The sequence below is a fragment of the Patella vulgata genome, chromosome 2 (genome assembly GCF_932274485.2).
Source record: "Patella vulgata chromosome 2, xgPatVulg1.2, whole genome shotgun sequence".
NCBI classification, from domain to species: domain Eukaryota; kingdom Metazoa; phylum Mollusca; class Gastropoda; family Patellidae; genus Patella; species Patella vulgata.
In genome coordinates this window covers 54,765,664-54,837,752 of record NC_065880.2, presented here as the reverse complement: position 1 = coordinate 54,837,752, position 72,089 = coordinate 54,765,664, and the positions used below count along the sequence as shown (strand labels likewise).

Genomic DNA, 72,089 nt, shown 5'->3' with positions numbered 1-72,089 from the left:
AGTTTAATTTAAGGTACACCGTGTAATTTCTCCGAGAGGCGTTTAGAAATGGCCGAAGCGTTGACTTATCTAATGCGTTTATTTATTAGATGAGCCGTCCAATTTCCCGAGATGCGTTTAAAAATCAACACCTGCTAATTTATCTACTATGTTTAACTATTAGATGAATCGTTTATTTTTCCGGGAGCCGTTTATCCGATCAGTTCATTTTGATTACAATTATTTGCATATGAAGTGCGAATAAAAATGGTGAATATAAAAAAGCACACCCATAGATGCTCACCTTACCGTGGTCGTAGTATTATTATCCATTATCCATTCAAAATAGTAATTCCACCATTGACAAATACATCAAAAATCGGTATATCACGTCCGAGTTATACATTTGGAAATCCGTAAATCACATCCCATTTGTTCGTTCGTTCGTTCGTTCCTGGAGTTTTACGTCCAGTTCCACCTGAGGTGATATCGTAGACAAGTCACACACATCTCAGGTAATGTATCTTCTTTAAGTCACAACTTCCACCTGTAGACGTCACAAGCAGAAAAGTCAACCCCGCAAAGTAATGTTGTACGACGACAATCTCGTGAGACTTCTCACTGGCGCCAAAAAGTACCTGTCTGTAAATCTCTATAGACAAGCTGACGCCCATTTTCAAACAGGTCACACAGGGCTAACCATGTAACACCATCACACACCAGATGCCTCCGATCGCAATAATATTTTCTTTCTCCTACTACCACAACCATTGTTTTGCATACCCTTTCAGTGCTATGAACATCAGATAATCATTTCGCTAACCCCACTACGTTTCTACTACATTCCATAATTTAACTGATTTATACTATATCCAATATAACGATTTGATTAATTAAATGAGAGTAAACACTTTTACCTTGTAATTTTATACCAGTTTGTTATTTATGATTACAATCTTATACAAAGTATTTTTATTTTATTGTAAATAATGTCCTCGGGAGATGAATTTATTTAAGCCCACAATCAGAGCCCACAATCAAACAAAACAAATATTTAGCTATGATAAATTAATAACAAAAAGCACATTGTATGTATTTATATTGTAGTAACAATGCATAGTATATTTACACTACTTTCTGTCGTCTGCTGCCACTTATTATATATAGCATGCTGCATCTTTAGTCCGGATGAATACAGTATACTCGCCAGGTTTAGTTATAGCTATATCGAAATATTTTCTTTGTTTTGAATTTCGAGCCATTTTCTGCTCAGGTAAAATAGTCCCATTACTTAGAGCTTGAAATACGTAAATCAGACAAGTCTATTTCTTAAATTTAATTTATTATATCATAAATATACATTTTATTTGGATAAAACTGAGATTTACATCGAGATTTAAACATTAGTGAAAATCAGATTTCTGTTAGCGTCATCACGTGACACCCCTGGTTACAGCATCCATCTTGCTTCTGAGTTTATCTTGGAGGTTCTTGTTGGGTCAACTGTAAATTAAACTTGTATTATAATTACATATATATAAATCATTAATTTAATTTGTTTATCTATCCTGGCATTAATATTTTTCATGTTATAATCTTAAAGTAAGTTCCAAACAAACACCTTGATCACAGTGCACGTTAATTTAAAGGGGGTGTTCCATCGCTCACAAATTTATTTTTGTTGGTTCAAGTGGAATATCCAAGTGCATTGTATATCGAATAAAAAAAAAAAGATTTTATTATTTGTTGTTAAAGTGATAATTATCTTACCAGTATGGCAATCAACATACAAACTGCCACCATTGATCAGTTGATGTTAATTCCCCGCATTGGACAAACACGAGCTGAACAAGCGGTTGCCATGCAAGATACGCCCACATTTTGCAAGAGATGGACAGAGAACAAGCTCAAAAAAAGAAGTGATTTTTTTCGTACAATAAAGGGCCATAATTCTGGAAGTTATGATCCAATATGTGCGAATATCGAAAGGAACCAAGATCTTTGGGTTATAAATATGTATTTCAAGTTTCATCAAAATCGGATCAAAATTGTGACCTCTATAGGGTCCACAACCTTGATATACCATATTTATACGCTATATGAGAACGAATGGTGGCCATTTTGTCTGTCAATTTTGGGCCAATTTTCACGAAATTCGAACTCCGTCATCCTTGGGGTGTAACGGTGACATAATAATATGTTTTTTTAAATCTGATAAAAATTATGACCTATATAGGGTCCACAATTTTGGGACAATTTTCATGGAATTCGACCTCAGCTGTTTTTAGGGTGTAACGGTGATATAATAATACGTTTTTTTAAATCGGATAAAAATTATGACCTCTATAGGGTCCACAAGCTAAAAATGCGATTTTTCGTACAATCATGGGCCATAATTCAGGAACTTAAGGTACGATATGCGCGAATATCGAAAGGAACCAAGATCTTTGGGTTATAAACTTACATTTCAAGTTTCATCAAAATCGGACAAAAATGTGGCCTCTATAGGGTCCACAACCTTGATATACCATATTCTTACACTATTTGAGAACGAATGGCAGCCATTTTGTCTGTAAATTTTGGGCCGATTTTCACAAAATTCGAACTCAGTCGACCCTAGGGTGTAACGGTGATATAATAATACGTTTTTTAAATCGGATAAAAATTATGACTTCTATAGGGTCCACAAGCTAAAAACGCGATTTTTGGAACAAACAGGGGCCATAATTCAGGAAGTTACAGTCCGATATGCGCGAATATCGAAAGGAACTGAGATCTTTGGGTTATAAACTTACATTTCAAGTTTCAACAAAATCGGATAAAAATTGTGACCTCTGTAGGGTCCACAAGCTAAAAATGTGATTTTTCGTACAAACAGGGGCCATAATCCATGAAGTTTTGATCCGATACATGCCAATATCAAAAGCAGCCGAGATTTTTTTTGGATAAAGCTATATTTCAAGTTTCGTCAAAATCGGACAAGAATTGTGACCTGTAGAGAGTCCACAAACAAATTGTGGACAGACGGACGTCCGGACGTCCAGACGGACAGGGGCGACGACAATATACGTCCACATGAAAATGTGGGCATATAAAAAATAATCGCATTAAGAACATTGGAGAGACCACTAACCATCAATCATCTTGTGCAAACGATTGGCATGCAAACTGACTGGCAGGATTGGGTGAATGAGGGTATCATTTCTTTTGACCTACCACAGGACTCATCTGTTGGTACTGCTGACGGAGAAGTCATTGGCGCTCTAGGCGGGAATGTTGTCGCACCACCACTGGACCCTGACACCGCTTCAATTGCTGATGTGATAAGACTAATTCAGAACCTCAGCACTTCCATAGATTCTAAAATAGAGGACTTATCAGATAAATTTGACAAAAAATTAGATAACCTGGGCCAGCAGTTACGATCTGAATTTGCCTTATATGCAAGGCCTGCATATAGGAGGAAACGGTCCCTTTCAAATGGACAACACAAACGTGCTGCATTTAATATGGCCGCGGAAGATCCCAACTTAAAGTCCAAATCAACTCCAAGACGTCGATGTTCGTCTTCTTCATCCTCTGATCGTTCTCGTGAGCGTTCATCTGTTCAGGAGGATTCTTCTGCAGCCGAATCGGAGGGTGAACGATCGCGGCAGTGCAGTCCTAATCGTCCAAAAATGTTGTGTTTTTCCGGGGATGACAAGACTTCATGGGAGTCGTTCTTTAATCAATTTGACCGCGTAGGACGGAGGTGTCATTGGTCTCAGAAGAAACTATTTGAGAGAATGTCTGACTGCCTTCGTGGGTCAGCCCTCCAATATGTAAACAGACTGAACATTCGTAGGTATCATGGGCTGGTAAAAGAGCTAAAGCGTCGTTTCAGCAGGAAAGATGCCCCTGTTATTTCTCGTAGAGAACTCCAAAATGCAAAGCAATTGGAGTGTGAGTCTTTGGATGATTTCGCTCAGAGAGTTCATTTCTTAGCACTTGATGGTTATGGGTCACCCTATGCTAATAACTCCACGGTGGACTATATTGCTGTGGAAGCCTTTTTACGGGGATGTAAGGATAAAAATGCTGCTAAATCTGCGCTGGAAAAATCCCCGCGAAATATATATAAGGCGGTAAAATATATAAAATCTTCACAGGCTAACTCCAAAGCTATTTTTGGCTCGCAGAAATCAGTGTCCTATAATCAAAGGCAGGTGAGTTGTCCGGAGGATTTCGAAGTAAGATTCACCAAACAAGAAGAGGGTGTTTGCAGAGAGGATATTTCATCCATGAAAGAGGTCTTATTAAATATCGAAAAGATAATAAAGGAGCAGGCACGCAATAATTCTCTTACTCCTGTTGATAATTTCAACACCACAGCATCCAGACCTTATGTTCCAAATTATCAGATTTATCATCAACAGCAAAGGTTGAACAGTCCGATGTATATTTACCGACGCATGGATGATTTCATACCTAATAAACAGCCTTCGCCTAGTTCACCCTCTAATTACAGATGTATCGATTCTTCACAGTACAGTAATTCCCGTTCACCAAGTCCTTTGCCAAGTTTCCCATCAAATTATCAACGTTAAGATTCTTCGCCGTACAATAATCTGTGTGCATCCAGTCCACGCATGTACGAAAACAGATTCTCCCGTAGTCAAGTTCGGTCTAATGATAGGTATCCCAATAAATATTCCAACAGTCCACTGAGACCTCAAACTAGCAATATGTTTCGCAGTGATAGCCCTTCTTGATTTCCAATGGGAAGTCCTCGGAATACTAGTCCTTTTCGGAATACTCAACCTTTGGCGTTGGATCGGCATCGTCGGAACACTGGACCGGTTAAAGACGAGTCTTTAGGTTGGGGGCAAACCTTCAGTTGTAACCCATAGCCCCATTTCACCGGAAGTAATTGTTCGCGAAACATCTGGCGTGAGTTTAGTAGTTCCTGTTTCGATCTTCAATAAGGACATTGATGCTGTCGTAGATACCGGAGCCATGATGTCTTTAATTCAGAAATCATACATTGTTAAGTTCAAGGGAATCATTCTGGGAAAATCTGTTTGACTCAAAGGGATTTAAAACATCAATTAAGACCTCCAATATTCGATCAGTAGTAAAGGTTCACATCGAAGAGGAACTTGGAGGAGCATATGTTATCGAGCCAATTGCCACGCCTTCGGAGGTTCTAATTTCTGCTTCTGTAGTTACAAATCCAACTGGCTACGGTAACATTCTATATGATTCTAATTCCTCTGTCAATATCAAACTCGGAGATCATATTGCCAATGCAGAGGAAATTCTGACTGACCAACTTGACTTTCCCCTTAATATCAAATCTGTCAATGTCAAACAATCTACTTCAAATGAGGACTGTAGGAGGGTTCTTGCTCATTTACAGGACTTGTTTAAGAGATCAGGTGACGAAATATCATGTAATGATAGTTCTCTTTTATCGAATTTGCTTGTTCAGTATGAAGATGTTTTTGTCAAGCACGATCTCGATCTGGGATGTCTAACGGCAGATCGACATAAGATCGACATTGGCTAACATGCACCATCAAGCAAAGAATTAGAACACCTTTAGGTTTTTAGGGGGTATAGGAGGAACATCTTAAGAAATTATTAGCTGCTTGAGTTCCCCGCCTGTGTCAGTGCTCAAAAAGGACGGTTCCTGTCAATATTCTGTGGCTCAAACGATTACGTCATAACCTGGAAGACGAGCTAGACAGCACGATGCCATACATCGGAGACAACCTTTTGGAGGAACCAGGCTGTCTGAGACAATCCTGTGAGGATGATTTTGCCTAGGGACTATTGTATAAATTTATCTGTAGATCTGTTTTTACACACAGGGTTGGAGTTGTCAGGTTGAGGGATCCATGCTCTCTCTTGGCTTCTGCCTATGGAAACAAGAGCATCGCTAATGCTGCAATATACGTCCACATTCCACCTTTGATTGATATGGTACTTTTTAAAATGAAGAGAATGAAATATGAAATGGCTGTATTATGTTCAGAGGCAAAGAAGACTAGGCATCAAGTTTGTTTTGCCAAATTTACAGACAAAATACTAACAATAAAGTGGGTGTGACACTGCCCCAGGAGGTCGGGGCAAGCATCAAAATAAATAGTTGCTGTCTTTATGGTATAAGGAATAAATATGCAAAGTTCCCAGAATTGCAGCCTGTAGACGATAAATACAAAAACTGGGCGTGGCTCTGCCCATGGGGGTTGGATATGGAAACAATATATATAGGTACCATCCTGTTATTGAAATGACAACATCAATAGTTGCCGTCCTTAGGGTATAAGGAATAAGTATACCAAGTTCCAAGATAATCCATTCAGAACTGTGGCCTTTGAGCGTTAAAGGCAAAATCTATAGTTGATGCCCTTAGGCTATAAGGAATACATATGCCAAGTACCAAGTTGATCCATTCAGAATTCCGGCCTGTAAACGATAAACATAAAAATTGGGCGTGGCTCTGCGCCTGGGGGTCGTGACATGCAGTTGTCGTCCTTAGGCTATAAGGAATACATATCCCAAGTTCAAAGACAATCCATTAAGAATCGTGGCCTGTAGGCAACTCACAGAGACACAAAGAAAAAATGGGTGTGGCTCTGCCCCTGGGAAAAGGGAAAAGGAATAGGTATGCAAAGTTTCAAAAGGAAATATTAAGAATCGTGACCTGTAGGCGATACAAAAGGCACACAAATTCTGGGCGTGGCTCTGTCCCAGGGGGTCTGGCATGCACCAAAAATAATAGAGGTCAGCCTTACGGTATAAGGAATAAGTATAAGAAAGTTTTCAAGATGATCGATTAAGCATTGCAGGCTGTAAGTGACATACAGACACACAAAAACAAAATGGGCGTGGCTCTGTCGCTGGGGGCTGGGCATTCACCACAAACAATAGGGATGTTCCTTAGGATAAAAGGAGTAAGTATGCAAAGTTTCAAGGTGATACATTAAGAAATGTGGTCTGTAGATGACAAACAATGAATACAAAAAATGGGGGTGGCACTGCCACTGGGGGTAGGGCATGCACCAAAAACAATAGGGATCATCGTTAGGGTATAAGAAATTCATATGAAATTTTTTCAAGACAATCGATTAAGAATTGTGGCCTGTAGGCGACACACAGACACACAAAGAAAATGGGCGTGGCTCTGCCCCTGGGGCTTGGGCATGCACCCCAAACGATAGGGATGTTCCTTAGGGTACAAAGAATGTGTATGCAAAGTTTCGAGATTATTAGTTAAGAAATGTGGCCTGTAGACGACAAACAAACAAATACTAGAAATGGGCGTGGCTCTGCCCCGGGGGGTCGGGCATGCACCAAAAACAATAGGGATCTTCCTTGGGGTATAAGGAATAAGTATACCAAGTTTGAAGAAAATCCATGAAGAATTGCGCCCTGTAGGCGAACCACAGACACACACACACACACACACACACACATACATACATACACACACACACACACACAGACAGGGGCGACGGCATAATACGTTCACATTATGAATGTGGACGTATAAAAAACAAAGATAGGTTGCCAGGCAACGAAACATACGCCCACAGCAGCTAAATCATCTGGGCAGTCAACAAGTGTTGTCGCATATTTTTACTTCTTTCGGTAATGAAACATTTATAATACACTCATGAATTAATTATCAGAAAACCATTAGAATTTGTTTGGTTTTTAATATCATGGATTTAGCTGTTCAAGTCATAAAAATACATTGAAAATCAATATACTTGTTCGTTTCAAGCTCTTAAACGCTGTGTATCAATCTGAAGTGATCAAGGCCCATAACTGTGACAGTAATTATCGAAAATCACTGAACATGAATAGACTTCTTTGTCTAATGACCTTAAACACTGTGTATAAATTTAAAGTCAACCGGATATAGACTTTGGCCTCTAGAGCGTCCACAAGATTTTTCAAAGTGATCATAACTCTGGCAGTAAATATTGAAAATCACTGAAAATGAATAGACTTCATCTCATGACCCTGAACACTGTGTATAAATTTAAAGTCAATCGGATATGACCTTAAACACTGTGTATAAATTTAAAGTCAACCGGATATAGACTTTGGCCTCTAGAGCGTCCACAAGATTTTTCAAAGTGATCATAACTCTGGCAGTAAATATTGAAAATCACTGAAAATGAATAGACTTCATCTCATGACCCTGAACACTGTGTATAAATTTAAAGTCAATCGGATATTAACTTTAGCCTTTAGAGTGTCCAAAAGATTTTTCAAAGTGATCAAGGGCCATAACTCTGGCAGTACTTATCGTAAATCGCTGAAAATCAATAGGCTACTTCGTCTCATAAACTTAAGCACTGTGTATAAATTTAAAGTCAATTGGATATTAACTTTGGCCTGTAGAGCGTCCACAAGATTTTTTTGAAGTGATCAAGCGCCATAACTCTGGCAGTAATTATCGAAAATCACTGACAATGAATAGACTTCTTCGTCTCATGACCTTAAACACTGTGTATAAATTTGAAGTCAATCGGATATTGACTTTAGCCTCTAGAGCGTCCACAAGATTTTTCAAAGTGATCAAGGGCCATAACTCTGGCAGTAATTATCTGAAATCGCTGAAAATCAATAGGCTTCTTCGTCTCATGACCTTAAACACTGTGTATAAATTTAAAGTCAATCGGATATTAACTTTGGCCTTTAGAGCGTCCACAAGATTTTTTGAAGTGATCAAGGGCCATAACTCTGGCAGTAATTATCGAAAATCGCTGAAAATGAATAGACTTCTTTGTCTCATGACCTTAAACACTATATAAATTTAAAGTCAATCGGATATTAACTTTAGCCTCTAGAGCATCCACAAGATTTTTCAAAGTGATCAAGGGCCATAACTCTGGCAGTAATTATCTGAAATCGTTGAAAATCAATAGGCTTCATCGTCCCATGACTTTAAACACTGTGTATAAATTTAAAGTCAATCGGATATTAACTTTGACCTGTAGAGCGTCCACAAGATTTTTTTAAGTGATCAAGGGCCATAACTCTGGCAGTAATTATCGGAAATCGCTGAAAATCAATAGGCTTCTTCGTCTCATGACCTTAAACACTGTGTATAAATTTGAAGTCAATCGGATATTAACTTTGGCCTGTAGAGTGTCCACAAGATTTTTTGAAGTGATCAAGGGCCATAACTCTGCCAGTAATTATCTGAAATCGTTGAAAATCAATAGGCTTCATCGTCCCATGACTTTAAACACTGTGTATAAATTTAAAGTCAATCGGATATTAACTGTGACCTGTAGAGCGTCCACAAGATTTTTTTAAGTGATCAAGGGCCAGAACTCTGGCAGTAATTATCGGAAATCGCTGAAAATCAATAGGCTTCTTCGTCTCATGACCTTAAACACTGTGTATAAATTTGAAGTCAATCAGATATTAACTTTGGCCTGTAGAGTGTCCACAAGATTTTTTGAAGTGATCAAGGGCCATAACTCTGGCAGTAATTATCGGAAATCGCTGAAAATCGATAGGCTTCTTCGTCTCATGACCTTAAACACTGTGTATAAATTTAAAGTCAATCGGATATTAACTTTGGACGCCGGACCGACGGACGGGGGGCGATGACAATATACGACCACATTTCAATGTGGGCGTATAAAACAACTGTAAATATTTGAACAATGTATATATTTTACTTGTATATTATCCACTTACCGCATGTACCTCTTCTTCATGATGGGGGAGAGTGTAGAAAGAATGCATAGTATATTTGCACTACTTTCCGTCGTCTGCTGCCACTGCACGCCACTTATTATATATGGCACGCCGCATCTTTAGTCCAGATGAACGAGCCGGAACTATTTCACCATACACAACAGTTATACTATAGATTTAAGCACGGTAAGAAGTTCTCTTATTAACGATAACAAACAGTCTAGTTGATCGTCCCGGCTGGATCACGACAATATGTATGCACACTAAACACTAAAAACAATCACAAGTAAGGCAGGTGGGAAGTGATAGCATTTGAGCAATCAAAGCATTAATCCATACTGTAATAACGGAATGTGTATTCAAAAACATGGTTTCATATAGTACTCAGACAGGTGGCCACAGGTGGGAATTAATGAAACAATAGCATTCGACCAATCAAATAATTAATCTTTACTGTCATAGCAGACATTTATGACTTTGTACTGTACGTGTATTTTCAAAATAACCATCGAATGACCAAAAAGTGAATTGCTCACAATGGCATGTATACACAGACCCTTTCTGTAATTAATGTGTATGGAGATATAGATTCAGAGGTGATTTATGACTAATATGATAATCATAGTTAAAAGACGATTCTCAATACCTTTTTTACTGTACATATATATAAATATCTAATAATTATTTAATCACTGTTTTAACTAATCACAATGTAAAATATTGCACCATGTATACATGACATGTTATTGTCTGCGATATCGCCTTGGTGGAAGCAGACGTCGGTCGGTTCGCGAGAAGTGCAACGAAATTATCATGGCAGAACTTGTAATGTTTTTAGGTTCATGCAGGTGGGTCACAGAATTGCCCCGTGATATGAGATCAAAGAATACATTTGCATGTAGCCGATTTTTCGAGACGTGTTTTATTCAATTGTTAAGACTACGTTGCACCTTAAATAAACCAACTTCTAACAGATTCCATTGATTTATCATTTATTTTATGACAGTTTAGACCACAATGTGTTACAATTCGCATTTTGGTATTCTAAGCTGATTCTTATACCGAATTCTAGGTGCAATGATATAAATTCTGATTTGTGTGGACGAGTTAACACAATTATACATGTATGTGACTGTAAGCTTATTCTCAGTCTTTTTCATTTTAATTTTAATATTTTATCAAGAAAAACATAAATGTAACAACTTTTGGTCTGGTATCACAGCTTTATAACCATTTAATGATTTATGTAATTAATTTTAAACTATTTTGAGAAAACCATTGGTTGTTAAAGAATTGTCACACTTTTCTCGGGAACTGATTTTTTTTATCATTGACTATCTATAATGTTTTTATTACATCATATATACAAGAATTTCCATAATTGTTACCGGTATATAAAGTTTCATACATCTCACTCAGTTAATCATTTTTTTTTTATTAATCCATAGCAATTAATTAAGTGTTTAACATTTTATTTAAAATTGAATTACGTATGTAAATACAACCGAACTCTCACTTAACTAATTAAATGAAGCAATCCAAACAATACGATTATTACTTGAGATTTTTTTATGTTTTGGTTTAAGAATTTTCATGCAATTGAGAATTATATTTACGCATGGTGTATTGATTACATGTCATTACATGTCCGCGTCATTTCGGACTCAAATAAAAATGGCCCGACGATTCTGACTCGTACAGGTGACATACTCGCGAAGTATATCAAATACTGGTGAAGTATATAAAATTCTCGTTAATTATATATGGGTTGTAATACACATGAATTATTTCAAGTCCGTGAATATTATTAAATACAGTATTGTTGTTTTTTTTAAATAATACTTTTGATTGTGTATGGCCTTAAACTTATCTGGCATGCTGAGGCTTTTCGGTAGAGAAGGGCCTCGCTTTTTTTTTTCTTTTCCCTTTTAGTATATTGTTTTTTTAACACTGTTGCCCAATCCGTGTTATGACCTCCCCATTTTGTAATACCATACGGGTACATATATTGGGGTAGTGATAATGTACCTTTGATTTAATACAATATGACTTGATTCGGGTTTAACAAAAATCGTTGTACTGCAGTCAAGTGTTTACGTAACATCAAGGCAGTATTCATTGAAGCATATTTCCTGTTGATACTGTTTGACCTGCCTGAAAATGAGCGACAGCTTGTCTATAAAGATTTTGGCGCCATTGAGAAGTCTCACAAGATTATCGTCATGCAACATTACATTGTGGGGTTGACTTCTCTTCCTGTGACGTCTACAGGTGGAAGTTAATTCATTTGTGATTTAAAGACGATACATTACCTGGGATGTGTGTGACTTGTCTACGATATCACCTCAGGTGGAACTGGACGTAAAACTCCAAGAACGAATGAACGAAGAATGGGATGTGATTTACTGATTTCCAAATGTATAATTACCTTGGACGTGATTTACCGATTTTTGATGTATTTGTCAATGGCGGAATTATTATTTTGAATGGATAATGGATAATAATACTAAGACCACGGTAAGGTGAGCATCTATGGGTGTGCTTTTTTATATTCACCATTTTTATTTGCACTTTATATGCAAATAATCGTAATCAAAATGAACCGATCGGATAAACAGCTCCCGGGAAAATAAACGATTCATCTAATAGTTAAACATAGTAGATAAATTAGCAGGTGTTGATTTTTAAACGCATCTCGGGAAATTGGACGGCTCATCTAATGAATAAATGCATTAGATAAGTCAACGTTTCGGCCATTTCTAAAAGCCTCTCGGAGAAATTAAACGGTGTACCATTAAATTAAATCATAGTACTAATTAAACAATTTTTGTAATTTCCAAACGATTTTTATCACTATCAAACGATGTTTTGAAATTAAACTATATGCATAGTTTTTAGCGGTATAAACCCCATATTAGACGATACAAGGGTTTCATTACCACTGAAAGCATGTAGGTCAAGATATTGTTGACACTTTCAATACTAATCTTGATTGGAGCAAAAAATATATCAAGAATGGTATTGAAAGTGTAGAGAATATCCTAGAACTGACAACAAACTACAGGGACACCAAAATAGCTTACCTACTCCTCTACGCATTGCAAGTTAATCGAAGCGCTGAAACAAATTGTATTTTGCGTTCTTGCTCGGGCGAAATAGACATCCTAATTCTTCTTCTCACGATCCGAATATACACCTTTTGATTGATAATGAGACGGGCAAAGGAAGAAAATATTGCGGAAGACGACTTACAACAGTAATTGACGCAAGAAGAAAGATTTTCTGGGTGAAAAAAATAACAGACCTTTATTTATTACGAGCTTGTCGTAGTGTTGGTCTTTTGCTGCATGGCTGGAATAAAGATTTGCAATGTGAATTGGTATCTGAAGCATATCCAAAGGATATATGCGAGCTGTTGGTCAGCAACCAAGAAGATATTTATCCCGCTCATATTATGAACATTAATTTTGAATCTTCTGATGAAGTACCATCTTAATTTAATATATTGAATAACGAAATAGGTAATGAACGAAAAAGCTAATGAGAAACCACTTTTAAGGTCAATTTTGAACCACATGATTTCTGTCCACAAAAAACACATGTTACCACCACCCCCACCCCCGTGGGCACCCACCCTGGCGTCCATCCCCACAGAATGGGAATATTATAAACATATTTAGAGATGTTTCATCAAGCGCTAAAAAAATCATCATTTAAATCGACGTGAACTCATTTCCCGGCAATTTTACTCCCCCCCCCCCCACACAACCATCTATCCTACCTCGACACAAATCAAAACAGTTGTCCAGGGTCATCATAAACACTTATTTAGAGATGGGCAGTCCTAGAAATTTATGTTTTATTAATAATTATATAACATGTTCATCATTTATGTCAACATGGTCATATTTTTCCCCAATTGTAGACATTGGACCCCTCCCTCATATTTCGAAAACGACCCCCTCAAACAACCTGATCAACAACCCAGATTCGGAATCTACGCAAAAAACTGGTCTAGAAAAACTTGGTCTCATAATTTCATAGCTTGGGTGGCGATTCCCTCCCTTCCGCCACCGGACTACATGCACCTGAATATCAACCGACGGGAGTTTTTTCTCCCTCCCCTTAAAATTGACTAGAGCATCGCTAATGCTGCAATATATGTCCACATTCCTGCTTTCTGATATGGTACTTTTTAAAATGAACAGAATGAAATACAGGGCTTGCCACGAGACGCGAGCAACTGCTCGCGCTCGCGCTGTGCTCGCGTAAATCTACATTTACGCGAGCGGTTCATTGCTCGCGCAAAATTTTAAGAAAACCCTGTAAAAATAATCAAAATATTGACAAGTTTATTGCCGAAACTAACCCAACAACGTCAATAACGTCATAAATTTGTCTGTCAAACTGAGATTCACCCAGCTGCACGCGGCATTTCCTCCTGAAATTTGATTGGCTAATAAAGTTACTCGCAACTTGTGTTACTAAAAATACACTTTAGACCTGAACGTCATGACTGGTTTTCCTACGAACACCAGTAACAAACTTGTGATAATCGAGTCTAAAGTAAAGAATGTTTACATCCAGCATTTGGCATTCACGCTAAATGAACACGTTTCAAACTAATATTTATCGGTATTTCCTATTTTATCAGAACTTTGGTTTTTATTCCATTGTGCAGTCGTATAATTTTCAATCTAAGCGTAATAATGGCCAAAGGCAACCTGATTGCCCTATCCACATTTATTTCGTGGGGTGAAGAAATCCATACGGAAATTGGTTTTAATAAAGAAGAGTACGTATGACTGTCAAAAACAGAAAGCGATGGTCACACATGTTTACTGCAAACTTTGTGCCAGGAATAGCAATTTTCTTATGATTTTAAATTGAAACAATGTTACAAAATGTGTGCTCACGCAAACAACATTTTGCGTGAGCAATTTTTATTGCTCGCCTGCTTGCTCGCCCAAACCTAAATTTGCGTGAGCAGTCATCTGCTCGCCATCAATTTATTCGTGGCCAGCCCTGAAATATGAAACAGCTGCAATGACTGTAATATGTCATGAGGCAAAGAAGGCTAGTCATTGTTTTGCCAAATTTAGAGACTAAATATTAATTAAAAAAAATTGAGTGTGACACCCCCACAGGGGGTCGTGGCATGCACCAAAATAAATAGTTGTTGTCTTTACGGTATAATGAATAATTATGCAAAGTTCCAAGATGATCCATTCAGAATTGCAGCCTGTAGATGATAAATGCAAAAATTGGGCTTGACTCTGTCACTGTTATTGAAACGATTAATACGCTGATTTTGAACAAAACCTGTTAATTATAGCAAACTGTAGAATATTTACAGACAAAAAAGTGGACGTAGTACCACACGCCTGGGGGTACAAAATAAATAGTTGCTATCCTTACAGGAACAAGCCAACAGTGAAGCTGATGTCACCCGCCGAAATTCCAAAATAAATAGATGACACATATTGATTAATCGCACATTTATTTTTTGTCAAAAGTATCAAGCAATCAAACTGATTATCAACTATACACTAATTTTCATCAGTTTCTATCAGATAAAATCAAAGTTATCTTGTTCCAAAGCATCGACCAATGAAATTGCTTACCTCTGCTTAGCTTCAGCTCCAAATGTTAATCATTGAACTCAGTCAAGACATTCACCAAATGAACATCTACATCAAGTTCAAACATTCTACCTCAAATAAAAGCAGAGTTGTTATGTTCCAAAGTCTTGACCAATCAAAATTGCTTATCGATCCTTAGCCTAAGCAGAAAATTCTCATCATCAAACTTAGTCAAGGTAATGATATAATGAATCTATACTCGGAGCTTCATCACACTCACTTAATTAAAACCAAAGTTATTGGCTCCAAGCATCAACCAATCAGATTGCTTATCTCTGCTTACCATGAGCAGACAAAGTTTATCATCGAACTCCATCAAGGCATTCACCTAAGGAACACCTACACCAAGTTTGAACATTCTACCTCAACTAGAAGGAGAGTTATTGTGTTTCAAAGTCTCGACCAATCAAATTGCTTATAGCTCTGCTTACCCTGAGCAGAAAATGCTCATTATCGAACTTAGTCAAGGTATTGATGTAATAAAACTATACAGAAAATTTTATCACTCTCACTTAATTAGAATTAAAGTTATCGTGTCCCAAATCATCAACCAATCAAATTGCTTATCTCTTCTTACCCAAAGCAGAAAATGCCCATCTTTGAACTCCATCAAGGCAATCGCCTAATGAACACCTACACCAAGTTTGAACGTTCTAGCTCAATTAGAAGAAGAGTTATTGTGTTCTAAAGTCTCGGCCAATCTAATTGCTTATCTCTCTGCTTAGCATGAGCAGAAAATGCTCATTATCGAACTTAGTCAAGGTAATGATGTAATGAAACTATACACTCACTTAATTAGAACTAACGTTATCGTGTCCCAAAGCATCAAACAATCAAACTGCTTATCTCTGTTTACCCTAAGCAGAAAATGCTCATCTTCGAACTCCATCAATGCATTAACCTAATAGACACCTACACCATGTTTGAACATTCTAGCTCAATTAAAAAGAGAGTTATTGTGTCCCAAAAAGTGTGACAGACAGACAGAAAGACGGACTGACAGACAGACAGACGGACGAACCCATTTTAATAGTCCCCTCCTCCTATCTTCAAAAGGTGGGGGACAATAAATATGCCAAATTTCATGATGATTCATTTTGAATTCCAGCCTGTAGACAAATAACACAAAAATTGGGTATGGCTCTGCCTCTGGGGGTTGGACATGGACCAATATAAATAGGAACAACCCTATGATGGATCATTCCAAATTGGATCCAAATCTGTTAATAATTGCAGCCTATATATCATTTACAAACAAAATATTAACAAAAAGAAAGTGGGTGTGGCACCACACATGGGGGAGAATCATGCACCAAAATCAATAGTTGCCGTCGTTAGGCTATAAGGAATAAGTAGACCAAGTTCCAAATTAATCCATTCAGAATTGTGGCCTTCAGGCGCTGAACACATAAATCAGTCGTTGTTTTTTGTATTTTAGAGGAGAGCCGAAAAAAGCTCCCCTTAATGAACAAATTGATAAAATCGCTCCACTAAAAAAGTTCTCCCAGTTTCAATAAGAAGAGTGATGTAGAAATTATGGAGAGTGATCTGATACCAAGAAGAGTGGTTAGTTGCATGTATGGGAAATGGTTCTGAAGATCAATAACTGCGTGTAAGGGGCCATTCCTGGTTATATAAATGATAATAAAAATAAACATCGTCTGCTAATAGCACTCTTAGTCGTACAGTCAAGTCAAACTTCTGCTATCGTCTATAACTACATACGGTATTCCAATAGAAATATTTGTCGACATTTCTAAATATATATAGCTTGTATAAATTTTGTTTCACCAGCAGCTGCCAGGCAGGATACGCCCACATTTTGCAAGAGATGGATAGAGAACAAGATAAAAACAAAAGGGATTTTTTGTACAATCAGGGGCAATAATCCAGAAAGTTATGGCCTGAAATGTGCAAATATCAAAAGGAATAGAGATCTTTGGGATCTAAAGATATATTTTAAGTTTCATCAAAATCGGATAAAAATTGTGACCTCTAGAGGGTCCACAACCTTCATATTACACACTTCTACACAATTTGTGTACAAAGAGCGTCCATTTTTATTTCGATTTTCCCAAAATACGAATTCAAACTTCATTATGGCAGAATGGTGATGTATTTAAATGTTTTTTAAAATCGGAAAAAAATTCTGACCTCTAGAGAATCTGCAAGCTAAAAATGCGATTTTTCGACCAATCAGGAAGTTAAGTTCGGGTATCTGCGATTATCAAAAGGAACCAAGATCTTAGTGTGTAATGGTGATATATTCAGCGATTTTTTAAATCGGATAAAAATTGTGACCTCTATGGGGTCCACAAGCTAAAAACGTGATTTTCCGTACAATCAGGGGCCATAATTCAGGAAGTTATCGTCCGATATGCGCGAATATCTAAAGTAAATGAGATCTGTGGGTTATAAACATGCATTTCAAGTTTCATCAAAATCAGATGAGAATTGTGACCTCCAGAGGGTCCACAACCCTGATACACAACTTTTTGACACTGTTTGCGAACGAGGGGGGGGGGGGGGCGGCATTTTGTCTGTCAGTTTCGATCCGATTTTTACGAAATTCGAACTCAACCATCCTTAGGGTGTAACGGTGATATATTGTAACAGGTTTTTTTAAATCGGATAAAAATTGTGACCCCTACGGGATCCACAAGCTAAAAGATAGGTTGCCAGGCAATGAAACATACGCCCACAGCAGCTAAATCGTCTAGGCAGTCAACAAGTGTTGTCGCATATTTTTACTTTTATAATACACTACTTTTATAAACATTTATAACACACTAAAATCTGATCAAGAGTAACAACTCATGAAGTAATTATCAGAAAACCATTAGAATTTGTTTGGTTTTTATAAAGTTATGGATTTAGCTGTTTAAGTCATAAAAATTTACTTGTTCATATCAAGGTCTTAAACTCTGTGTATCAGTCTGAAGTCAATCAGATGATAACTTTAGCCTCTAGAGCGTCACAAGATTTTTCAAAGCGATCAAGGGCCATAACTCTGGCAGTAATTATTGGAAATCTCTGTAAATCAATAGGCTTCTTCGTCAAATGACCTTAAACACTGTGTATAAATTTAAAGTCAATCAGATATTAAAGGGGCCAAATCGCTAATATTTGGGGCCTAGAAATTGACACAAATGGGTCACAACGCATATAATAATGTAATATGAATGTATATAAACTGATTTACATTCAATCGTTTCTGTTTTTACTGTAATTTCTAATCAGTTATGTTCGGCGAAATACGCCAGAAGTCTGAATCGAATGCCAATCTCTAGCGTCTGGTAATTCCAGTCTTCACCGATGGTATTTATTGCGCATGCTCTTCAGATACGAATATGCCGTCACCGTTTGACATGACTAGTGGAAAATGCCTAGTCTCTTTTTTTGAGTCCATTATTACAAATGGCATTGAAATGCATTATGGTACACGATTCGTGTACCAATTGTGAAATGTTTATTTTGTCTTAATATTGGATATCAGAAGCCCACCTTCAATCGTTTCTGTTTTTACTGTAATTTCTAATCAGTTATGTTCGGCGAAATACGCCAGAAGTCTCAATCGAATGCCAATCTCTAGGGTCTGGTTATTCCAGTCTACTCCGATAGTATTTATTGCGCATGCTCTTCAGAATACGAATATGCCGTCACCGTTTGACATGTCTAGTGAAAATGCCTACCCTCTTTTTTCGAGTCCATTATTACAAATGGCACTGAAATGCATTATGGTACACGATTCGTGTACCAATTGTGAAATGTGAATTTTGTCTTAAATATTGGATATCAGAAGCCCACCTTTTCTCGGTAAGATCACAACATCAATGTTGATTTAAATTGACAAATAATTCGTGTTTTCAATGTCGAAGATTTTGGATGATATTGAGTTAGAGATTTAGCTACTTTAACTTTGGCCTCTAGAGCGGCCACAAGATTTTTTGAAGGGATCAAGGGCCATAACTCTGGCAGTAATCATCGGAAATCACTGAAAATCAATAGGCTTCTTCGTCTCCTGACCTTAAACAATGTGTATAAATTTAAAGTCAATCGGATATTAATTTTCGCCTCTAGAGCATCCACAAGATTTTTTGAAGTGATAAAGGGCCATAACCCTGGCAGTAATTATCGGAAATCGCTGAAAATCAATAGGCTTCTTCGTCTCATGGCCTTAAACACTGTATATAAGTTTAAAGTCAATCGGATATTGGACGCTGGACGTACGGGGGCGACGACAATATACGACCACATTTCATTGAGGGCGTATAAAAATGCCCGATAGTGAAAATTTTTAAGTGGAAATCCTGACGTTGTCCAAAGAAATTTTCAAATCAACAAGCCAACAGTGAGGCTAATGTCCCCCATCCAAAATCCCAATTTAAATAGATGACACATATTAATTAATTGCACATTTATTTTTTCAAAAGTATCAAGCAATCAAACTGATTATCAACTATACACTAAGTTTCGTCACTCGTTATCTTGTCCCAAAGCATCGACCAATGAAATTACTTAGCTCTGCTTAGCTTTAGTTCGAAATGTTAATCATTGAACTCAGTCAAGACATTCACCTAATTAACATCTACATCAAGTTTAAACATTCTACCTCAATTAAAAGCAGAGTTGTTATGTTCAAAAGTCTTGACCAATCAAATTCCTTATCGATCCTTAGCCTAACTTAGTCAAGGTAATGATATAATGAATCTACACACTAAGTTTCATGACTCTCACATAATTAAAACCAAAGTTATCTTGCCCGAAAGCATTAACCAATCAGATTGCTTATCTCTGCTTACATTAAGCAGACAATGTTTATCATTGAACTCCATCAAGGCATTCACCTACTGAACGCTTACACCAAGTTTGAACATTCTACCTTAATTAGAAGTAGAGTTATTGTTTTCCAAAGTCTCGACCAATTAAATTGCTTAAAGCTCTGGTTACCCAGAGCAGAAAATGCTCATTATTGAACTAAGTCAAGGTATTGATGTAATGAAACTATACCCAAGTTTCCTCACTCTCACTTAAACATACATTATGCAAGAGCTAAATCAGTTTATTGCAGGTCTTTCTTTAGGCCTGAAATGTTATCTAAATTATTAATTAGACATTAATAAACTTTTCCAGGCCATAATCAACTCTAGATGGCATCCCTAGCCTGCGATCTTAAGTGGATTGTGAGCCGATTTACTGCATAACTTTCCTTCTCGATTAAACGATTAAATGGATAATCGAGACTATGCTGTTTATCGTACTGACTTTAGTAATGATGACCGAGGCTAGGCAGAAATTTCATTCGCTTAGTTCTCGGTTCATAGTGGATCAATTTGAATGAAATTTTCAGCAAATTGCCTTTGCGTTATCTCGTTTTTAATTATTACAGTGAGAACTGCCAACTCGTTATCGAATCTCCCATAATGTATCTTTAATTAGAACTAAAGTTATCGTGTCCCAAAGCGTCAACCCATCAAATTGCTTATCTGTGCTTACCCTAAGCAGAAAATGCCTATCTTGGAACTCCATCAAGGCATTGACCTCATAAACACCTACACCAAGTTTGAACATTCTAGCTGAATTAGAAGGAGAGTTATTGTGTCCCAAAAAGTGAGACGGACACACAGACAGACGGACAGACAGATGGATGGACAGACAGACAGACAGACAGACTGACGAACCCATTTTAATAGTCCCCTGCTTTCTTCGAAAGGCTGGAGACAACAACAACAGGGTAGCGCTTACCAGAAATTGATATGTTTGCTTCTAGGCTGAATGCCCAGTTTTGTTTCATGGAAACCTGATCCTTCATCCGGGTTTATAAAGGCCTTTTCAATTTCATGGTCTGATTTATATCATGACCTTAAACAATGTGTATAAATTTAAAGTCAATCGGATATTAACTTTAGCCTCTAGGGCGTCCACAAGCAATGACATTTACGTCCACATTTCAATGTGGGCGTACAAAAAGGGCTTGCATGCTCAATACCCAAAACTCCACTCTCCACTGACATGGGTTGAAAGGCATGGCAACCAAGTTGTCCCATTACATGGATTGATTTAATCGCCTTTTAAGGCACACCGTCACCCCCTACACCCCAGGCGGGATAGTCACATAGAAAAAACGGTTAGTTGCCACTTTGATTATCAATTTATTACCTGCAGTATTTGTATACTTACTTTTTTAGTTGCTATGTTGAAATAATAACTCATTGATGCCTTTAAATGATAGCACAGAGTAGCACAGCATATTTCTGGTGCTATTAATCTAGTTCTTATTACAATGAAAACTTTTTCCAATGGTAATGCAGCAACAAAGATTCTTGGTAGTAAATAATCAGCTTCAAACAAAGGTGATATTTTTTCAAATATTTCCACTTCAGTCCTGAATTTTAGACACACAATCAAACATACATTACTGAGATCACGATCATCGCAGGGCTCTCAATAAAAATTTGTTTTTTTTTAAAATATAATTTGGTTTTGAGTAACATATATGACCATTTAAACAATCTTATAATTTCCAAAAAAATCAGGTTGATAATAAATGGCAGTAACTATTGGTCAGAAATGCTGAAAATCGATAGGTTTCTTCACGTTACCAATTCACAATCAGTGATAAAAGGGCAATAACTGCAATGATTGAAATAATCAAAAACCAAAAGGCTTCTTTGTCATACACAAGATTTTTGAAACTAATCAATGGTGATACACCACATGGAAATTGTTAAAGATAGGTTGCTAGTCAACGAAACATACGCCCACAGCAGCTAAGTCGTCCAGGGAGTCAACAAGGGTTGTTGCATATTTTGTATAAATGAAAACATTTACAAAACACTAAAATCTGATTATGGGTAACAACCCATTTGGCTTCTACTGTATTCTAACATTTAGCATACAAAACATTAATATCAATTGCCATAATTGTCAAAAATCGTTGAAAATTTATAGGCTTCTTTGTCTCATGACCTTAAGCCTGGCGCACACTATGCGACGAGTTTGGCGACAAATATCGCGGCAACAGAAGAGGAGTGAGCACACTACACGACGACTTTGGCGATCATGAAAGAAAAACCCTGTCACGTGCTTCGTCATGTGGCACCTCTAAATGCATTTTAGTCGTCATCGCGTTGAATACTTCAATTAATATTGTTTTGTAAATGGTGATCAGGCGGCGCCGTCGCCGTCTTAGTACAACGCCGGTCAAGTGCAGTACGTTTATAGTATTCCATGTAACGAGCTCAAATTGAGTCCAGAAATATGCCAGAGTATCCTAAATATAATTAATCCTCTCATTACCAAACAAACAACCAAGATGCGACAATCAATAAGCCCAGGACAGCGATTGACTGTCACCCTCCGTTTTTTCGCTACAGATACTGGGAAAAAACACCTATTCTAATTACCATCTATAAATCCTGGGACTATATTGAGTATATTGCTATACAAACGGAACAATCCACTGGGCCTACCATGTATACGACAGCTCACACATTTAATAAGTGTCATTTAATTTCAATTAGTTAGGCCTTAATTAGATTACCCGAGCCACTTATGCATGCAACAGAAAAAAAATCGGAAAACATCGTGTGTGGTTATGTCACATGAGAAGAATAACGAAAAATGATTGGTTTAATAGGTGGATTTATTTCCCTGGTTGTCGCTGAGGTGAGCACATTACACGATTTGTTGCCGACGAAGCGACGACTTAGACGATCATATCAAACATGTCTGATATTGGCGACCATCGCCGCGATGGTTGCTGGCGATGAAAAATCACTACCGATCGAGTGCGCACACTAGGCGAGTTTTTGATTTTTCATCGTCGGTGACCGAAATCGCCAATGTCGCCATGTAGTGTGCGCCAGGCTTTAAACATCGTATAGATATAAAGTCAATCGGATATTAACTTTAGTCTCTAATAGTAAGTGCAGGAGTACCATACTACACGCAAAACAAAATCTACAAGATTTTTCAAAGTGATCAAGAGCCATAACTCTAGCAGTAATTATCAGAAATCGTTGAAATCAAATAGGCTTTTTCATCTGATGACCTTAAACACTGTGTATAAATTTAAGGTCAATCGGATATTTTATCCTCTCAAGGCAAGCATCCACAAGATTTTTTTCAAAGTCATCAAAGGCCAAAACTATGGCAGTAGACTTCTTTCTCTCATGACCTTAAATACTGTGTAAATCATTGAAAATCAATAGGATTCTTCATCTCATGACCTTAAACACAGTGAATCAGATAATAACATTAGCCTCCAATATTAAGCATCAACAAGATATTTCAAAGTGATCAAGCAGTAATTATCAGAAATTGTTGAAAATCAAAAGGGTTCTTCGTTTCATAACCAGCAGTTGCCATGCAGAAAGTTATGGTCGGAAATGCGCGAATATCAAATGGTCATATATTATAACGTTTTTTTAAATCCAATAAAAATTGTGACCTTTAGAGGGACCACAAACTAAAAACTTGATTTTTCGGACAATCAGGGGCCATAATCCAGGAAGTTACTGTCTGATATGCGCGAATATTGAAAAGAACTGAAATCCTTGGGTTATAAAAATACATCTCAGGCTTCATCAAAATCAGATAAAAATTGTCACGACTAGAGTGTCCACAAGCAAAAAAACGTGATTTTTTGTACAATCAGGTCATAATCCATGAACTTAAGGTCAGATACATGCCAATATCAAAAGGAAACGAGATCTTTTGGAGATAAACCTATATTTCAAGTTTCATCCAGGCAAAAAAATAACAAACATGTACTACTAAAAGTGTTTGAATATAGAAAAAAACAACATCAAGGTCTTCTACAAGATCCACTTCAAGGGATCAACCACCAGTCTTGAAAAGGAAAAGAACTCATGATACAGTCAATAAGGTAGGCTATATATTATTACATGAACAATAACCACACAACCCAGCTCCTGTAAATTGGCATTAACATCTACGAATTCCATGGTAGTCCTGTTATAAAGCCATAAGGTGTTGAGGCCCATATAATTATTGTCATATTTCCTACCATACCCGGTGTACAACACACAGTTGACTATATGAGTATAATTTAGGCCTAGTGTATGGACAGGCGAAATACCAAAAATAGTCAAGATTGCCCTCACATAAAATTAAGGCCTTGTTCAGTTGTTTAAAATCAATTTACAATTAATTCACATTCATTATTTTCTGTTTTTAGATTAATAATAAATATTATTTAACTACCTTTTTAGGCCTAACATTTGGCTCATCAAGTGTTCATAATTTTAAAGAGGCACTAGCCTGTCACTCTTGCCAAAGAAAACCACTGTTAAATGATGTATTTTTAGTTTTGAATTATTGAAAATAACCTTAGTAAGACTCACCTATTTATTGAAAATTGAACCAATGACTCAAATGACCTATTTATTTAGTAAATTTGTTATTTTTAGAAAAACGAGGAAAACAGAAACTGTTAGAATAACAGTTATCTGTAAGTAAAATATGATATATTCCTTTTTAAAATTGTACTGATATTGAATTACTACAGTACATTTTTGAATTGATCTTCAATAGCCGATGCCCAGTAAAAGTTTTTCGCAATAAGTTTATTCTAAATTAAATAGATATGTCATGAAATTTAACGCTCACCTTTGAAAGCAAAACAGTAAATTATATGATATTATGATGTCCACTGCGGGATGGGTAACGTAAATTACATTTCATTATTACTGTGATTGGATTTAATTTTTATTTCTATGTAAGACTCTTATCCGGTGTATGTTTCAGTGTTACATGTCATGATCATTTATTGGTTTTATTAAGGGTGTATATACTTTCATTTTATCTAAAAGCCAATTAAGTTGAGCGTAACGTAAATTACATATACAGTAACGTAGATTACAGGTTTAAATCATCTGATTATACTCTTTATATCTTTTCAGAATATTAATTATCGATGGGTAAAACACGAGCAGAGATTCAAAGAAACTAAAGAGAGAGAAAGAAGGCCAAAGAAGGTGAAATATATTTAGCCAAAGAAGATAAAGGACAAAGGAGTATTATGTTCCTGTTTGCGAAATGCCAATAAAAGGTTTTAAAGAAGAGGTGCGAAAAAGTACGAAAATGGGTGAGAGATGAAGAAAAGATTAGATGAAAGTATTTTAAGTGAAATAAGTACAACTGATTTTGGTTCTGAATACGACTCTAGCACAGCTGCAAATCATAGTATATCATCTGAATATAGACTAATCGTAAAATTACCGGATCCAAAATTGCGAACAAGGAAACAAATAAGCCGCACTACTGCCAAAAACAGAAGAGAGATTTCAAACTTAAAAAAACAAAATCATGGATTTAGCTGTTCAAGTCATAAAAATTAATTGAAAATCAATATACTTGTTTGTCTCAAGATCTTAAACTCTGTGTAATCAATCTGAAGTCAATCGGATGATAACTTTAGCCTCTAGAGCGTCACAAGATTTTTCAAAGTGATCAAGGGCCATAACTTTGGCAGTAATTATCGGAAATCGTTGAAAATCCATAGGATTCTTCGTCTCATGACTTCAGGCTCTAGAGAATCCACAAGATTTTTTGAAGTGATCAAGGGCCATAACTCTGGCAGTAATTATCGAAAATCACTGAAAATGAATAGACTTCTTTGTCTCATGACCTTAAATACTGTGTATAAAGTTAACATCTACCGGATATTAACTTTAGCCTCTAGAGCGGCCACAAGATTTTTTGAAGTGATCAAGGGTCATAACTCTGGCAGACATACTTCATCTCATGACCTTAAACACTGTGTATAAATTTAAAGTCAAACGGATATTAACTTTAGCCTCTAGAGCGGCCACAAGATTTTTCAAAATGATCAAGGGCCATAACTCTGGCAGTAATTATCTGAAATCGCTGAAAATCCATAGGCGTCTTTATCTCATGACCTGAAACACTGTGTATAAATTTAAAGTCAATCGGATATTAACTTTGACCTCTAGAGCGTCCACAAGATTTTTTGAAGTGATCAAGGCCACAAACCTCGCAGTAATTATCGGAAATCGATCGCTGAAAATCAATAGGCTTCTTCGTCTCATGACCTTAAACACTGTGTATAAATTTAAAGTCAATCGGATATTAACTTTAGCCTCTAGAGCGGCCACAAGATTGTTTAAGTGATCAAGGGCCATAACTCTGGCAGTAATTATCTGAAAATCAATAGGTTTCTTCGTCTCCTGGCCTTAAACACTGTATACAAATTTAAAGTCAATCAGATATTAACTTTAGGCGGCCGGACGGACAGGGGTGACGACAATGTACGACCACATTTCAATGTGGGCGTATAAAAAGGATTCTACTACAACTTCCAATAGTCATATCCAGCAACCAATAACACCTAGAAAATGTCTTGAATCAGAATTGTGGAATGAAGGGGTAAGCCCAAGTAAATTGCCCAGGGTAGTAGGAGATAGGCTGCTATTATCAAATGTTTTATGCGAAGAACTAAGAGAAGCAAGAGTAGTATATGGAACTAAAGGGAAAAGGGTGATAAGAAAGATAATTTCAGGCAAACTTATTGATACATATAGACTGAGACGAAAACTAAATAAAACCACAGGATTTTCTAGAAAGGGGTTGAAATCACACGGAAAAGAAATTAAAAGAATTCCTAAAATAAGTAAATTAGTAGAAAAAAAAATGCAAGAGGATATTCAGGCCTTCTTAGAGAGGGATGATAACAGCAGGATGCTGCTAGGCAAAGCTGATAGCCAAGATACAAACCGGAACCTACCAACAGAAAAGAATATTGAATGATAGCATGTTATTTCTTCATCTTTAGTTTAATGCAGAAAGTACATACAAATTGTCATTAGTAAACATATCACTCTTACAAAATACCTAAGAAAACAACAATGCCTTTGTCAAAAACATCTGAACTATGCTTATGTTTGAAAAGTTTACATTCTGTTGGCATTAATGTTCCCTTAAATCCAGATGAGCTCATTTAACAAATCAATACGATTAACCCACAAGAACTGATTAATGGAATAACTGCAGAAAACATAAAATATGAACAATGGAAAAAGGTAGAAATAGCTGCCAAAATAGTTGAAAAAGAAGTAACAAAAGAAGAGTTCGGTAAAATATTTTTATAACAGACATCCAAATTCCTCGGTCACACAGATCGAATAAAACAACAATATGTTGCAATTATATTGATGGAAACTCACAAGCTAAAAACATGATTTTTCGTACAATCAGGGGCCATAATTCAGGAAGTTACGTTCGATATGCGCGAATATCGAAAGGAACCGAGATCTTTGGGTTATAAACTTACATTTCAATTTTCAACAAAATCGGATAAATATTGTGACCTCTATAGGGTCTACAACCTTGATATACCATATTTTTACGCTATTTGAGAACGAATGGCGGCCATTTTGTCAGTCAATTTTGGGCCGATTTTCACGAAATTTGAACTCAGCCATCCTTAGGGTGTAACGGTGATATAATAATACGTTTTTTTAAATCGGATAAAAATTATGACCTCTATAGGGTCCACAAGCTAAAAAGGCGATTTTTTGTACAATCAGGGGCCATAATTCAGGAAGTTACGGTCCGATATGCGCGAATATGGAAAGGATCCGAGATCTTTGGGTTATAAACTTACATTTCAAGTTTAAGAAAAATCGGATAAAAATTGTGACCTCTATAGGGTCCACAAGCTAAAAACGTGATTTTTTGTACAATCAGAGGCCATAATCCATGAAGTTTCGATCCGATACATGCCAATATCAAAAGCAGCCGAGATCTTTTGGGGATAAACCTATATTTCAAGTCTCGTCAAAATCGGATAAGAATTGTGACCTGTAGAGAGTCCACAAACAATTGTGGATGGATGTCCGACGGCATAATACGTCCAAATGAAAAGTGGGCGTATAAAAATTGTGATCTCTATAGGGTCCACAACCTTGATATACCATATTTTTATGCTATTTGAGAACGAGGGGCGGACATTTTGTCTGTTAGTTTTGGGCCGATTTTCATGAAATTCGAACTCAGCCATCCTTAGGGTGTAACGGTGATATAATAATACGTTTTTTTAAATCGGATAAAAATTATGACCTCTATAGGGTCCACAAGCTAAAAACGTGATTTTTCGTACAATCAGGGCCCATAATTCAGGAAGTTATGTTCCGATATACGTGAATATCGAAAGGAACCAAACTCTTTGGGTTATAAGCATACATTTCAAGTTTAAACCAAATCGGATAGAAATTCTGTTTGAATGGCATTTAGTAATTGAACACATAAAAATAAACACAATAGTTCTATGGATAACAATTACTATATTTAATTAAAGCTACGTTTCAACAATGATTCTCTTGTTGTTATCAAGCACAATACTGATACAGTCAGAAAGAGTGAAATATATATACTATGTACAATCAAAACATTCAATGAAACCATAAATTAGGAGAACAGTGACCTTTGATCTTATAATGAAACCATATGCAAAAATATAAACCTCTAATCGTAATGTACACATAGATGGAAACCACTTAATTAATATGGAATTATAACCCTAGATGTGTGATATGGACATTGATTGACTCTTGTGTGATTATAATACCTAGCCGTACAACTGTATACAAATGTCTGCGATATCACTTATGTGGAAGCAGATGTTAAACACCAAGAACTACTACCACTACTACTGTATACAAATATTTTTATATGTTAACAAGTTACAGAAACTGCTTAATAAATGTCCTATATAATGTTATGAGTGCACTACCTCAAAAGGTGTCATCATCAATAATAATTGTGTGCTACATATTAAATGTAAGACTGTGTGTTACGTTGAACTAATTTCCTTAAATAAGTAATACTCCGTGTGAGGTAAATAGTACTATGGATATGGGGGTAACGTCTATATTAATTTCCTGGTTTAGGTCTATTTGTGATTAATTGATCATAGGCTCTGGGGATATATATACCATTATCTCTATTTAGTTCTGGTTGATGTCTTTTTATTTGAACGGCCTCCATTAATCTATGGGTTTTCTTTTGGTTGATATTGGTATTAAGGGTATTTACAGCTGACCAGTTCACTCTGTGGCGTGGTTTTTTTTTGAGGTGGTGCCTTTGGACTGGTGCTCTTTGAGGCGGATGTCTAATGGCCGCTTAGTTTCACCTATGTATATTTTATAAAATGAGCAGGTAATCTGGTACACACATCCCTTTGGTTGGATAGGTATGGCTGGTCGGCATTTACCATTAGCGCTAAGGATATCTTTAATTGTTGTACCAGTGTAGAAGCTGGTGTCTATTCCTGCTGGCTTAAGGAGTCTCCGGATTTGGTAGGATAGCTTGTTGTTGAATGGAATAGAGATGCGAATTTGTGAATCTTGGTTGGTTTTATCTGGTTTAGGTTTATTGCTAGTAGCGGTATTGATAACTTTCTTAACTAATTGTTCCGTATATTGGTTCAGATTACAGAATGTGTGTTTTATATGTTCTAGTTCTTTATTGAGGAGTTCCGGGTTGCAGATTTTCTTAGCTCTGTGGGCGAGTGTTGAGATGATAGCTGTTTTAACTTTAATAGGATGGGCTTCCGATATACACTGGTTTGGATGGTACTTCCATTTCTCTGCACAAGGACATCTAGAAAGGGGATGGTTCCACAGTTTTCTCTCTCCATCGTGAATTTGATTCTTGGATGCTGGTTGTTAAGGTGTTGTAGAAGGCAGTCGGGGTCATCTTCTTCTTTCAGCATTACGAACGTATCATCGACTTTTCTATAATAGCAGATGGGAGATATTGGTGAGGACTGCAGTGCCTTCTCTTCCAAGGAGGTCATGTACACTTCGGTCAGTAGCGGGGATAGGGGGCTTCCCATTGGTAGGCCGTGTATCTGTTGGTATAAATCATCTCCCCGGGTGAAGTAAGTAGTGTTGACACAGTTTGTGATTAATCTAATTATACTGTCTGTAGTGAGCTGTGTCTTTAAGGGTGTTTCTAGTTGGTCTAGGCGTTGACAGAGTACTTCTATAGCTTCTGATCTGGGGACATTTGTGAATAGGTCCACTACATCATAGGACACAATTTTCCCTGGATTTTGTATATTTTTAATTTCCTCACAAAATTCTGAAGAGTCTCGAATGAAGGATTTAGCGGACTTGCCTAGGGTTGATAAGAGTTTTGAGAGGTACTGAGCTGGGTTGTAGTGAACGGAATCACGCGAGCAGACTAGTAAGCGAGCTTTGATCAGATCTTTATGTATTTTTATAGTGGCTCTCGCATAAGGCGGACGAGGGTGGTTAGATCGCAGTTGATAAAATAGGTTGTTGTCAATTTGGTTCTTTTCTTTAAGTTCGTTTAGGGTTTTAGCATGTTCTTTACTTAAGGTGCTTGTTGAGTTTTTCCTTATTCTGCGGTAGGTGGTAGTATCGTGCAATAAGTTGGAAACTGTTAAGTGGTAATCATCTTTATCCATAATGACCGTCGATTTACCTTTATCAGCCTGGACAACTGTAATGTTTTTATCTTCTTTTAATTCCTTTAAGGCTTCCCTTTCTAGTCTGCTGATATTGTTAGGTTGTGGAGTAGATTTAGCTATTAGTTCGGCTATTTGGTGTCTAATGTAGTCAACCTTCCCACCTGGAGCTAACTGCCGGAGACCCTTTTCTATGTTCACTATGTACTCATCATGATTCCTTGGTTTTGTGGTTGGTACGTACTTTAGACCTCTGGAGAGTAGGTTGATCTGTTCATCTGTGAGTGGGCGGTTGCTGAGGTTGATGACAGTTTTGGAGAGAAATTCGTCTCTTGCATTAGAGCTGTTGCTGGAAGTGGTCCCCTTGGTCTTCTGGGCTTTGAGTGACTTGTATTTCTTCGTTTGTCTGGTTTTAATTTCTTCATCGATTTTGAGATTAGATTTGGTCTGTATATTTCGGAGGGAACTGTAATCTTCATCTGATAGGGTATCTTGTAATTTCTGACGCTCTATCTCTGATTTTGCAAATAGTCAGTGTTTTTCATTTCTGAAATTGTGACTTTTTCAATGTTCACAAGCTAAAAACTAATTTTTCGTACAATCAGAGGCCATAATCCATGAAGTTACAGTCCGATACATGCCAATATCGAAAGGAACCGAGATCTTAGGGTGATAAACCTATATTTCACGTTTCATTGAAATCGGATAAAAATTGTGACCTGTAGGCTGTTCACAAACAATTTTGGACGGACGGACAAGGGCGACAACAATATACGTCCACATGAAAATGTGGGCGTCTAAAAATTCTAAAGAGTTCTTAAAATTGAAAGATTAATTTCAGCTAAAACGAATAATGTTTGTTGTTACGTTTTTTATTGAATTTAGTAATTTTTGTTATATTTTTAAAATCTCTAAAAATCAACATGTTGCAATTAAATTTGTATTAATTTAATTTGATAAGTCTGTCCATTCATTATATGAATTAGTAGTTTGTATATGTTCACATTTTTGGAACGTTTTATCTCTACGTATATAGACGTTAGGCTTTGGTGAAATTTACGTTACCATCTTTATTGGCAATAATCTTATTATATGTTACGCCAGATAAAAATTTCGAAAATTCATACAGAAATAATATAATGACTAGATGGTTTAATTTTTTAATATCGTATGGGTTGAAAATGGCTATTAAGTTTAGATATGACAGAAATAATAACTTATTTCTCCCACGTGACCATATATGATGTGCATGGTAGAAATCGGTTAACTGGGGACTTGATACATTCGTTGTCCAATAAACATTAACCGCGGACTTGATACACACAATCATATTTTTCCTTTTTCAGATCACACACATGAAAGATACACCTTAACTGGTGAATACCGCCTAACACGGAGCACCTCAGATCGACATTAAAATCAAATGGGATTTTAAATTCAGGCTTCTGAACATCGTTACAGTCCTGGTTTTTACGGAAGAAAAGCGGACACACAGGGGTTTGCAAATAATTGGGGAAATACGACCGAACGAGTCCCTATGCTAGTTACGTCTAATCGAGGACATGCATGGTGTAAGTTTGGAACACTGCCAAACGAGGTCATTTGCTCTATACTTCATACTGTTGACTTGACGCTTATTGTGGTCTTTAGCCTGTAAATAACTACGTTTTTGTCCATCCTTTGACCACACATGGGAATAAATACAATATAACTGTTTAAAATTGATGTATGGCACAATATAGCGATAGGACAGTCATTTATTAATGTGATCAACCGAGAACGTATATTATGTTTTATAAACGACAAATGGAAACTTTGTGTATGGTGAACACCAACAACCGAGTACACACACACTCACATCCGAGGACGTTACAAGCAGTGATGGGATTTCAAAATTTTTCTTGTTGTTTACCGAAAATAAAGGGGCATAACACTTATCATTATTTAAGCAGGCAGTTTTAGACCACAATTAAACATCATGTGTCAATAAAATATTTAAATTCGTACTTAATAAAAAAGATAGGTTGCCAGGCAACGAAAAATACGCCCTCAGCAGCTAAATCGTCCGGGCAGTCAACAAGAGTTGTCACATATTTTTACTTTTTTTCAGTAATGAAACATTTATAATACATTAAAATCTGATTAAGAGTAACAACTGATTAAGTAATTATCAGAAAATCATTAGAATTTGTTTGGTTTTTATAAAGTTTTGTCCCATGCTAACGTTTAGTAAACTTTTAACATCATGGATTTAGCTGTCCAAGTCATAAAAATTCATTGAAAATCAATATACTTTTGTTCGTCTCAAGACCTTAAACTCTGTGTATGAATCTGAAGTCAATCGGATGATAACTTTAGCTTCTAGAGGGTCACAAGATTTTTCAAAGTGATCAAGGGCCATAACTTTGGCAGTAATTATCGGAAATTGTTGAAAATCAATATGATTCTTCGTCTCATGACCTCAAACACTCTGTATCAATTTAAAGTCAATCGGATTTCAACTTTAACTTCTAGAGCATTTACAAGATTTTTCAAAGTGATCAAGGACCATAACTCTGGCAGTAATTATCGGAAATCGCTGAAAATGAATATACTTCTTTGTCTCATGACCTTAAACACTGTGTATAAATTTAAACTCAATCGGATATTAACTTTAGCCTCTAGAGCGGCCACAAGATTTTTCAAAGTGATCAAGGACCATAACTCTGGCAGTAATTATCGGAAAGCGCTAAAAATCAATGTTTCTTCGTCTCATGACCTTAAACACTGTGTATCAATTTAAAGTCAATCGGATATTAACTTTGACCGCTAGAGCGTCCAAAAGATTTTATGAAGCGATCAAGGGCCATAACTCTGGTAGTAATTATCAGAAATCGCTGAAAATCAATAGGCTTCTTTGTCTCATGACCTTAACTTTAGCCTCTAGAGCGGCCACAAGATTGTTTAAGTGATCAAAGGCCATAACTCTGGCAGTAATTATCTGAAATTGCTGAAAATCAATAGGTTTCTTCGTCTCCTGGCCTTAAACACTGTATACAAATTTAAAGTCAATCAGATATTAACTTTAGACGGCCGGACGGACAGCGGTGACGACAATGTACGACCACATTTCAATGTGGGCGTATAAAAAGGATTCTACTACGACTTCCAATAGTCATATCCAGCAACCAATAACACCTAGAAAATGTCTTGAATCAGAATTGAGGAATGAAGGGGTAAGCCCAAGTAAATTGCCCAGGGTAGTAGGAGATAGGCTGCTATTATCAAATGTTTTATACGAAGAATTATGAGAAGCAAGAGTAGTATATGGAACTAAAGGGAAAAGGGTGATAAGAAAGATAATTTCAGGCAAACTTATTGATACATATAGACTGAGACGAAAACTAAATAAAACCACAGGATTTTGTAGAAAGGGGTTGAAATCACACGGAAAAGAAATTAAAAGAATTCCTAAAATAAGTAAATTAGTAGAAAAACAAAAAAAAATGCAAGAGGATATTCAGGCCTTCTTAGAGAGGGATGATAACAGCAGGATGCTGCTAGGCAAAGCTGATAGCCAAGATACAAACCGGAACCTACCAACAGAAAAGAATATTGAACGGCAGTAATTATCGGAAAGCGCTGACAATCAATAGGTTTCTTCGTCTCATGACCTTAAACACTGTGTATCAATTTAAAGTCAATCGGATATTAACTTTGAACTCTAGAGCGTCCACAAGATTTTATGAAGCGATCAAGGGCCATAACTCTGGTAGTAATTATCAGAAATCGCTGAAAATCAATAGGCTTCTTTGTCTCATGACCTTAAACACTGTGTATAAATTAAAAGTCAATCGGATATTAACTTTAGCCTCTAGAGCGTCCACAAGCAATTGTGGACGCCGGACCGACGGGGGCGATGACAATATACGACCACATTTCAATGTGGGCGTATAAAAATAGGTGCGACTCGTTATTTTTCCATATTTAATTCCCATAAGGTATTCAAATTTATGTCAGTAATATTCCTACAAAATTACGTGTTGTTGGAATATTAAATCCAGGCTTCTGAACATTGTCACAGACTTGGAATTGGTCCAAAAAGTCCTCGGGTGAACCGAGGACGTCCTTGGTTGACACAGGTCCGTGATTAGAAGGTGTGTATTCAGATGTGTGTCCTCGATATACACCATATACAAACGCACACACACAGAGATATTATTCAGATATTTACCAAATCCAAGTCTTTCTTTTCAGTTCATCTTTTTTTCTCTCAAATGTTTTATCAAGCCACCATTCTGCAGTATTATGCTTAGATGTTAATGAAGGTTGAATGAATGGCTGTGAATTACCATTTAAAAAATGGAATAAAGGAACTGCCAACAACCAGGTAGAATCAGCATAATTATGTCTATCGACATCTACTGGACTTAATATCAACGTTGAAATGGAACTGGCAATAACCCTAAAAACAAAATTACCAATAAGAACCATAATATGATCACCATTGTAAAACCAGAAATTACTGCGAGTAGGAAATTACAGTATTATAAATACCATATTACATGTCCCCATTAGGATTAACTTCAAACATAGATGAGACTTGTCAGGTCTCTTAAGAGCCCAACCAGCAGCAAATATGTCAAAACTGAATCTAAAATCATTGATACTGTCGATAATCTGTTGAACTTCAGATTGGGCAGTCCGTGTTCAAATTTCTAAATGATCCAAATCCAAATTTCGGCAACATAATGCAGTAATCATCAAGTAGTTAATAAGCCATCCATGCAGAGATAAATCTATGCAATTCATACACTCTGCCATTCAATATGACTAAATATATGACCATGTTTTTGTCTTACAAATATTCACTGAAGTTTCTGATTGCCTCCCTTGCAGATTTTTAAAGTGCACATAAGATGGACCTGGAAACTTTGAGCTACGTGTAGCCAGTGGTTACTATATTTACTTTACGGCAAGTTCACACCAATCTGTTTGAAATTAATTAAGCTACCTTCACTCAAAGTCGCAAAAATAGACCTCCTGTAAAAACGACTTTGCCAATTATCAAAAACACTCTTAATCCCCTCAGACGCCAGTGACGTCACAGTGACCGAATGCATATTCGGAATGTTTATTCCTTAATTACCTATATACAGCTGGCGTGTGTATTCATTAACGCTTGACTGATTCCTTAATCCCCTAATTAAATAAAACAATTGACTGCGGAATAATTTATTTTGTAATTTATTTTAATTTAAGATCCTATTTAGAATTTGTTTTATAATGTCCAGCCCTCTCTTCTGACGACAACGATTTAAAAACTGTGTTTTAAAATGACTTTTTGATAAGAGCCACTCTACCATCGTGTGCAGCCCAAACGATTCCAAATATATATCCGTCAGAAGAGTATTGTGGTTCTAATTTCCCCGAGTAAAAGAGTACAGAAAAGATGTTGTTATGCAAAATGTATCATAAACGTCAAACATGACTGAAACGTGATTTGTTAATGACGATCCGTATCTCGTTTTCCTGTAGCCATCGTACGGCGCCCTTCTTCCTGCATGTGGATTTGAATTCATTACTCTGAAATAGAGCGCAAAAATGAAATACGAAAAATATCTCAATATCATACGTTAGAATTAAGAGATTTAGAACGGTCTTCTAACTATCTTTGTGTATTAATAATAATATGGCAATTGTACATTGTAGTGTCGTTAATATCCGTCATTAATCAATCCGATTAAAGTTGCAGACATGGGGCTATAAATTAATTTACCTTCGATGTAGATTAGCTTTGCACACACATGGAGTTATAAATTAATTGACACTTAGATGTTGGATTAAGAATGCCCATTACGTTATTATTAGTCGGCCAGATCAAAAACATCACTCTAGGTAGAACGTGTTAAAACTCCACGAACGAACGACACAAGTTACGCGGGAACTTTGCTGTAAACATTTCTCCACACCACAACTAATCGTTGAATCGTACATTAAAGATCAGTTGTTTATAATTATTTTTTACCCAATAATCAATTAGCTTTGTTCTCCGATGTTTTTTAAGAAAGTAGCCTCGTATTATTTGTTGATTGGCATTTAGACAACATTTAATGGACTTGATACGAAATCTGAATATAAATTATTCATTATATAAACGTATGTGATTAGGTTATTGTCTAACATCGTTTAACTTCTTTATAAAAAAAAGGATTTAACAATTACATTGATCAGGAACTTCAGCCATAATGATCACGCATATTTGATATTCATGTCCATGAATTACATGCAATTGTCGCTCCAAAATTTAACCTCAGTTACTACGGCCGTAGTATGCATGGCACCGTACACGGTAATAAGATTCCCAGCGTTGATTGGCTAAGAAATGAGGGCGATCTTTTGTTATGCATAGTCATTGAAAAATTAAATATTCGCTGTGAATTTCAAATGGAGTTACGATATAAGTTGTTCTTTGTGTATTGAAATGGTTATTATAATTATATATAGCCAATAATGAATATAACGACAAATGACTGGCACCATTTGTATTTCTGTGCTTATAGAGATAGTTTGGGAAATCAAGTATTATCCAAATTATCAGTAAATGCGCTAATTGCTTGGGTCGTCTTCATCTGTCACGCGGCCTTTTTAAACAAAGGACGCTAAAATGGATCTACGGCATAATAAAGCATTTTAAATTCACTCTAAAATATTCCAATCACAAAATGTCTAACCTATAACAGTGCAAGACGATAATTCGGTGATTATGATTAGGTCAGTCACGTGTTAATTGGACCATGATGTGTATAGACAGATATACTGTACAGGTAGTGATATATTGTGTATAGATAATGTATATACTATGTGTAGTGCCTGTGACGTCACCAGCCAATCAACCGGATTAAGGTCGTAATTGAAAAATTGAAAAGCGTTTTGGCGTGTCGGATACTCAAACGTTAACAGCCGAATTAATTTTAATCAGATTGGCGTGAGCTTGCCGTAAAGTGGATATAGTAACTATTGGCTACACGTACAAAAAAACAATATTTGGCCATCTTATGTGGTCTTTAAGACATTTGGTTTGAGATTATACAATTCTCTCAGTCAATCAGTCTACTCACTCTATGCAACTCACTTGAAAATTATACAAAAAAAACCCTAGTTTTAAGATTGAATATTTTTCAATTTCCCAAACAAACGTTCATTCTAGACTACAAAACGAATGTTTTGTATACAATGAACACGCAAGATATGCCCACATTTTACCAGAGATGGACGGAGAACACAGAAAATCAATAGGACTCATCTGCTCATTGTTCCAATGTTTTATATTGAATTAGAAAATATAATCGTTTAGCCAGCGGTTGACAGGCAAAATATGCCCACATTTTGCAAGAGATGGATAGAGAACAAGCTAAAATAAAAACTGTGATTTTTCATACAATCAGGGGCCATAATCTAGGAAGTTATGGTCTGAAATGCGCAAATATCGAAAGGGACTGAGATTTTTGGGATATAACATATATTTTAAGTTTCATCAAAACTGGACAAAAAATGTTACCTCTAGAGGGTCCACAACCTTCGTATTATATACTTTTATACAATTGCACACAAGCAGCGACCATTTCGTTTCGATTTTCCCCAAATTTGAACTCAACCTTCATTATGGTGCGACGGTGCTATATTTAAACAATTTTTAAAATCGGATAAAAATTATGACCTCTAGATGATCCACAAGCTAAAGATAGGTTGCCAGGCAACAAAGCATACGGCCACAGCAGCCAAGTCATCCAGGGAGTCAATAAGGGTTGTCGCATATTTTTTTCTTTTGTCAGAAATGAGAATATTTACAACAAAATCGGTTTACAAGTAACAACCCTGGGGAGACGACAATGTACGATCACATTTCAATGTGGGCGTATAGAAATGTGATTTTTCAAACAATCAGAGGCCATAATCCAGGAAGTTATGGTCTGATATGTGCAAATATCGAAAGGAACCGAGATCATTGAGATATAAACACACATTTTAAATTTCATCAAAATCAGACAAAAATTGTGACCTATTTGCATTCAAGGAGCTGACATTTTATCGGGCAGTTTCGTTCCAATTGTTACTCAATCATTATCAGGGTGTAACCACTGTAACCCAGGTATCATTTAATCTTGTGTATCTAGCACTAATTTCTTTCACATTCTTTTAATATCCAATCTTTGTTTCAAAATTCGTAAAAACTGTTTAAAATCACCATAAATCGTTTAATTTGTACATCTGTCCAGTTTAAAGCTGACCATTCAATTTTGACAATGAGTGTCCAATTCACAAGTGTTTATTTCTCAGTCTCTGTTAAAAAATAAACAACCGGCCAATTGAATAATGATGTATAATGATTAATTATTGAACAGTGGTCAGGAAATTGTATACTTGTAAATTAGACACTCATTATCAAAATTAATCAGTCAGCTTTAAACTGGACATAAGTACAAATTAGATGATTTTTGGTGATTTTAAACGATTTTTACGAATTTTTAAACGAAGATTTGATATTAAACGAATGTGAAAGAAATTAGTTCTAGATACACAAGATTAAATGATACATGGGTTACAGTGAACAGTAATATATTTAAAGGATTTTTAAAATCAGATAAAAATTGTGACCTCTAGAGGGTCTACAAACTAAAATCATGATTTCTGCGTACAATCAAGGGCCATAATCCAGGAAGTTAAGGTTTGATACGCGCAAATATTGAAAGGAATTGAGATTTTTGAGATACAAATACATGTTTTAAGTTTCTTCAAAATCGGATCAAAATTGTTACCTGTAGATCGATCACATGCTAATCCAGGAAGTTATGCTCCAATATGCACGAATATCAAAAGGAACCGAGATTGTTGGGTTATACACATATATTTCAAGTTTCATCAAAATCAGATAAAGATAGGTTGCCAGGCAACGAAACATACGCCCACAGCAGCTAAATCGTCTGGGCAGTCAACAAGAGTTGTCGCATATTTTTACTTTTTTTACGTAATGAAACATATATAATACATTAAAATCTGATTAAGAGTAACAACTCATTAAGTAATTATCAGAAAACCATGGTTTTTATAAAGTTCTGCCCCATGCTAACGTTTAGTATAGGAAACTTTTAACATCATAGATTTAGCTGTTCAAGTCATAAAAATTTATTGAAAATCTCAAGACCTTAACTCTGTGTATCAATCTGAAGTCAATCGGATAATAACTTTAGCCTCTAGAGTGTCACAAGATTTTTCAAAGTGATCAAGGGCCATAATTTTAGCAGAAATTATCGGAAATTGTTGAAAATCAATATGATTCTTCGTCTCATGACCTCAAACACTGTGTATCAATTTAAAGTCAATCGGATATTAACTTTAGCCTCTAGAGCATTTACAAGATTTTTTGAAGTGATCAAGGGCCATAACTCTGGCAGTATTATCAAAAATCGCTGAAAATAAATAGACTTATTCGTCTCATGACCTTAAACACTGTGTATAAATTTAAACTCAATCAGATATTAACTTTAGCCTCTAGAGAGTCCACAAGATCTTTCAAAGTGATCAAGGGCCATAACTTTGGCAGTAAGTATTGGAAATCGCTGAAAATCAATAGGCTTCTTCGTCTCATGACCTTAAACACTGCGTATAAATTTAAAGTCAATCGGATATTAACTTTGGCCTCTAGAGCATCCACAAGATTTTTGAAGTGATCAAGGGCCATAACTCTGGAAGTAATTATCGGAACTAGCTGAAAATCAATAGGCTTTTTCGTCTCATGACCTTAAACACTGTGTATAAATTTAAAGTCAATCGTATATTAACTTTGACCTCTAAAGCGTCCACAAGATTTTTTAATGTGATCAAGGGCCATAACTCTGGCAGTAATTATCGGAAATCGCTGATAATCAATAGGCTTTTTCGTCTCATGACCTTAAACACTGTGTATAAATTTAAAGTCAATCAGATATTAACTTTAGCCTCTAGAGTGTCCACAAGATTTTTTAAAGTGATGAAGGGCCATAACTCTGGCAGTAATTATCGGAAATCGCTGAAAATCAATAGGCTTCTTCGTCTCATCACCTTAAACACTGTGTATTAATTTAGCCTCTAGAACGCCGGACCGACAGACGGACGGGGGCGACGACAATATACGACCACATTTCAATGTGGGCATATAAAAATTGTGACCTCTAGAGTGTCCACAAGCTAAACATGTGATTTCTCGTACAATCAGGTGCCATAATCCATGAAGTTATGATCCGATACATGCCAATATCAAAAGGAACTGAGATCTTTAAGAGATAAACCTATATTTCAAGTGTCGCCAAAATTGGATAAAAATTGTGACCTGTAGAGTGTCCACAAACAAATTGTGACAGACGTATGGGGCGACGACAATGTGGGCCTATAAAAACTGATTCAAAATTTACCATTATAATTTAGTATGTCATATATATATATTATGTTGCCAAAAGGCTTAGTAATTTAAAGATAGGTCTTTGTTGGTCGAGGTTATTGCATAGTTTTAGGGAACTAGCTCAAATTGGGGACAATGAACAATGATCAAAATATACATTGCTTAAAGGGGAAGACCAACGATTTTCAACAAGGTTTCCATAAATCTTAAATATATATTGATAAATAATCCCCTCTGTATCACAAACAAAAATGTTTTTGTAAGCGAGAAATTAATAATTATTAAAACCGGAAGTGACATAGTTGGTTCAACACACTGACTCGGCTCTATAGTAAGCTTAAAGATTTGACACAAGTTTACTGCTGTATTGTGTTCATGCGTCGTCCTTTGGCCAAAAATCTGATCAAATCGGTTGTTTATTAGGATATCATAAACACGAATTTATGTATTTTTAACGTTTAGTACACAAAGCCGTCGCGTAAATTCACTCATACTAAACTGTACGCTGTGCCTCAATTCGAGCCTAGCCATTCTCAAGAGGAAATGGAAGAAAAAAGGAAAAGCCGTTCACATCGACATTATGTGCCAAAATGCACTATATATTATATGTCTCACATGCCCATAATTTTGATCTGTTTATGTTGAAAAACGCTGTCAGCACGCACAAAAAAAACCCATCAAAGCAGACGAAACACGTCACTTGCAAGCTGTCAATCAAACCACGTGATATAAACAATTAGCCATGTGGCGTATATTGAGACACAGCCTACTGTTCAGTATAAGTCAATTTACACGACGGCTTTGTGTACTAAACGTTAATAAAACATAAATTCGTGTTTATGATATCGTAATAAACAGCCCATTTGATCAGATTTTCGGCCAAAGGGCGATGCGTGAACACAATACAGTAGTAAACTTATGCCAAATCTGTATGCTTACTATAGAGCCCAGTCAGCGTGTTGAACCAACTACGTCACTTCCTGTTTTAATAAAAATTAATTTCTCACTTACAAAAACTTTTTTGCTTGTGCTACAGAGGGGATTATTTATCAATATATATTTAAGGTTTATGGAAACCTTGTTGAAAATCGTTGGTCTTCCACTTTAATATGTTGATGTAAGATCTTAATATTCTCCAGTCTACTGTGTATTAAAGATGCATTATGCAAGAGTTAAATCTGCCTATTGCAGGTAGTTCTATTGGCCTCAAATGTTATATAAATTATTAATTTACAAGGCAAGCCCATAATCAACTCTCTAGATCATCTGATGCTTGCGATTTTTAATGGATTGAAACACGATCTCTATATTGAATAATTCAATTTAAAGATAGGTTGCTATAGGCAACAAAACATGCCCAAAGCAGCTAAATGTCATATACATATTCTTTTGTAGGTAATAGGTGCATTTACAGGAGAGATATGAACTTCATACAGATCAGACCAGTCTTTACAAGGTTCAACAAAGTGATACAAGAGCCACAACTCTAGAAGTAGTTATCGGAAATTGCTGAAATTCACTTGGCTTCTTGGTTTTCACAGGGTTCAACAAGTGAAACAAGGGTTCAACAAGTTTATTTATCTAAATAATGCATATGAATTTGATACAAATCAGATGATAAAGTTTGTTGTTAGAGTATTCATAAGGTTCAAGAAAGTGAAACAAGGACCATAACTCTTGAAGTTATTTATGGGAATTGCTGAAATTCAATAGGCTTCTTCAATTTCTTAATTAAAATAAAGCATTTAAATTTCATAAAAATTGGATGATAACTTTTGTCGATAGAGCATTCACAAGGTTCAACAAAATGAAACAAGGGCCATAATTCTTGAAGTATTAACGGAAATTGCTGTAATGCAATAGGATTCTTCGTTTTGGTAATCTAATTAATGCATATAAATTTAATACAGATCATCATTGGAGTATTCACAATAAAACAAGGATCATAACTCTGGAAGTAATTAATGGAAATTGTTGAAATTATATAGACTTCTTCATCTCACTAATAAAGATAGGTTGCCAGGCAACAAAACATATGCCCACAGCAGCTAAATCGTCCGGGCAGTCAACAAGAGTTGTCGCATATTTTTACTTTTTTCAGTAATGAAACATTTATAATACACTAAAATCTGATTAATAGCAACAACTCAGAAAACCATTAGAATTTGTTTGGTTTTTATAAAGTTCTGCCCCATGCTAACGTTTTGTATACAAAACTTTTAATACTGTATCATGGATTTAGCTGTTCCAAGTCATAAAAATTCATTGAAAATCAATATACTTGTTCGTCTCAAGATCTTAAACTCTGTGTATCAATCCGAAGTCAATCGGATATTAACTTTGGCCTCTAGAGCGTCCATAAGATTTTTCAAAGTGATCAAGGGCCATAACTTTGGCAGTAATTATCAGAAATCTTTGAAAATCAATAGGATTCTTCGCCTCGTGACCTCAAACACTGTGTATAAATTTAAAGTCAACCAATATTAACTTTAGCCTTTAGAGCATCCACAAGGTTTTTTGAAGTGATCAAGGGCCATAACTCTGGCAGTAATTATCGAAAATTACTGAAATTGAATAGACTTCTTCGTCTCATGACCTTAAACACTGTGTATAAATTTAAAGTCAATCGGATATTAACTTTAGACTCTAGAGTGTCCACAAGATTTTTCAAAGTGATCAAGGGCCATAACTCTGGCAGTAATTGTCGTAAATTGCTGAAAATCAATAGACTTCTTCGTCTCATGGCCTTAAACACTGTATATAAATTTAAAGTCAATCGGATATTAACTTTAGCCCCTAGAGCGTCCACAAGCAATTGTGGACGCCGGACGGACGGGGGCGACGACAATATACGACCACATTTCAATGTGGGCGTATAAAAACAACATATATAAATTTCAAAAAGATCAGATAATAAATGTAGGCTTTGACTTGCTTTTTCTCAAAAGTGACTTTAATGACTTATCTTATAGGCAACTTCGAACCAGGGATCTTAATCCATTAAGAATTGAACCAGCCAGAATTGGGTCAAATGAGGACCTGTAGGAACTGGGTTAGTTATAAGCTTCCATTCCCTTTAATATAACTAGATTTCAACAACAACAAAATTCTTGGTAATTTGTTATGGAGAATGTCATATTTTAATGTATGTGATTACCACAAAAATAACAACAGGTACACCTTATGAAAATTTCTCATATTTAATTCACGTACCAGCTTGAAGTTCACGTCAGTAATATTCCAGAACAACTTACTGTCTTCGTTTATTCGATGAAACTTTTGCGTTTCATAAGTTTATGATCTAAAATATTAGCATTTTTCTACTATTGCCAGTATCAGAAAATGACGTAGCCAAAATAAACTGATACGGCACCATGGCATTTCTTCATAACACAATTTGTAGTTTTTGGTCTATCACGTAATTAGTCACTAACTTGCAAAAGTTTTTATTCATTCGTCGATGATAGACAAACGGCACAATTGTCACATGACAACCATAATTGAAATTGCTTTAAAATAAAAATTCCGTACGATTATGATATAGCCTTCAATAAAAATGACAATATTTTTAAAATCAAGCCTTTGTCAGAATGTGTATGAAATAAAACAGCTTTTGCCATGCAAGATATGCCCACATTTTGCAAGAAATGGGCAGAGAATAAGCAAAAAAAAAAGAAAAAAAAGAGAAGCGATTTTTCATACAATTAGGGATCATAATCCAGGAAGTTATGGTCTGATTGGAGGATATTCATTTACCCATGCAGACTCGTTTTTCTAATTCAAGGGCATGTCTTTTTGAAAATGAATTTTACATTTACAATACAAGAACACAAAATTTTAAACTTTGAAACATCAGTGTTGTCGAAAAAAAAGTGTTCATTAACAAGTCAGATAGCAATTTATTGGATCACGGACCGCCATGACACATTACACTGACAATCAGCCTACCGATACTCTCGACATAGTTGGCATTATCTATATTTCGGCTTTATTAAAATTCATTTTAATAACAAAATCAACGATTCCTTTGAAAAATCAAAGCATCAGTATATACAATTCGTCAAGATATATAGATCCGCTGTTGCTAGGCAAGATATGTCTATATTTTGCAGTAGATGGATAGAGAACAAGCTAAAAAAGAATGTGATTTTTCATACAATCAATGGCCATAATCCAAGAATTTATAGTCTGAAATGAGCGATTATCGAAAGGGTCCGAGATATTTTGGACATAAAGATATATTTTAAGTTTCATCAAAATCGGATAAAAAATGTGACTTCTAAAGTGTCCACAACCTTTGTATTACATACTTTTACACTATTTGCTACAAGGAGCGGCCATTTTGTCAGGCAGTTTCGGTTTGATTTTCACGAAATTCGAACTCAACCGTCATTAGGGTGTAAGGGGGATACATACAATTAAACGGTTTTTAAAATCGGATAAAAATTGTGACCTCCAGGTTCCACAAGGTAAAAATGTAATTTTTTGTACAATCAGCGGCCATAATTTAGGAAGCTACGGTCTGATATGCGCAAATATCAAAAGGAACCAAGATCTTTGGATTATCATAGTAAAAAATCCACGGTAACAAACTTGACAAGACTGTGTGTATATAAAAAAGATTTATCCAGGACGCATTTCGGGCGTTTATCAACTGGTTACAGAAATAAGCCTGTTACTGGGTATATATATAGACAATAGAATTTTTGTGCATGCGCATAACATTGAGGATTATTTAATCCCTATACTGGGATTATAAAAATAATAATCCCTATATTGGGATTATAAAAATAATAATCCCTATATTGGGATTATAAAAATAATGATTAAAATAGATAAATTTAAGATTATTAATGTACATAAAAAAATTTTTAAAAATAAAATGGATGTACAAACAAAATTTAATTATTTAAAAAGCAAAACAAAAAATATATTTAAACGCCGACTATCATCAAGTGACTGTTGTCAGGTAACATCAATGGTGGTGGTTTCCGTAGAGATAAATACGTATAGTCTCGGTCTTCCGGAACCTCCTGGTCTTCAAACGTGCAGATCGGTCTCTAAAATGCGTGGTTATGAATTCAAAGGATTATAATCTTTGGATTATAATCATACATTTCAAGTATCATCAAAATCAGATAAAAATTATGACTTCTGACACTGAAATTTCTTTCTCATTCGTTTAATATCAAATCTTTGTTGAAAAATTCGCAAAAATCATTTACAATCACCAAAGATAGGTTGCCAGGCAAGGAAACATACGCCCACAGCAGCTAAATCTTCTGGGCAATCAACAAGAGTTGTCACATATTTTTACTTTTCTCTGTAATGAAACATTTACAATACAGAAAAATCTGATTTTAGAGTAACAACTCATTAAGTAAATATCAGAAAATCATTAGAATTTGTTTGGCCCATGCTAATGTTTGTTTAGTATACAAAACATTTAATATCATAGATTCAGCTGTTCAAATTATCAAAAACCATTGAAAATCAATATACTTGTTCGTTTCAAGACCTTTAACTCTGTGTATCAAGCCAAAGTCAATCGAAACGATTATATATTAAATAAGCATAAACACGGTGTATAAATATAAAATTAATCAGATCATAACTATGATGCACAAGATTTTTCAAAGTGATCAAGGGCCATAACTCTGGCAGTAACAGTCGGAAATCGTTGCTAATCAATACGATTCTTCGTCTGATGACCTTAAACACTGTGTAAAATTTTTAAGTCAATCGGATATTAACTTTAGCCTCTAGAGCATCCACAAGATTTTGATCAAGGGCCATAACTGTGGCAATAATTATCGTAAATCGCTGAAAATCAATAGGCTTCTTCATCTCATGACCTTAACCCTTTCATTGCGTCTACCCGGTAGTACCGGGTATTATAAAATGTCGTTAAAATGCGCGTACCTGGTATTATCAGGTACTCAGTATGGCCCTCGCTAAAATTAGCACCGTAGCTGCAAGTGCCATCTTTTGTATTTTCTATACAATAGAACATATTTCCCCATGTTTCAAAGCGGCAAACCGTAAAATAAAATGGTGGAGTGCATACTGACAACGCAGACGATGCAATCTCGGCGAAGTCGTGAATGACATCTTCGCTGACCAAGACAGTGTGAACAATTTCGAGGCGCGTACTGATACACATAATTTGTTTCCAGGTAGTTGATAATAATAGTAGTCAGGACAGTGATTGGTAGTATGAAGTGCGTGATTTGTTGCGCGACCTTCCGTCTATGGCTATGTCTCACGTGCATGATGAACAAGCCCAATGTGAACATGATAGCCCTCTGTAGTATGTCTTCAGTAGATTCTGACGATAATTCTGACGTAGGCAATTCCTGAGTCCCGAACGAGAGCATCGCTAATGCTGCAATATAGGTCCACATTCCAGCTTTGATTGATATGGTACTTTTTAAAATGAAATATGAAATGGCTAGGCGTTTGGTTTGTTTTGCCAAATTTATAGACAAAATACTAACAAAAAAGTGGGTGTGACACTGCCCCAGGAGGTCGGGGCAAGCATCAAAATAAATAGTTGCTGTCTTTACGGTATAAGGAATAAATATACAACGTTCTAAGATGATCCATTCAGAATTGCAGCCTGGGTGTTGGATATGGAAACAATATAAATAAGTACCAACCTGTTATTGAAATGACAACATCAATAGTTGTCGTTCTTAGGGTATAAGGAATAAGTATACCTAGTTCTAAGATAATCCATTCAGAATTATGGCCTTTGGGCGTCTAAAGGCAAAAATTGGGCATGGCTCTGTCCCTGGGGTTTGGGGCATTCACCAAAATCAATAGTTGACGCCCTTAGGCTATAAGGAATACATATGCAAAGTACCAAGTTGATCCATTCAGAATTCCGTCCTGTAAACGATAAACACAAAAATTGGGCATGGCTCTGCCCCTGGGGGTCGGGACATGCATTTGTCATCCTTAGGCTATAAGGAATACATATCCCAAGTTCAAAGACAATCCATTAAGAATCGTGGCCTGTAGGCAAGGAAAAAATGGGTGTGGCTCTGCTCCTGGGGGTTGGGCAATCACCATAAAAAACAGGGGGCATCCTTAGGCTAGAAGGAAAATAGGTATGCAAAGTTTCAAAAGGATCTGTTAAGAATTGTGGCCTGTAGGCGACACAAAAGGCCCACAACCATTGGGCGTGGCCATCCCAGGGGGTCGGGCATGCACCAACCAGCGGCTGCCAGGCAGGATACGCCCACATTTTCAAGAGCTGGATACAGAACAAGCTAAAAAGAAAGTGATTTTTCCTACAATCAAGGGCCATAATTCAGGATATGCGCAAATATCGAAAGGAACAGAGATCTTTGGGTCATAAACTTACATTTCAAGTTTCAACAAAATCGGATAAAAATTGTGACCTCTATAGGGTCCACAAGCTAAAAACATGATTTTTCGTACAAACAGGGGCAATAATCCATGAAGTTTTGATCCGACAAATGCCAAAATCGAAAGCAACCAAGATCTTTTGGAGATAAACCGTGTAATACAATATCTTTTGGGATCTAAATTTTAATATTTTATTTTGAATTCATATTTTAATTTTTATTTTTTATTTGTATCTCATTTTGGACATACACTTAAAAGTGGCAGATTAATTGTAAAATTTAATCTGCATCAGGTGTGCGGTGTTGACATAATATTATGTAAGACTGAATGGGATGTACAAACTTGTATACTCGGAGTGTCTATATGATATAAGATTTAGGCTTAACACGTATCAACACCTTTTGTCTCAAGCTAAGATGTGTGACTCTTAATAATTAGTTTTCATTGTTCTGATTACTAATGCTATTAACTATGGCATGCCTATCTGACGCGAAAAATATTGCTGCACAGTATAAAAAAGCCTAGTTGAGAAGCAGATCGAGGAGACGTGGAGAGAGACGGGAGAGACCTGTAGAGACCTAGAGGGAATTTGGCTCGAACCTCGGGAGAGGGCCTGCCCTCGACCCCGGAGAAGTTAGGTCCTGTGAGGCCTAGGGGGAGCAGCTATAGACGGACGCTTCTATACCCAACCAATGACATTCATATGTAGAATTGTACATGTAAATATGTTATCTAGTATTAAAATATCCTTTTAATAAATATGAGGTTATGATATATTACAACCTATATTTCAAGTTTCGTCAAAATCAGACAAGAATTGTGACCTGTGGAGTGTCTACAAACAAATTGTGGAGGGACAGGGGCGACGACAATATACGTCCACATGAAAATGTGGGCAAATAAAAATAATAGAGGTTAGCCTTGGGGTATAAGGAATAGGTATAAAAAAGTTTTCAAGACATACAAAAAGAAAATGGGTGTGGCTGTCCCTGGGGGTTTGGCATTCACCACAAACAATAAGGATGTTCCTTAGGATAGAAGGAATAAGTATGCAAAGTTTCAAGGTGATACGTTAAGAAATGTGGCGACACACAGACACGCAAAAAAAAAAAAATGGGCGTGGCTCTTCCCCTGGAGGTAGGGCATGCACCCCAAACAATAGGGATGTTCCTTAGGGTACAAAGAATAAGTATGCAAAGTTTTGAGATGATAAGTTAAGAAATGTGGCCTGTAGACGACAAACAAATAAATACAAGAAATGGGCGTGGCTCTGCCCCTGGAGATCGGCATGCACCAAAAACAATAGGGATGAACCTTAGGGTATAAGGAATAAGTATGTAAAGATTCAAGATGATCACTTAAGAATTGTGGCCTGTAGGCGACACACAAAAACACAAAATGAAAATGGGCATGGCTCTGCTCCTGGGGGTTGGGCATGCATCCCAAACGATAGGGATGGTCCTTAGGGTACAAAGAATAAGTATGAAAAGTTTCAAAATGATACGTTAAGAAATGCGACGACAAACAAACAAATACAAAAAATGGGCGTGGCTCTGCCCGTTGGGGTCGAGCATGCACCAAAAACAATAGGGATCATCCTTAGGATATAAGGAATAAGTATACAAAGTTTGAAGAAAATCGAGTAAGAATTGCGCCCTGTAAGCGACCCACAGACACACACACATACATACATACACCCACCCACACACAGACAGGGGTGACGGCATAATAAGTCCACATTAATGTGGACGTATAAAAATAATTCTTGGTAATATATTATGGAGAATGTCATATTCTAATGTATGTGATTACCACAAAAATGACGACACCCTTTGAAAATTTTCCATAATTAATTCACGTACCAGCTTTAAGTTCAGGGCAATAATATTCCTGAATAAATTGCTCTCTTCGTTTATTCGATGAAACGTTCGTGTTTCATCAGTCGATGATTTAAAATATTAGCATTTTTCTGCTATTGCCAGTATCAGAAAATGCTGCAGCCAAAATGGCACTTCATCATAACACAATTTGGGGGTCACAGTGGCTAAGTGGGTAAGATGCTGGCTCCCTTGGCTGGAGGCCAGGTGTTTGATCCCTGCATTGGCCGAGAAAGTTCATCCAGATTTTCCGGCGTGGTTTCCCCTTGTCAGTGATGCAGGGCCTGACAAGGACAGCTGTCTACATGGTACGAAAAAAACGAGGTCCTGTGTACACATTGGCGTGCATGTAAAAGATCCCTTGACAGTTGGAATTCAAAAGAGTAGGCCGTAGTGCCCCTGTCCGGGCAAAATTTTCCTCGTAGCACACTGTATAGCGTATGCCCGTCTTCATTATCCCAGTTCAGAGCAGAACTGTAGGACGTTAAACCCCATTTCATTTCATAACACAATTTGTAGTTTTTTGTCTATCACGTAACAGTCACGTAACTTGCAAAAGTTTTTATTCATTTGTCGATGATAGACAAACGACACAATTGTTATGTGATAACCATAATTGAAATTGCTTTAAAATAAAATTCCGTATGATTATCATATAGTCTTCAGTAAAAAAGACAATATTTCTATAATTAAGCCTTTGTCAGAATGCGTATAGAATTTAAAGATAGGTTGCTTTAAAATAAAATTCCGTACGATTATCATATAGCCTTCAGTAAAAAAGACAATATTTCTATAATTAAGCTTTTGCCAGAATGTGTATAGAATTCAACCAGCGGCTGCCAGGCAAGATACGGACACATTTTCGAGAGATGGATAGAGAACAAGCTAAAAAGAAAGCGATTTTTCGTACAATCAGGGGCCATAATTCAGGAAGTGACGGTCCGATATGCACGAATATCGAAAGGAACCGAGATCTTTGGATTATAAACTTACATTTCAAGTTTCAACAAAATCGGATAAAAATTGTGACCTCTATAGGGTCCACAACCTTGATATACCATATTTTTACGCTAATTGAAAACGAACGGCGGCCATTTTGTCTGTCAATTTGGGGGCGATTTTCACAAAATTCAAACTCAACTGTCCTTAGGGTGGAACGGTAATATAATAATACGTTTTTTTAAATCGGATAAAAATGATGACCTCTATAGGGTGAAACCTAATCGGATAAAAACACGATTTTTTGTACAATCAGGGGCCACAATTCAGGAAGTTATGGTCCGATATGGGTGAATATCGAAAGGAACCGAGATCTTTGGGTTATAAACTTACATTTCAAGTTTCAATAAAATCGGATAAAAATTGTGACCTCTATAGGGTCCACAACCTTGATATACCATATTTTTACGCTATTTGAGAACGAACGGCGGCCATTTTGTCTGTCAATTTTGGGCCGATTTTCATGAAATTCGAACTGATTCGTCCTTAGGGTGTAACGGTGATATACTAATACATTTTTTAAATCGGATAAAAATTATGACCTCTATAGGGTCAACAAGCTAAAAACGCCATTTTTCGTACAATCAGGGGCCATAATTCAGGAAGTTACGGTCCGATATGCGCGAATATCGAAAGGAACCGAGATCTTTGGGTTATAAACTTTCATTTTAAGTTTCAACAAAATCGGATAAAACTGTGACCTCTATAGTGTCCACAAGCTAAAAATGTGATTTTTCGTACAAACAGGGGCCATAATCCATGAAGTTTCGATCCGATACATGCGAATATCGAAAGCAGCCAAGATCTTTTGGTGATAAACCTATATTTCAAGTTTCGTCAAATCGGATAAGAATTGTGACCTGTAGAGTGTCCACAAACAATTGTGGACGGATGGACGGACGGACGGGGGGGACGGCATAATACGTCCACATGAAAATGTGGGCGTATAAAAATTGTGACCTCTAAAGGATCCACAACCTTGATATACCATATTTTTACGCTATTTGAGAACGAACGGTGGCCATTTTGTCTGTCAATTTTGGGCCGATTTACACGAAATTCTAACTCAGCCGTCCTTAGGGTGTAACGATGATATAATAATACGTTTTTTTAAATCGGATAAAAATGATGACCTCTATAGGGTGAAACCTAATCGGATAAAAATTGTGACCTCTATAGTGTCCACAAGCTAAAAACGTGATTTTTCGTACAAACAGGGGCCATAATCCATGAAGTTTCGATCCGATATATGGAGGCAGACCACCATTAATTTCCCCATTGACTTCAATGTTAATTCTGGCCTCTTTGCCCACCTCCAACTTTTCCCCAAATTTTCGTTGGGCTGAATGCTTTTCACTACAGACAGAGGAACAAATGGTCATGTCTTTGCACTAAAATTTGTATGAGGTTGACCACCAAAATTTTGAGATACACAAACTTGAAGAAGCATACTAAAAACATGTAACTAGTTGCCGTACATATCGCCGTAGCTAACCTGATAACCCTCTTATCCTTCCGCCTCAAAATCATGAATATTTACCAAAACCTGGCAGAAAATGTTAATTCAAACCCTCTTCGTCCATTCTAGACCAAAAAATCAACACAAATGGGCATGCAAAAGGGGAGAAAAGAGAGAGAGAGAGAATTGCTATAAATAGACGAACTACAATTCGTGGGTACCGAGATGATGAAATTTAATGGTGGTCTGCCTCCTATATGCCAATATCGAAAGCAGCCATGATCTTTAGGAGATAAACCTATATTTCAAGTTTCGTCAAAATCGGATAAGAATTGTGACCTGTAGAGTGTCCACAACCAAATACGTCCACATGAAAATGTGGGCGTATAAAAAATCATAACGGTAAACGCTATTCAAAATTGGTTTATTGACCTAATTCCAACCGATATGTCACGTGTCATTGGAATTCGGCATTGGAGATTCTATCGGGAAAATATATTATTAATGACTGTTTCGCTTGTATTCGATGTTCTATCAGGGGATTATAATCAATGAAGACATAATTTTACGTAGCCTCATAGCAAGAGCGTCCACAAGATTTTTCAAAGTGACAAAGGGCCATCACTCTGGCAGTAATTATCGGAAATCGTTGAAAATCAATGGGCTTCTTCGTCTAATGACCTTAAACACTGTGTAAATATTGAAAGTCAGTTGGATATTAATTTTAGCCCAGAGAGCATCCACAATGTTTTTCTAGGTCATCAAGGGCCATAACTCTGTCAGTAATTATTGGAAATTGGTGAAAATCAATAGGTTTCTTCGTCAGATGACCTTAAACACACTGTATAAATTTAAAGTCAATTGGATATTGGGGGCGACAACAATATACAACCACATTTCAATTTGTACTTGTGTCCAGTTTAAAGCTGAAGGATCAATTTTGTTAATGAGTGTCTAATTTAGAAGTGTTTAATTTCTCGATCACTGTTAAAAAATAAACAATCCAATTGATAATGTATAATGATGAATTTTTGAACAGTGGTCAGGAAATTAAATACTTGTAAACTGGACACTCATTATCAAAATTAATTGGTCAGCTTTAAACTGGACACAAGTACAAATTAGATTATTTTTGATGATTCTAACTGATTTTACAAATTTCTAAACAAAGATTTGATATCTAATGAAATTATGTTAAAGAAATTAGTGCTAAATACACAAGATTAAATGATACCCAGGATACAGTGTAGAATGTCCACAACCTTGGTTTTACATACTTTTACACTATTTGCGTACAAGGAGTGGCCATTATGTTCGACAGTTTGGGTCAGATTTTTACGTAATTTGATTTCAACCTTCATTGATGTGTAACAGTGATATATTTCAACGTTTTTTAAAATTGAATACAAAGGTAAAAATTGTGACCTCTAGAGGGTCCAATACATTGATATAACATATATTTACACTATTTGCATACGAAGAGTGGCCATTTTGTCTGACAGTTTTGGTCCGATTTTCACAAAGTTTGAACTCAACCATCATTACAGTGTAACAGTGTTAAATCGGAAAACAAGCGGTTGTCATGCAAGATACGCCCACATTTTGCAAGAGATGGACAGAGAACAAGCTCAAAAAAAGAAGTGATTTTTCGTACAATCAAGGGCCATAATTCAGGAAGTTATGATCCGATATTCATGAATATTGAAAGGAACCAAGATCTTAGGGTTATAAACTTGAATTTCAAGTTTCATCAAAATAGGATTAAAATTGTGACCTCTATAGGGTCCATAACCTTGATATACCATATTTTTAGGCTATTTGAGAACGAATGGCGGCCATTTTGTCTGTCAGTTTTGGGCCGATTTTCATGAAATTCGAACTCAGCCGTCCTTAGGGTTTAAACGGTGATATAATAATACGTTTTTTTAAATCGGATAAAAATTGACTTCTATAGGGTCCAGAAGCTAAAAACGCGATTTCAGTACAATCAGGGGCCATAATTCAGGAAGTTATGGTCCGATATGCGCGAATACCGATGGGAACTGAGATCTTTGGGTTATAAACTTATATTTCAAGTTTCAACAAAATTGGATAAAAATTGTTACCTTTATAGGGTCCACAGGCTAAAAACGTGATTTTTCGTACAATCAGGGGCCATAATCCATGAAGTTACGGTCTGATACATGCCAATATCGAAAGGAACCGAGATTTTAGAGTGATAAACCTATATTTCAAGTTTCGTTGAAATCAAATAAAAATTGTGACCTGTAGAGTGTCCAAAAACCAATTATGGACGGACGGATGGACAGACGGACAGGGGCGACGGCATAATACGTCCACTTGAAAATGTGGGCGTATAAAAATTGTTTCCTCTAGAGGGACCACAAGCTTCAAATGCAATTTTGCGTACAATCAAGGGCCATAATTCTGGAAGATACGATCCGATATGTACAAATATCAAAAGGAACCAAGATCGTTGGGTTATAAACATGCATTTCAAGTTTCATCGAAACTAGATGAAAATTGTGAATTGTGAGTGTCCACAACTAAAAACATGATTTATTGTACAATCAGGGGCCATAATCCATGAAGTTTTGATCTAATAAATGCCAATATCGAAAGGAACCAAGATCTTTTGGAGATAAACCTATATTTTAAGTTGCGTCAAAATTGGATAAAAATTGTGACCTGTACAGTGTCCACAAACAAATTGTGGACGCTATTTAAAACTGGTTTATTGACCTAATTTCAACTGATATGTCATGTGTCATTGGAATTTGGCATTGGAGATTCTATCAGGAAAATATATTATTAATGACTGTTTCTCGGTGTATTCGGTGTTCTATCAAGGGATTATATTCAATGAAGATTTAAATTTACTTAGCAACTCGTCAGTGAATCTACTAATGTATGATCCAGTTATTATTTTAATATCTACCGGTACCTAGAATTCATACAGAGCGTGGAAAACGCTCGATTGGCAAACCATGCCGAGATCGTCTTCTTTCGCACATGGGTTATTTTTACAAAAGCAGCTTACTGAACCTGTTATGAATAATCAGCAAGCTTGTTTTGTTTTGTTACCGGATAATCAAAATGTGCTAATTAGGCTACTCAGATTCTCATGGCCGATTCTCACTAAGGTATGACTGTTGTTGTAGCCGACAAGCAAGTTGATTGACTTCTTACATAACAAGTAATAATTAAGAGCGTGTCCGCGAGAAAACCATGCAGAAGGTGCTAAGGCTTCAATCACAGATTTTGACCAAATTTGGTTTATAAGTTGGGATAGTCCCAAAACACATAAATGTGCAATATTAGATAAATCTTTCAATTCCTGTATGAGAAAATTGAAAAAACATTTTTCATATGGTGAAATTGCCAAAATCTGTCTTTTATCAAATACCAACTTTGGCAAGTCCTTACACCTTTACTATACGTAGCAGAAAGACCAAACTCACACAGTTTATCGATGACTCAGTGCTGTTACCACAATATTAACTTCAGACGATTCTGGCGAACGAGATCTGTATACGGACTGGATATCAAAGCCTGTCTAAATTCCCCATTTTTCGTCACCCAAAGTTTGACGCCCTATAGCTACTTCTTTCATGGGGTGGGTTTAAAAAAATTATGCTCACGTGAACAAGCAACCCCCCAACATTTGATACAAAAAATAAAAATGACCGGAATCGACTTGACAAAAACTAGGTAAAGGAAACAATAACCCATGAAATTAACCTGTAATTTCCCTATTTTGGAGATAATTAACCGTAGTAGATAAAAAAAACCTAACAATTTATTTTTCCTTTTCATTCATATGGTGTTTACTACCAGCCCTAAAATACATTAGTATCTGTTTTATAAAAATATCTTGAAAAAAAAAATACTTTCAAAGGCCTGTAATCGTTCATGGCTCATCTGGCGTCAACGGGAATTGACTTCTGCAGTTGTCCACGACCTTCCATTGGAGTTTCGACGTGCTCAATCTTAACAAACATATCGATTACTCTCAAATAGACATTATTTTAAATAAAAAAATCCAACGAAAATGAAAAATTCACCTAAAAGTGAGATTCGAACCACCAACCGCATGACTTCCCCCGACCCACCCTCTCACCGAGTTGCTTGTCCCAGGGCCCATGTCGTGGGCCCCTCTTATTCTAAATCCGGCCCTGAAGGTGCAGCTGACGGTGCCCGAGAGCTGTAGCTACCATACTACACTGTTCAATGTCACCCACTTCGACGCAATTAGGCTTTGTTGCCGTTAATATTTAAGCTTCCACATTTCTGTATTGTAGAAATCAGTGGATGTGTCCCAAAATGAATAGTGGAAACATGCTCTGAAATTAAACATTTTGTAGCCATTTTCGGTAACTTGTTTGAAAATGAAATCTTAAAGAGACAATACAACAAATATGTTAAAGGGAGAATACCAAATATACAATAAATACAAATACACACTTATATAGAATACAACATGGTACAAATAATGCCTATGGATATGATGAATACGTATAAAAGTCAAAAATTTTATTTCTCTAATTAAATTTGCAAAAAAATGTATCACAAAAGCTTATTTTTAGCACTTTTCAATAAGCTGTATATTTTAAGTATGTTGCATTCCAGTCATTTTTTTTTACACCTATGGATACTATGTGCTTAGCACTTCAAAACCATCCGCTTTATCAGACAGGGTCAAAATTAGAAGGTTGCTATTCCACCATAGAATGCAGTCTGTGCTTAAAAAAGGTGATAAATAACATGTGAAAACCGCAATTTTACCCATAAAATGAATAATTCCTGTACAGTCCTATAGAGCGACATCAGACTGTAACCACTTCAGCATGTTACCTCTTGCCCCTAGGGGGTGTCATACCATAAGTTTGATCAAAAACTTCTGACCCCCCATTTTAGCACTTTTTGCATGGTCTTCTCGCGGATACACTCTTAACCCGTAGTAATTTAGCCGAAAGTAGATTGATTTATGATACCATAGTGGCTAGTTTATTATTTTACCAATTGGATTGATTGATCTTCAAGTGGCTAAAGCCGACAAAAAAAACCAGTTGATTAGCTAGCTCAGCTATTTTCTGTCCAATTCAAACAAACCATACATCACTTTTAAGGTATTGAGATGGAGCATGTGCAGGAAGTTACGATCCGATATGCATGAATATTGAAAGTAACCAAATCTTTGGGTTATAAACATGTATTTCAAGTTTCATCAAAATAGGATCAAAATTGTGTCCGATTTCCACGAAATTCGAACTCAGACATCATAATGGTGTAACGGTGATGTATTCAAACGTTTTTTTTAAATCAGATATAAATTATGACCGCTATAGATTCCACAAGCTAAAAACATGATTTGTCGTACAATCATAGGCCATAATTCAGGCAGTTACAATTCGATATGCACGAATATCGAAGGGAACCGAGATCTTTGGATTATAAACTTACATGTCAAGTTCCATCAAAATCGGATAAAAATTGTGACCTCTATAGGGTCCACAACCTTGATATACCATATTTTTACGCTATTAGAGAACGATCAGCGGCCGTTTTGTCTGTCAGTTTTGGGCCAATTTTCACGAAATTCGAACTCAACCGTCCTTAGGGTGTAACAGTGATATAATAATACGTCTTTTTAAATTGGATAAAAATTATGACCTCTATTGGGTCCACAAGCTAAAAACGTGATTTTTCGTACAATCAGGGGCCATAATTCAGGACGTTACAGTCTGATGAGCGTGAATATCGAAAGGAACCAAGATCTGTGGGTTATAAACTTATATTTCAAGTTTCCACAAAATCGCATAAAAATTGTGACCTCTATTGGGTCCACAACCTTGATATACCATATTTTTACGCTATTTGAAAACGAACGGCGGCCATTTTGTCTGTCAATTTTTGGCCGATTTTCACGAAATTCAAACTCAGCCGTCCTTAGGGTGTAACAGTGATATAATAATACATTTTTTTAAATCGGATAAAAATTATTACCTCTATAGTGTCCACAAGCTAAAAAGGAAGTTATGGTCCGATATGCGCGAATATCGAAAGGAACCGATATCTTTGGGTTATAAACTTACATTTCAAATTTCAACAAAATCAGATAAAAATTGTGACCTCTATAGTGTCCACAAGCTAAAAACGTGATTTTTCGTACAAACAGGGGCCATAATCCATGAAGTTTCGATCGGATACATGCCAATATCGAAAGAAGCCAAGATCTTTTGGAGATAAACTTATATTTCAAGTTTCGTCAAAATCGGATAAGAATTGTGACCTGTACAGTGTCCACAAACAAATTGTGGACGGACGGACGTCCGGACAGACAGGGGTGACGACAATATACGTCTACATGAAAATGTGGGCATATAAAAATAACTCAATTTAATCATTGCAACTGATTTTATCAGCACGGGTGACATATATGAAATCAAATGAAATGGGGTTAAACGTCCTACTGATTTGCTCCAACTGGGCTAATGAGGAAAATTTTGCCCAGACAGCGGTACTACGGCCTACTCTTATATCGAATTCCAAATGTCAAGGGATCTTTTACGTGCACGCAAGAAAATCTGGCTGAACTTTCTCGGCCAATGCAGGGATTGAAAACCCTACCTCCAGACTAGCGAGGCAGCATCTTACCCACTTAGCCACCGTGAATTTTAAAAAGATTTCATGAATTTAAATATGGGTGATTCCAAGGGATTCATCCTGATGGTTACATACATGAGTCAGAAATAAAGCCTTACTTTTTATCAAAGTATTTTATGATGAAATCTATAGTATGACATTTCTTTTCTTCTCTGTCAACAGTAACCAAAAGGCTTTGGTAAATCACACTCCTCTGAAGTCCTGATAGAATTATTTCATATTTATTGGTTAACTTCATAACAAACAGTGCCAGCATTACAGATATGTTATTGGTAACATTTTTACCAACATGGTTAATTATAGGTTCAATTATCAAATCATGAACAAGCTGAAAGAAAGAACATAGGTTGAAATGTATACTAAACTCAATTGAAAACTGATTTAAAGATATATTGTCCCAAAGTATTTATCGGGTAGTTATTTCCAATAAAATATGACAAATTTGATATATATAGAAAGTATAGACACCCAACCTTACTAGAAAAATACTGGATTACCCACCCGACAAACACCCAAGCAAGCAGTGGACATGTCAGGGTATCATCAACCACAGGAGTCTGACCTTCTATCCGTATATATATGCATACACCATGTCCAACCAGACAATATATACTGAGCGCCATGGAAAACGCATCACTTTTTTTTCCCAAATATTTTATTTCTAGGTGGTTTTGTATGTATAATATTATGCAATACTATGAACTATTGTTTCACACAATGCTCCCAAACGCAAAAAAAATCGGCCCGTGCGCACAAAAAAAAATTGCACGAGATTCACATGAAAAACCCAATATTCACATGCAGCATTGTGTGTGAGCCCTTTAAAAGCATGTTTTCAACTTAATGTGCAGTACATGAACTGTGAAACGTCAATCTGTCGTAATTTGTTGTTGGACGTGTGAAGGAATCGAGCTAGAGATGCCGAGACTTATGGAAAATAAACGGAATGAAGCCATGGGAATGTCCAGGGCTGGCATGTCTACACGTGCTATTGCCAGACACTTCAATTGTCATCAGTCCACTATTGTAAGGTTGGTGGAACGTGTTCAAGTTACTGGATCAACACGTGACCGTCAACGTCCTGGTCCACAACGTGTTACAACCCAGGCTCAAGACCGCTACATCCGGGTCACTCATCTGCGTGACAGATTCCGCCCAGCGACTCGAACAGGTGCAGCAGTCGGACTCCGTGCACGACGACCTTATGTTGGAGCTATCCTCAGGGATCATCACTGTCAGCAGCGTTTGATATGGGCTCAAGGACACCAGACATGGAGAAGAGTAGACTGGCAAAGTGTGCTCTTCAGTGATGAGAGTCGCTTTCATCTTTATCACGCTGATGGCCGTCAACGTGTGTGGAGACGTCTTAGGGAACGTCTTGCAGACTGCTGCGTCTTCGAAACGAATCGATGGGGTGGGGGAAGTGTAATTGTGTGGGGAGGCTTTAAATTTCATCACCGGACAGCCCTACACATTTGCAGGGGTCGCGTTAATGCTGTAGCCTTCCGTGATGATGTCTTGCAACCAATTGTTGTTCCGATGTATGTACACATACCGCCCGTTTTAGTATGGACTACCTGGCTGCTAACAACATCAATGTCTTGGACTGGCCAGCCATGTCTCCGGACATGGCACTGATAGAACATGTCTGGGATGAGATTGGACGCCGTCTGTATAGGAGACTACAGATGCACACCATTGCTGTTTTAGAAGCTGCTCTTGTCCAAGAATGGAACAATTTGCCCCAGGCCTTCTTTCAAACATAGGTAAATTCCATGCGACGTCGCTACACTGCATGCGTAAAGCCCGTGGAGGACACACGCGCTACTGACATCTGTGTCGTACTTTTGGTTTTGACCCCTCTGACTTTGTACCGTTGATTACAGATTAAACATCCATAAGTGTACAAATGTGTTGTTATTGATGTGTTTCCATTTGAATATTGTTCACAATAAGAAGCAAAATAAATAAGATATGTTTACAGGATCATTTTGTTATACGAACAACTAAGTGATACGTTTTCCATGGCGCTCAGTATATAATAAAAAAAGAACAGGAATGCAATGGCTGTTGAAGACTGGATTTTATCTGCTCTCGCTTCGGCTCGTTTTTTTTTCAACAATTCGTAATGTCAGGCAATCAAACCTCTGTCGATGTTTTTTCTTCAATCTAGTCGTTTTGATTTGCATAAATACTCCCACAAAACGATATCATAGCCACTTGTTTCCAATATTTACATTACTTTCGTCCATTTCCATTTTGTCACTGCCGCCATGTGCTGACGTCACACAAAAACCTAATCAACCTCTGAAGTCTTGTATACTTCCGCCTCATAATGATGAATATTCACCCAAACCTGGCAGAAAATGTATATGCAAACCCTCTTCTTCGATTCTACACCCAAAAGTCAACAAAAATCGCCATGCAAAAGGGGGAAAATGGAAAGGGAGAGAAAAACTAAAAATATCTTTGGCACTGCGGATTGATTTTGTGTGATGTCAGCGCATGGCGGCACCGGCTGCCAGGCAGGATACGCCCACATTTTCGAGAGATGGATAGAGAACAAGCTAAAAAGAAAGTGATTTTTCCTACAATCAAGGGCCATAATTCAGGAAATTACAATTCAATATGCGCAAATATCGAAAGGAACCGAGATCTTTGTGTTATAAACTTAAATTTCAAGTTTCAACAAAATCGGATAAAAACTGTGACCTCTATAGGGTCCACAACCTTGATATACCATATTTTTATGCTATTTGAGAACGAACGGCGGCCATTTTGTCTGTCAGTTTTGGGCCGATTTTCACGAAATTCGAACTCAGTCGTCCTTAGGGTGTAACGGTGATATAATAATATGTTTTTTTAAATCGGATAAAAATTATGACCTCTATAGGGTCCACAAGCTAAAAACGTGATTTTTCGTACAATCAGTGGCTATAATTCAGGAAGTTACGGTCCGATATGCGCGAATATCGAAAGGAACCGAGATCTTTAGGTTATAAACTTACATTTCAAGTTTCAACAAAATCGGATAAAAATTGTGACCTCTATAGGGTCCACAACCTTGATATACCATATTTTTACGCTATTTGAGAACGAACGGCGGCCATTTTGTCTGTCAGTTTTGGGCCGATTTTCACGAAATTCGAACTCAACTGTCATTAGGGTTTAATGGTGATATAATAAAACGTTTTTTTAAATCGGATAAAAATTATGACCTCTATATGGTCCACAAGCTAAAAACACGATTTGTCATACAATAAGGGGCCATAATTCAGGAAGTTACGGTCCGATATGAGCGAATATCGAAAGGAACCGAGATCTTTAGGTTATAAACTTACATTTCAAGTTTCAACAAAATCGGATAAAAATTGTGACCTCTATAGGGTCCACAACCTTGATATACCATATTTTTACGCTATTTGAGAACGAACGGTCGCCATTTTGTCTGTCAGTTTTGGGCCGATTTTCACGAAATTCGAACTCAACTGTCATTAGGGTTTAATGGTGATATAATAAAACATTTTTTTAAATCGGATAAAAATTATAACCTCTATATGGTCCACAAGCTAAAAACGCGATTTGTCATCCAATAAAGGGCCATAATTCATGAAGTTACGGTCCGATGTGCGTAAATATCGAAGAGAACCAAGATCTTTGTGTTATAAACTAACATTTCAAGTTTCAACAAAATCGGATAAAAATTGTGACCTCTATAGGGTCCACAACCTTGATATACCATATTTTTACGCTATTTGAGAACGAAGGGCGGCCATTTTGTCTGTCAGTTTTGGGCCAATTTTCACAAAATTAGAACTCAGCCGTCCTTAGGGTGCAACGGTGATATATTAACACGTTTTTTTAAATCGGATATTTACATTTCAAGTTTCAACAAAATCGGATAAAAATTGTGACCTCTATAGGGTCCACAACCTTGATATACCATATTTTTACGCTATTTGAGAACGAACAGCGGCCATTTTGTCTGTCAGTTTTTGGCCGATTTTCACGAAATTCGAACTCGACCGTCCTTAGGGTTTAACAGTGATATAATAATACGTTTTTTTAAATCGGATAAAAATTATGACCTCTATAGGGTCCACAAGCCAAAAAACGCGTTTTTAAGTACAATCAGGGGCCATAATTCAGGAAGTTACGGTCCGATATGCGCGAATATCAAAAGGAACCGAGATCTTTGGGTTATAAACTTACATTTTAAGTTTCAACAAAATCAGATAAGAATTGTGACCTCTACAGTGTTCACAAGCCAAAAACGTGATTTTTCGTGCAATCAGGGGCCATAATCCATGAAGTTACGGTCCGATAGATGCCAATATCGAAAGGAACCAAGATCTTAGGGTGATAAACCTATATTTCAAGTTTCATTGAAATCGGATAAAAATTGTGACCTGTAGACTGTTCACAAACAATTGTGGACGGACGGACAGGGGCGACGACATTATACGTCCACATGAAAATGTGGGCGTATAAAAATTGTGACCTCTGTAGGGTCCACAAGCTAAAAACGTAAATTTCATACAATCAGGGGCCATAATCCATGAAGTTACGGTCCAATACTACATACCAATATAGAAAGGAACCGAGATCTCAGGGAGTATAGGGAGATAAACCTATATTTCAAGTTTCGTTGAAATCGGATAAGAATCGTGACCTGTCCAATTGTGGACAGACGTCTTGACGGACAGGGGCGACAACAATATACGTCCACATGAAAATGTGGGCATATAAAAATGGACCCTCCCACAATGAAGGTGACAGCTATAGGAATCTCACCGTGAATACAAAGTTTTGAGAGGGATTTGATAGATTAATTAATTTGAATATGTTTTTACTTCTTAGTCGAAATATTTCATCAAATCACACAGTTTATGCGTGGGAAAGTATCTTTAAATAAAAAAGAATCTTTCAGAAAATTTGGTAATCTTACGATAAAGCTATGTGCTATGAGTCACGTACGCCATACGCTGAAGGAAGATACGCCTTTTTATACGTCCACATTTTCATGTGGTCGTATATTGCCGTCGCCCCTGTCCATCCGTCTGTCGGTCCGTCCGTCGTCCATAATTTCTTGTGAACACTCTGCAGACTACATTTATCATCTGATTGTTTTGAAATGGATATATGTTGTTTGCATTAGTGAGATGAAGAAGCCTATTTAATTTCAATAACTTCTGTTAATTTCTTCTGGAGTTATGGCCCTTGTTTCACTTTGTTGCATGTTGTGAACGCTCTAAAGACAAAAGTTATCAACCGATCTGTATGAAATTTATATGCATCATTAAAATTAGTAACACAAAGAATCCTGTAGAATTTCAGCAATTTCCGTTATCATCCGATCTGTTTGAAATTGATATGCATCATTTGAATTAGTAAAACAAAGAATCCTATTGAATTTCAGCAATTTCCGTTAATTACTTCTAGAGTTATGGCCCTTGTTTTACCTTGTTGAACCTTCGAATGACAAAAGTTGTCATCTCTGTATGAAATTTATATTCATTATTTGAATAAGTGAAACGAAAAAGCCTGTTGAATTTCAACAATTTCTGTAGATTACTTCCAGAGTTACGGCCCTTGTTTTAGTTTTTAGAACCTTGTGAAATCTCAAACGACGAAAATTATAATGTTATCTGTATGAAATTGTCTATTAAATGCCCCTCATTACCTACAAAAGAATAAATATGCGACAACGATTTAGCTGCTGTGGTAGTATGTTTTGTTGCCTGGCAACCAATCTTTACAAGTAGCTACGGATTGGCAACACCTACGACAACACATAATTTTATAGGAATATTACTGACATAAATTTGAATACCATATGGGAATTAAATATGAAAAATAGCGAGGTGTTCCTATTTTTATTACGCATGGATTTGAAAATTTTATTGACATTTAATAAAGAAGAAACGATTCTTATTCCGGAAGTTCTGCATTCATTTGCTGCCGTATAAACTAAGACACGTAATTTTGCAGGAATATTAGGCCTACTATTGTGAATTTCGGATCGGCAAGCTCTCATTCAATGTATTACGAAAATGAGTTATTTTGTAGGAATGTTACTTACATAAATTAAATATGAAAAATAGCGAGCTCCACATATTTTTATTACGTATGTTATTTGAATATTTTGTTGAGTTATGCCCCTTTATTTTCAGTAAAATGTCCTAACAAGAAAAATTTAGAAATCCTGTCACTGGTTTATAACCCAAGGATCTCAGTTCCTTTTGATATTAGCGCATATATCCGATTAAAAAAAAAAACACATTAGAATATATCACCATTACACCATAATACGGAAGCATAATAGGGCCACATATTTTTTTTATTATTCTATTTTCAATTTTTCAAGTTACTAACTTGAATTTTCAAGTTACTAACTTGAATTTTCAAGATACTAACTTGAATTTTCAAGTTACTAACTTGAATTTTCAAGATACTAACTTGAATTTTCAAGATACTAAATTGATACTAACTTGAATTTTCAAGATACTAACTTGAATTTTCAAGATACTAAATTGGACAATTCCACTCTCGCTGGTTCAAAAAAGGCCTTATTCTAAGTTCTAAATGTGTTAGTGTTCTGCCTTTAGTTTAAATCATCTCATTAAATTCTATTCTACTAGTCCAACAGTTTTGAGGGTGGTCGGTCTGTCATCAATGGGGTCGAGGTACGAATCCTGTTCTCGCCGACCTCAATGACAAGGTGCGGGAGTAGCCTATTCGATCACGCAGGTTTCCTCCGGGTACTCCGGTTTCCCCCTGGAGCGAATTTACTCCCCGCGCATTAGGCAAATCATCTCCGATAGCACATAGATTGGCGCAAATTGACCAGATTATTACGGTGTCGACGTGCCATAAAACACACTATTCATTCATTCATTTTAACAGTTTTGAGCCCTATAGAAAACCTTTTTGAAGTACAAAAAAAAAAATTAAATGTTCTAAAAATAGTCTTTATTGACGTAATACACGACATCCCCCCTACCACCCCACCTGGATATCTCCCACGCCCCCACCCTCCTAAGGACAGAGTCCCCCCCCCCCCGGACATTATTCCTCTGGAACATTTGCCCCCTAGGACATCTCTGCCATCCCCCACCCCCACCCTTTAGAACCCTGGACGTTACGAGGTACAATGTAAAATAAATATAAATTTTTTACAGTGCATTATTTTACAGGTCAATAGTACAGAGTTAGATAGTAAAATGTGTCCATCGCCCCATTCCTAGCGTGTCCTAGAAGGCGACTCTTGGGGAGAGGGTCGGGTGGCCGATAGGCTACGCCTTGGTCTGCCATCAATGGTGTTGAGGGTTCGAGTCCCATTCTCTGCTATCTAAGTGACAAGGTGTGGGGGCAGCCTATCCGATCACTTAGGGGTACTCCCAAAACATAAGCAGATTATCGGCGATAACACGTAGATTGACATGATTTACGGTGTCGACGTGCTATAAACAACATTCACTCATTCATTTATTTAGGTCAATACTGCCAGTTTATGAAGAGAAGACATGTTTTTTTTTGATCAGAGCTGAGTATAAACGCAATACTCTTTCGTCCTCTGTTAATTCTACGGAAGCGTAATAGGGCCATTAATTTATTCTTTTCTAAATTTTAAAGCCTGTAAGTCAATAACTTGAAAATTCCTGGTAGTAAAAGGCCTAACAAGAAAGATAATACGCCCACACAGCAGTCTTGACACAAATATAGGCTACAAGAAATGTAACGGATATGTAACGGATAAAAGTAACTAGTAACTTCAAGTTAGTATCTTGAAAATTCAAGTTAGTATCTTGAAAATTCAAGTTAGTAACTTGAAAATTCAAGTTAGTAACTTGAAAATTGAAGTTAGTATCTTGAAAATTCAAGTTAGTAACTTGAAAATTCAAGTAAGAATCTTGAAAATTCAAGTTAGTATCTTGAAAATTCAAGTTAGTAACTTGAAAATTCAAGTTAGTATCTTGAAAATTCAAGTAACCTAATTTGAATATTCAAGTTGGTAACTTGAAAATTCAAGTTAGTATCTTGAAAATTCAAGTTAGTAACTTGAAAAATTGAAAATAATGATGGTTGAGTTCGAATTTCGTGAAAATCAGACCAAAACTTCTTGTACGTAAATATGGAATATCAAGGTTGTGGACCCTCTGGAGGTCACAAGTTTGATCCGATTTCGATGAAACAACAACAAAACATACGCCCACAGCAGCTAAATCGTCCGAGCAGTCGACAAGGGTTGTCACATATTTATTCTTTTGTAGGTAATTAGGGGAATTTAATAGACAATTTCATACACATGACATTATAATTTTCGTTGTTTGAAGGTTCACAAGGTTCTAAAAACTAAAACAAGGGCCGTAACTCTGGAAGCAATCTACAGAAATTGTTCAAATTCGACAGGCTTTTTTTGTTTTACTAATTCAAATAATGCATATAAATTTCATACAGATCGGATGATAACTTTTGTTGTTCGAAAGTTCACAAGCTTCAACAAAGTAAAACAAGGGCCATAACTCTAGAAGTAAATGACAGAAATTGCTGACATTCAATAGGCTTCTTCATTTCACTAAATCAGTAAAGTAAATCAAGGGCCATAACTCTATAGACGTAATTGAGGAAATTTCTGACATTCAATAGGCTTGTTCGTCTTCATTTCACTAATTTAGGTGATAACTGAAACTCAATAGGCTTGTTCGTTTTATTAATTTAAATGATACATATAAATTTCATACAGATCGGATAATAACTTTTGTCGTTAGAGCATTTACAAGGTACAACAAAGTGAAACAAGGGGCATAACTCACGGCGTGATTAACGGAAATTGCTGAAATTCAAAAGGCTTTTTCATTTCACTAATTTAAATGATGCATATCAATTTCAAACAGATCGGATGATAACTGTTGTCATTAGAGCGTTCACAAGATTCAACAAAGTGAAACAAGGGCCATAACTCTAGATGTAATAAACGGAAATTGCTGAAATTCAATAGGCTTCTTTGTTTTACTAATTTAAATGATGCATATAAATTTCATACAGATTGGTTGATAACTTTTGTCGTTGTAGCGTTCACAAGGTGCAACAAAGTGAAACAAGGGCCATAACTCCAGAAGAAATTAACGGAAGTTCTTGAAATTAAATTCTTCATCTCACTAATGCAAACGACATATATCAATTTGCAAACAATCAGATGATAAATGTAGTCCGTAGAGTGTTCAGAAGAAACAAGGGCCATAACTCCAGAAGAAATTAACGGAAATTGCTGAAATTCAATAGGCTTATTCATTTCACTAATTTAAATGATGCATATCAATTTCCAACAGATGTGATGATAACTGTTGTCATTAGAGCGTTCACAAGATTCAACAAAGTGAAACAAGGGCCATAACTCTAGACATAATAAACGGAAATTGCTGAAATTCAATAGGCTTCTTTGTTTTACTAATTTAAATGATGCATGTAAATTTCATACAGATCAATTGATAACTTTTAACGTTTTTGAGCGTTCACAAGGTGCAAAAAAGTGAAACAAGGGCCATAACTCCAGAAGAAATTAACGGAAATTGCTCAAATTCAATAGGCGCCTTCATTTCACTAATTTAAATGATGCATATCAATTTCATAGAGATCGGTTGATAACTTTTGTCATTAGAGCGTTCACAAGATTCAACAAAGTGAAACAAGGGCCATAACTCTAGATGTAATTAACGGAAATTGCTGAAATTCAATAGGCTTCTTCGTTCTAGTAATTTAAATGATGCATATAAATTTCATACAGATTGGTTGATAACTTTTGTCGTTAGAGCATTCACAAGGTGCAACAAAGTGAAACAAGGGCCATAACTCCTGAAGAAATTAACGGAAATTGCTGAAATTCAATAGGCTTCTTCATTTCACTAATTTAAATGATGCATATCAATTTCATAGAGATCGGTTGATAACTTTTGTCATTAGAGCATTCACAAGATTCAACAAAGTGAAACAAGGGCCATAACTCTAGATGTAATTAACGGATTTTGCTGAAATTCAATAGGCTTCTTTGTTTTACTAATTTGAATGATGCATATAAATTTCATACAGATCAGTTGATAACTTTTGTCATTAGAGCGTTCACAAGGGGCAACAAAGTGAAACCAGGGCCATAACTCCAGAAGAAATTAACGGAAGTTATTGAAATTAAATAAGCTTCTTCATCTCACTAATGCAAACAACATATATCAATTTCAAAACAATCGGTTGATAAATGTAGTCTGTAGAGTGTTCACAAGAAATGGACGGACGGGGGCGACGGCAATATACGACCACATTTCCATGTGGGCGTATAAAAACGTGATTTTTTGTACAATCAGGAGCCATAATCCACGAATGTCAATGTCGAAAGGAACCAAGATCTTTGCGATATAAACCTATATTTCAAGTTTTGTCAAAATCGGAATAAAATTGTGACTTGTAGAATGTTCACAAACAAATGTGAAAGGACTGACAGATACTAGGAGGTCCAGACGGACAGGGGCGACAACAATTATATATGTCCAAAGGAAAATGAGAGCATACAATAAAATAGAACACCAACTCCTGTACCATCACAAGTACAACCAGCCAACAGTGAGCAGACTGATTTCCCCTATCTCAATCCCCGGAACAAATAGACGAAACATTAAAGATATACGTTCCTGCGTATATAAACTGGGTGATTTGATGATATATTTGGACTAAAAACATATTCAAACTAATTAATCTATCAAAATTTTGCTTCAAATCCTCCTGTATTTTTGAGGAAATACCCCTGCTATAATAGATCTATTAAAACAAGTCATGTTTGTGTCACGTGACTTGGATGACGCAGTACCTAGCAACGGGTGCGAAGCCAGGAGAGAATTCATTGCATATACAAGACAATGTTTTTTTAATATTTACCATAAATATCAAAGCCTAATTATCCAGTTTTTTATCTCAGAAACTTTTGTACGCTTAAGCTCCCCACTCAATTAGAAGCAAAGATATCAGCCGATTCTTAAGAAATTTTAAAAACACTCTAGGTGAATTAATATATATAGATTATTAAATGCTGATGTGACAAAATAAGATGTATACCTTTTTGAAAGTATTTTCATCTACACAATCTTTCGGGTAATCCATCACTTGCAGTCTTAAACTATGTAAGATCATAAAAATATTTCCACCAAGTTCTTGCAATGTAATAGCGTCTTCATCTTTTACAAGTCTAAATGATTTCTCCAACAATGGAAAAACAAAATAATGAACAGCTTCTCCTACATCATTTTTTAATTGATTTACATCATCTAATTTGAAGAAGCTTTTTATATTTGACAATAAATCATGCTTTTTCTGATAACAAAATCCATCATACCGGTGCCAGTTACCTGTGAAATAGAAAGAAAACTCAAATAATCCAATCACATTAACTTCATAAAAATATAAGATTTCTAGAATAAAATATTTTCTGTAGGTTCTCCATCTTTCCTGCCCATAGGTCAAATTGGAAAAGTGAATAAAATATCAATTATGTAGATAATTACATATGAATCTGATTTGACAATGTTCGATTTAAATAAGCCAACAATGAGATTGATATCGAGCCTCCCCCCACCCCCCAAAAAAATCCCAAAAAGAATAGATGACACACATTTATTAACTGCACATTTATTGTTTTCAAAAATGTGATGGATAGAAAGACACGACAGCCCCAAAGCATAAACAAACAAGCTGTTGCCATCCATTTCCATACAAGAATGGGCCATAATCCAGGATGTTACATGCCAATATCGAAAGGACCAGAGATCATTGGGATATAAACCTTTATTTCAAGTTCTGTCAAAATCGGATAAAATAGTGACCTGTAGAGTGTCCACAAACAAGCCAACAGTGAGGTTGATGTCCCCCGCTGAAATCCAACAATACACTAAGTTTCAACAAGCTCCATCAGTTAGAATCAAAGTTATCTTGTCCCAAAGCATTGACCAATGAAAATACTTAGCTCTGCTTAACTTTATTGGGAAATGTTAATCATTTAACTCAGTCAAGACATTCACCTAATGAACATCTACATCAAGTTTTAACATTCTGCCTCAATTAAAAGCAGAGTTGTTATGTTCTAAAGTCTTGACCAATCAAATTGCTTATTGTTCCTTAAACTAAGCAGTAAATTCTCACCATCGAACTTAATCATGGCAAGAATATAATGAATATATACTAAGAGTTTCATCTCTCTCATCCAATTAGAACCAAAGTTATCGTGTTCCAAAGTCTCAACCATTCAAATTGTATATCTCGGCTTAGTCTTAAAAATTAGTGGAAAATGTGCATGATGGAACTCTGTCAAGGCATTCACCTAATTGACACCTACACCAAGTTTGAACGTTCTACCTCAGTAAGAAATAAGATAGGTTGCCAGGCAACAAAACATATGCCAACAGCAGCTAAATCGTTCGAGCGGTCGTCAAGGGTTGTCGCATATTTA

At 36.3% G+C, this 72,089-nt stretch overlaps 1 long non-coding RNA gene across 1 annotated transcript; it reads right to left on the bottom strand.

Moving 5' to 3' along the window:
* Positions 1-21,524: 21,524 nt before the first annotated feature.
* Positions 21,525-70,889, bottom strand: LOC130010728 (uncharacterized). Its single transcript, XR_008786018.1, has 4 exons — positions 70,703-70,889; positions 59,698-59,927; positions 35,021-35,251; positions 21,525-21,714 (listed from the first exon to the last, which is right to left on the bottom strand). It is a non-coding gene; the product is annotated as an uncharacterized LOC130010728 (long non-coding RNA).
* Positions 70,890-72,089: the final 1,200 nt, after the last annotated feature.